Here is a 72,089-nt window from a genome sequence, read left to right on the forward strand (position 1 = left end):
ATATCGGGTCGAAGTGGGTCAAACTGTTAAACGACCTTTAATAAACTGAAATACAAATCGGGCCTTCAGTGGGCTCAAAAGCACCATGGCCTGTTAACGGGCCAGATCTGATATAGTATGTAGTTTGGCCCAAAACATGACAGTCTGTTAACGGGCGGGCCCATTAGTATCTGACAAAATCTTGTTGGCCTTTGGTTGGGTCGGCCCTTTTAACCTAAATGGGCCACTTCTAGGCCATTCCACATGTCCATTGGACGGATGACATTTGTCCCAAAGCCGAGCTGACATGTGGTACTGTCATTAGTGGAGAAAAGCCTAGCTATGGCGTGCCAAAAACTGCCTTGCTGGCGTAGACACACGACACCACTAATATGGCGCCATTGCTAAAAAAATAGTTGTGGCGTTGGAGGACACGACAGCAGTATCGTACATGGGGCTGGCGTGTCACCAGTCCAACACTAGCACTAAGTTCATCTTAACTCCGGCATGACTACTTATCCAACGCTAGCAAATGGTTTTTTAGTAATAAAAAAATTGCTCATCAGTATTAGCTACTTACTTAATATTTCCTCCGTCCGGAAATACTTGTCATCAAAATGAATAAAAGGGGATGTATCTAGATGTATTTTAGTTCTAGATACATCCCTTTTTATCCATTTTGATGACAAGTATTTTCGGACGAAAGGAGTAGATACTAATGAACACAATATACTCATCAACACTAGGTACTTACTTAATAGATAATCATTACAGAAGAGGCTCATGAACTTAACAAGTTGATATTAAACTTCACAAAAGTTGCTCATCAAGTACTCTAGTTACTCGATCATAATCAACTAATAAGATGAACTAGCTACTTAAAAAAACTAATCATCATCAAGGAGAATGCCCAGCTGGCGAATCTTCTTTCTACCCCCTCTCCATTTCTTCTGAAATGACCTATGGCCATCTTCAGGTCAATCCTCTCAGCCCTAAGGAGTCTTATGCCCTCCTTCAGTTTTCCCGATCCTCGACGAGCTTATCCCTCTCGTCCCTCAACTCATTAGTCTCCTTAACGAGCCAAATAGTGTCCTTGCGTAGCTCTTTAATCTCCACCTTTAGCTCGTCATTTGCCCCTTGCATGCTCTTGATGATATACTCATAAGTGTCTAAGAATTGATTGTTGGCCATGTCCACATCGCACACCGACTCATTGTTGCCTCTAGAATTGGCCATGACCTACAAACACACATCGCATATACGATCAAGATAATATTGCAATGTATAGAACTAATCAAACTAGATAGCATGGATCACAATGTAAAGTAGTTCAAATATTGCAATGTATAGAACTAATCAAACTAGATAGCATGCATCTCAATGTCGAGGGTTGACCTATATATAGCAAACTAGATAGCATGTGGTGACCTACAACAGCAAATTGCATAGCAAACTAGATATGTTGGTCTATAGAAATTGTACAATATGAACGAAGATGATCCTGCTTGAGTGGGTCATTAAGGAATAAGCCTTTGTAAACAGACCAATCATCACCGGATGCTAGTTATATAACAAGATGAGATCAGCCACCGAAGATATCATATCCGTTCATAATACACTCTATCATTCATCCATCCATCTATCAAAGAGATATCGTATCCATTCATATATAAACCAATCATCTACTCCATCTATCAAAAGAAATTTTCTAGCTCAGATCCGCTACCGGAGGGAGATGCGCTTGGGAAGGCGAAGAAGATTCGCAAGGGGGAGAGGGAAGATCTCACCTCCTTTGTCGGAGTTGGCGGTGGCCGCGCAGTTCCGGCGGCGAAGAGCGGCGTGGTCAGGCGGCGGTCACGGTGGCGGCATTGGTCGAGAAGGGGGTACGAAGAAGAAGGGTGTGAGTTCGTACTGAATCTGACTTACTTGTTTTTACTGGACAGGGCAGTTTTTGCTGGCGTTGGCCCAATGGATAGTGTTGGCGTAGGCCTAATGGGTCACGACATAGAAAACGTTAGCACACATAAAAAACTCAGAAAATATCTATGTCGTTCAAGAAATAATACACGCCAGCGGTATGGTAGTAGCAATGTCGTACTCCCTCCGTCCCAAAATTCTTGTCTTAGATTTGTCTAGATACAACTGTATCTAGTGTTAGATACATCCGTATCTAGACAAATCTAAGACGAGAATTTTAGGACAGAGGGAGTACCAAATTGTCCGACGCCAGCACTGTTGGGTAACGTAGTAATTTCAAAAAAATTCCTACGCACACGCAAGATCATGGTGATGCATATCAACAAGAGGGGAGAGTGTTGTCCACGTACCCTCGTAGACCGAAAGCGGAAGCGTTAGCACAATGCGGTTGATGTAGTTGTACGTCTTCACGATCCAACCGATCAAGTACCGAACGCACGGCACCTCCGAGTTCAGCACACGTTCAGCCCAATGACGTCCCTCGAACTCCGATCCAGCCGAGTGTTGAGGAAGAGTTTTGTCAGCACGATTGCGTGGTGACGATGATGATGTTCTACCGACGCAGGGCTTCGCCTAAGCACCGCTACAGTATTATCGAGGTGGACTATGGTGGAGGGGGGCACCGCACACGGCTAAAAGATCAACCGATCAATTGTTGTGTCTCTAGGGTGCCCCCTGCCCCATATATAAAGGAGCAAGGGGGGTGCGGCTGGCCAAGAGAGAGGGCGCGCCAGGAGGAGTCCTACTCCCACCGGGAGTAGGACTCCCCCCTTTTCTAGTTGGATTAGGACTTGGGAGGGGGAAAGAGGAGGGAGAGAGGAAGGAAGGGGAGGCGTCGCCCCCCTCTCCTTGTCCTATTCGGACTAGGGGGGAGGGGCGCGTGGCCCAGCCCTGGCCGCCTATCCTCTTCTCCGTAAAGGCCCACTAAGGCCTATTAACCTCCCGGGGGTTCCGGTAACCTCCCGGTACTCCGGTAAAATCCTGATTTCACCCGGAACACTTCCGATATCCAAACATAGGCTTTCAATATATCAATCTTCATGTCTCGACCATTTCAAGACTCCTCGTCATGTCCGTGTTCACGTTAGAGACTTCGAACAACCTTCGGTACATCAAAACATATAAACTCATAATATAACTGTCATCGAAACATTAAGCGTGCGGGCCGTAAGGGTTCGAGAACTATGTAGACATGACCGAGACACGTCTGCGGTCAATAACCAATAGCGGAACCTGGATGCTCATATTGGTTCCCACATATTCTACAAAGATCTTTATCAGTCAGACCGCATGACAACATACGTTGTTCCCTTTGTCATCGGTATGTTACTTGCCCGAGATTCGATCGTCGGTATCTCAATACCTAGTTTCAATCTCGTTACCGGCAAGTCTCTTTACTCGTTCCGTAATACATCATCCCGCAACTAAATCATTAGTTGCAATGCTTGCAAGGCTTAAGTGATGTGCATTACCGAGAGGGCCCAGAGATACCTCTCCGACAATCAGAGTGACAAATCCTAATCTCGAAATACGCCAACCCAACAAGTACCTTCGGAGACACCTGTAGAGCACCTTTATAATCACTCAGTTACATTGTGACGTTTGGTAGCACACAAAGTGTTCCTCCGGTAAATGGGAGTTGCATAATCTCATAGTCATAGGAACATGTATAAGTCATGAAGAAAGCAATAGCAACATACTAAACGATCGGGTGCTAAACTAACGGAATGGGTCAGGTCAATCACATCATTCTCCTAATGATGTGATCCAGTTTAATCAAATGACAACTCATGTCAATGGCTAGGAAACTTAACCATCTTTGATCAACGAGCTAGTCAAGTAGAGGCATACTAGTGACACTCTATTTGTCTATGTATTCACACATGTAGTATGTTTCCGGTTAATACAATTCTAGCATGAATAATAAACAATGATATAAGGAAATAAATAATAACTTTATTATTGCCTCTAGGGCATATTTCCTTCAAGCACTATTTGAAAAAAATAGTGTTGGCGTTGATGAAAAACGGCGCGCCATAAACGAAAGTTGTGGTCAGCCGTTTTTTCACTAGTGCGCTGGTGAATGAGAATTTGACACGTGAAAAATCCCCATTGGTCCGTGATGTTAACGGGTTATCGGATCCAAACCGACACCCGATAGCTTAACGACAACCCATTATGATGGATGCCACGTGTCGGTTATGTAAAATAGGGTCTAGCATATTGTACATGTACACGTATTTGTATATGTATGTAACTATATTCTGCTCATCTATATATTGAGACGTGAGGTAGGATGTTAGCCACCCACGCAAAAACCTAAACCTACCTCTTCAACTTGGTACCAGAGCCACCGGGCCGCCGCGCGAACCCTACGCCGCGCGCCGCCCTTCCGCGCCGCCGCCGCCGCGCGCCGCCCTCCACCATGCCGCCGCGATGTCGTCTGCCGCCCTTTCGCTCTCCAACAGCGTCGGCACCATCACCTCGCCCGCGGCTGCCACCGTTCCCGCCGCCCTCGCCGTTCCGGCGATCTCTGTCCGCCTTGGCCGCCACAACTTCATGTTGTGGGGAGGCATCGCCGGCACCGTCTTAGTCGGCGCAAACCTCCATGGCTACCTGGACAGCACCACGGTGGCACCCGACAAGACCATCACCATCGGGACTGGTGATGCCGCGACGACCACCGCTAACCTGGCGTACCACCATTGGTGGACTCAGGACCAGAAGGTCAAGGGCCTCCTTCTCACCTCCATGGAGGAGGACATCGCATGTCAGCTCATCAGCTGTGAGACGGCGCAGGTGGTATGGACGGTCGTCGGTGCCATGTACGGTGCGCAGAGTCATGCCAACGTCCGTCACATCCTGCGTCAACTTCAGACGCTGAGGAAGGAGGAGATGTCCGCGGCTGAGTACATGCACAAGATGAAGGCCCTCGCCGACACCATGGCTGCCGCCGGCTCTCCGATTCGTGATGATGAGCTCATTGATCACATCCTCACAGGACTCGGCTCCGCCTACAACCCCATCACCGCCTCCATGGGTGTGAGTAACGCACCTATGCCCTACTCCAGCTTCTACTTGCTCGTCTTGTCGTTCGAAGCGTTGCAGGCTCAGCAGAGTGCGTCGGAGGGGTGGACTCCCTCGGCCAACGCGGTGACTCGCTCCGGCTCCTACGGCCAGGGCGGGCGCGCTCCCTACTCAGAGCCCTACCCCTCCCAGAGTAGGGGTCACCCGACCGATGGCAACGGCCAACCCGGGCACGGCCGCCAAGGCGGCAACGGTGGCCACGACCGCAACCCCTCCTACGTCGGCAATGGTCGGCAAGGTGGCGGGGGTAACAGCGGCAACAACGGCGGCAGTGGCCGTCGCAACAATCGCTGGCGCCCCCGATGTCAAATTTGCAAAAACTGGGGGGGCATGAGGCCGATGATTGTCGCAAGCGCTATGACCAGGACAACAACACTCGCTCCGCCAACTCGGCCTCCACCAACACCGTCAACTATCCTTGGGTACTGGACACCGGGGCTATGGATCACCTAACAAGTGATCTTGAACGTCTCCAGGTTCACGAGCGCTATGATGGCAAGGACCAGGTTCAAGTGGCCAATGGTGCAGGTTTGTCTATTTCACACATTGGTCATTCCCGCTTACCCGGTTCATCTCTCAAACTGCGCAACATCTTGCATGTTCCACACATCAGAGAGCATCTTCTTTCTGTCTATCGCCTTGTTTATGATAATGACGTGTTTGTTGAGTTTCACCGTCGTCTTTTCTTTGTTAAGGACAAAGCAACCAGGCGCGTCATTCTTCAAGGTAGCAGCCGGGGAGGGGTCTACCCGATTCCCTTTGCTCGTGCATCGTCCTCGTCATCTCGCCATGCTTCATCCAGTGTCCGAGTTTCGTCCTCGCAATGGCATCAACGTCTAGGTCACCCTACCAATAATGTGGTCACCTCCATTGTTCGGAGCCATGGCCTTCCATGTTCTAGTTCAAATACTTCACCATTAGTGTGTGATGCATATCAGCATGCTAAGAGTCGTCAACTACCGTATTCTACATCTTTTCATGTCACTATTGTACCTCTTGAATTAATTCATTCAGATGTTTGGGGTCCCGCTATTGCGTCTTCGGGGGGGGGGATACAAGTATTATGTTAGCTTTGTTGATGATTACACGCGCTTCACTTGGATTTATTTGCTTAAACATAAGTCCGATGTTGAGCAAGTCTTCTATAACTTTCAGGCTCATGTCTGATGCCTTTTGGATTGCAAAATCAAGGCTGTTCGGTCCAACTGGGGTGGTGAATACCACAAGCTCCATCGCTATTTTCAACGCACGGGCATCTCCCACCGTATGTCATGTCCACATACATCTCAGCATAACGGTATTGCTGAGCGCAAACACTGTCATTTGGTAGAGACCGGCCTCTCCTTACTGGCGCATTCGTCTCTCCTACTCCGGTTTTGGGATGAAGCCTTTCTTACGCATGCTATCTCATCAACCGTATGCCCATTCCGGTTCTCAACAAGGACACGCCCCTGTTCCGCCTGTTTCATGTTCATCCCAATTATTCCTATCTTCGGATTTTTGGGTGTGCTTGTTGGCCTAGTCTCCGCCAGTATAATGCTCACAAGCTAGAGTTTCGTTCCAAGATGTGTGTTTTCCTTGGCTATAGCCCTCTGCATAAGGGCTATAAGTGTCTTGATCGCATCTCGGGTAGGATCTATATCTCTTGTGATGTTGTTTTCGACGAGTCAGTTTTCCCTTACTCCATCCCAGGTGTCTCGGTTGACATTGCTTCTATTGAGCACGCCCTCACTTTTCCATCTAATGAACCGGTTTCGGATGTCCATGTGCGGAAATACGACCTGTTATATTTGTCACCTGACTTGTTTTCTGCAGATGCTGCTCTAATTTCTTCCCAGGAACTCGTCACCGCACCTGCATCTGCCGGCATGACCGACGTGCATACCACGCCTCCTAAGGCGGCCTCGTCGGCCTCGCCCGATGGCGCGTCCGCGGCCCAGTCTGCCTCGACCGCTGGCGCGACCATGGGTCCGACTGGGTCGCCCGCTGCATCTCCCGCCTCGCCTGGGTCGACCCGGCCTGCCTCGCCCGTCATCGCCGGGTCTCCAGCCGTGTCTCCTGGGCTTCCGTCTCCACCTGGCTCTTTGTCGTCACCTGGTTCGGCCCAGCCCGACGCGTCTCCCCGGCCCGTGTCGCCTACTGCTGAAGATCGTTCAGCCGTGACACCACTGGTCGGGTCTCCGTCCTCGCCGCCACCATCTACCGATGATGTGGCTCCCGGGCACACTATGGTCACCCGTCACCGCGATCATACGCGTAAGCCCAAGATATACACGGATGGCACGGTGCGGTACGACACTCGTCGGCGTGCATTCTTCGCCGCACCCACTTCTCATCGTGATTCTCTTGGTGAACCGTCTTGGTGTGCCGCCATGTCTAAGGAATTTGCCGCCCTTTGTCATACGCACACATGGGTGTTGGTGTCTCGGCCTCCTGGTGTTAATGTTGTGGGCTGCAAGTGGATCTTTAAGACCAAGCATCGACCATACTGTTGACAAGCACAAAGCTCGCCTTGTTGCTCGTGGTTTTACTCAACAGCAAGGGATCGACTATGGAGATACTTTCGGCCCCATGGTGAAGCCTGCCACGGTTCGTCTGATCCTCTCTCTTGTTGTCTCCCGCAGGTGGAGTTTTCGACAAATTGATGTGAGTAATGCTTTCCTCCATGGTTTTTTGGCCGAAGATGTCTACATGCAGCAGCCCCTTGGTTTTGAGGATGCTCGTTATCCCTCTCATGTCTGCAAACTCCAGAGGTGTATCTACGGGCTCAAACAGTCGTCGCGTGCCTGGTATGCTCGGCTGTGTCAGCGTCTCTCACAGCTTGGTTTTGTTCCCTCCAAGGCAGATGCGCCCTTGTTCATCTTTTCACATGGTGCTATCCAGATATACATGCTAGTGTATGTTGATGATGTTGTGATTGCTGGTTCTACACCTACTGTGGTGGATCGCCTTGTGCAGTCCTTGTCTGTGAGTTTTCCCATCAAAGACTTGGGCCGACTGGAGTACTTTCTTGGACTGGAACCGTCCTTTCATTCAGGGGGCATGACATTGACGCAGAAGAAGTATGCACTTGATCTCCTTCATCGCGTCAACATGGAGAACTACAAGTCCACTTCCACTCCTCTTGCCACATCCGAGAGCCTCTCGCGTCATAGTGGTGCATTGCTGAGTATCGATGACTTTTTTCATGTATCGCAGTGTAGTTGGAGCACTTCAGTATCTGACACTCACTCGTTCAGACATCTCCTTTGCCGTGAACAAAGTGTGTCGGTTCCTATCTCAGCCTACGAAGGTTCATTGGGAAGCGGTTAAGCGTATTCTGAGGTATGTCAAAGGTACGCTAGACAAGGGGCTATGGATTCGTAAGTCCGGATTTACTGGAGTCAGTATATTCATCGATGCAGACTGGGCAGGTTGTGTTGATGACAGGCGTTCTACTAGTGGCTTTGCTGTATTTGTTGGACCCAATCTTATATCTTGGACTTCCAAGAAGCAGCCTACAGTCTCGAGGTCTAGCACCGAGGCAGAGTATAAGGCATTGGCCAATGGCGCAGCCGAAGCCATTTGGACAGACACAGTTCTCACAGAACTTGGAGTCACACGGCAGTGCACACCCATATTATGGTGTGATTGTTGGGGAACGTAGTAATTTCAAAAAATTTCCTACGCACACACAAGATCATGGTGATGCATAGCAACGAGAGGGGGAGAGTGTGATCTACGTACCCTTGTAGATCGACAACGGAAGCGTTTGGTTGATGTAGTCGTACGTCTCCACGGCCCGACCGATCAAGCACCGAAACTACGGCACCTCCGAGTTCTAGCACACGTTCAGCTCGATGACGATCCCCGGACTCCGATCCAGCAAAGTGTCGGGGAAGAGTTTCGTCAGCACGACGGCGTGGTGACGGTCTTGAAGTACTACCGTCGCAGGGCTTCGTCTAAGCACCGCTACAATATTATCAAGGACTATGGTGGAAGGGGGCACCGCACACGGCTAAGAATATGATCACGTGGATCAACTTGTGTGTCAAGGGGTTCCTCTTGCCTCCGTATATAAAGGATCCAAGGGGGGGGTGCGGCCGGCCCTAGTAGGAGGCGCGCAGGAGGAGTCCTACTCCTACCGGGAGTAGGACTCCCCTCCCTTTCCTTGTCTAATTAGGAGAGGGGGAAGGAAGGGAGAGAGGAGAGGGGGGCGCCGCCCCTCCCTCCTTGTCCAATTCGGACTAGGGGGAGAGGGGGCGCGCGGCCTGCCCTGGCAGCCCCTCCTCTTCTCCACTTTAGGCCCATGAGGCCCATTAACCCCCCGGGGGGTTCCGGTAACCCCCCGATGCTCCGGTTTTATCCGAAACTTCCCCGAAACACATCCGGTGTCCGAATATAGCCGTCCAATATATCAATCTTTATGTCTCGACCATTTCGAGACTCCTCGTCATGTCCGTGATCACATCTGGGACTCCGAACTAACTTCGGTACATCAAAACTCATAAACTCATAATATAACTGTCATCGAAACCTTAAGCGTGCAGACCCTACGGGTTCGAGAACAATGTAGACATGATCGAGACATGTCTCCGGTCAATAACCAATAGCGGAACCTGGATGCTCATATTGGCTCCTACATATTCTACGAAGATCTTTATCGGACAGACCGCATAACAACATACGTTGTTCCCTTTGTCATCGGTATGTTACTTGCCCGAGATTCGATCGTCGGTATCTCAATACCTAGTTCAATCTCGTTACCGGCAAGTCTATTTACTCGTTCCGTAATACATCATCTCACAACTAACTCATTAGTTGCAATGCTTGCAAGGCTTATGTGATGTGTATTACCAAGAGGGCCCAGGGATACCTCTCCGACAATCGGAGTGACAAATCCTAATCTCGAAATACGCCAACCCAACATGTACCTTTGGAGACACCTGTAGAGCACCTTTATAATCACCCATTTACATTGTGACGTTTGGTAGCACACAAAGTGTTCCTCTGGCAAACGGGAGTTGCATAATCTCATAGTCATAGGAACATGTATAAGTCATGAAGAAAGCAATAGCAACATACTAAACGATCGGGTGCTAAGCTAATGGAATGGGTCATGTCAATCAGATCATTCACCTAATGATGTGATCCCGTTAATCAAATAACAACTCTTTGTTCATGGTTAGGAAACATAACCATCTTTGATTAACGAGCTAGTCAAGTAGAGGCATACTAGTGACACTCTGTTTGTCTATGTATTCACACATGTATTATGTTTCCGGTTAATACAATTCTAGCATGAATAATAAACATTTATCATGATATAAGGAAATAAATAATAACTTTATTATTGCCTCTAGGGCATATTTCCTTCAGTCTCCCACTTGCACTAGAGTCAATAATCTAGATTACACAGTAATGATTCTAACACCCATGGAGCCTTGGTGTTGATCATGTTTTGCTCGTGGAAGAGGCTTAGTCAACGGGTCTGCAACATTCAGATCCGTATGTATCTTGCAAATCTCTATGTCTCCCACCTGGACTAGATCCCGGATGGAATTGAAGCGTCTCTTGATGTGCTTGGTTCTCTTGTGAAATCTGGATTCCTTTGCCAAGGCAATTGCACCAGTATTGTCACAAAAGATTTTTATTGGACCCGATGCACTAGGTATGAAACCTAGATCGGATATGAACTCCTTCATCCAGACTCCTTCATTTGCTGCTTTCGAAGCAGCTATGTACTCCGCTTCACATGTAGATCCCGCTACAACGCTTTGTTTAGAACTACACCAACTGACAGCTCCACCGTTTAATGTAAACACGTATCCGGTTTGCGATTTAGAATCGTCCGGATCAGTGTCAAAGCTTGCATCAATGTAACCTTTTACGATGAGCTCTTTGTCACCTCCATATATGAGAAACATATCCTTAGTCCTTTTCAGGTATTTCAGGATGTTCTTGACCGCTGTCCAGTGATCCACTCCTGGATCACTTTGGTACCTCCCTGCTAGACTTATAGCAAGGCACACATCAGGTCTAGTACACAGCATTGCATACATGATAGAGCCTATGGCTGAAGCATAGGGAACATCTTTCATTTTCTCTCTATCTTCTGCAGTGGTCGGGCATTGAGTCTTACTCAACTTCACACCTTGTAACACAGACAAGAACCCTTTCTTTGCTTGATCCATTTTGAACTTCTTCAAAATTTTGTCAAGGTATGTGCTTTGTGAAATTCCAATTAAGCGTCTTGATCTATCTCTATAGATCTTAATGCCTAATATGTAAGCAGCTTCACCGAGGTCTTTCATTGAAAAACTCTTATTCAAGTATCCCTTTATGCTATCCAGAAATTCTATATCATTTCCAATTAGTAATATGTCATCCACATATAATATCAGAAATGCTACAAAGCTCCCACTCACTTTCTTGTAAATACAGGCTTCTCCAAAAGTCTGTATAAAACCAAATGCTTTGATCACACTATCAAAGCGTTTATTCCAACTCCGAGAGGCTTGCACCAATCCATAAATGGATCGCTGGAGCTTGCACACTTTGTTAGCTCCCTTTGGATCGACAAAACCTTCTGGTTGCATCATATACAACTCTTCTTCCAGAAATCCATTCAGGAATGCAGTTTTGACATCCATATGCCAAATTTCATAATCATAAAATGCGGCAATTGCTAACATGATTCGGACAGACTTAAGCATCGGTACGGGTGAGAAGGTCTCATCGTAGTCAATCCCTTGAACTTGCCGAAAACCTTTTGCGACAAGTCGAGCTTTGTAGACAGTAATATTACCGTCAGCGTCAGTCTTCTTCTTGAAGATCCATTTATTCTCAATTGCTTGCCGATCATCGGGAAAGTCAACCAAAGTCCATACTTTGTTCTCATACATGGATCCCATCTCAGATTTCATGGCTTCAAGCCATTTTGCGGAATCTGGGCTCACCATCGCTTCTTCATAGTTCGTAGGTTCATCATGATCTAGTAGCATGACTTCCAGAACAGGATTACCGTACCACTCTGGTGCGGATCTCACTCTGGTTGATCTATGAGGTTCAGTAGTATCTTGTTCTGAAGTTTCATGATTATCATCATTAGCTTCCTCGCTAACTGGTGTAGGTGTCACTGAAACAGTTTTCTGTGATGCACTACTTTCCAATAAGGGAGCAGGTACAGTTACCTCGTCAAGTTCTACTTTCCTCCCACTCACTTCTTTCGAGAGAAACTCCTTCTCCAAAAAGTTTCCGAATTTAGCAACAAAAGTCTTGCCTTCGGATCTGTAATAGAAGGTGTATCCAATAGTCTCCTTTGGATATCCTATGAAGACACATTTCTCCGTTTTGGGTTCGAGCTTATCAGGTTGAAGCTTTTTCACATAAGCATCGCAGCCCCAAACTTTCAGAAATGACAACTTTGGTTTCTTGCCAAACCATAGTTCATAAGGCGTCGTCTCAACGGATTTTGATGGTGCCCTATTTAACGTGAATGCGGCCGTCTCTAGAGCGTATCCCCAAAACGATAGCGGTAAATCAGTAAGAGACATCATAGATCGCACCATATCTAGTAAAGTACGATTACGACGTTCGGACACACCATTACGCTGTGGTGTTCCGGGTGGCGTGAGTTGCGAAACTATTCCACAATTTTTCAAATGTACACCAAACTCGTAACTCAAATATTCTCCTCCACAATCAGATCGTAGGAATTTTATTTTCTTGTTACGATGATTTTCTACTTCACTCTGAAATTCTTTGAACTTTTCAAACATTTCAGACTTATGTTTCATTAAGTAGATATACCCATATCTGCTTAAGTCATCTGTGAAGGTGAGAAAATAACGATATCCGCCACGAGCCTCAATATTCATCGGACCACATACATCTGTATGTATGATTTCCAACAAATCTGTTGCTCTCTCCATAGTACCGAAGAACGGTGTTTTAGCCATCTTGCCCATGAGGCACGGTTCGCAAGTACCAAGTGATTCATAATCAAGTGGTTCCAAAAGTCCATCAGTATGGAGTTTCTTCATGCGCTTTACACCGATATGATCTAAACGGCAGTGCCACAAATAAGTTGCACTATCATTATCAACTCTGCATCTTTTGGCTTCAACACTATAAATATGTGTGTCACTACTATCGAGATTCAATAAAAATAGACCACTCTTTAAGGGTGCATGACCATAAAAGATATTACTCATATAAATAGAACAACCATTATTCTCAGATTTAAATGAATAACCGTCTCGCATCAAACAAGATCCAGATATAATGTTCATGCTTAACGCTGGCACCAAATAACAATTATTTAGGTCTAATATTAATCCCGAAGGTAGATGTAGAGGTAGCGTGCCGACTGCGATCACATCGACTTTGGAACCGTTTCCCACGCGCATCGTCACCTCGTCCTTAGCCAATCTTCGCTTAATCCGTAGTCCCTGTTTCGAGTTGCAAATATTAGCAACAGAACCAGTATCAAATACCCAGGTGCTACTGCGAGCATTAGTAAGGTACACATCAATAACATGTATATCACATATACCTTTGTTCACCTTGCCATCCTTCTTATCCGCCAAATACTTGGGGCAGTTCCGCTTCCAGTGACCAGTCTGCTTGCAGTAGAAGCACTCAGTTTCAGGCTTAGGTCCAGGTTTGGGTTTCTTCTCTTGAGTAGCAACTTGCTTGTTGTTCTTTTTGAAGTTTCCCTTTTTCTTCCCTTTGCCCTTTTTCTTGAAACCAGTGGTCTTGTTGACCATCAACACTTGATGCTCCTTCTTGATTTCTACCTCCGCAGCTTTCAACATTGCGAAGAGCTCGAGAATGGTCTTATTCATCCCTTGCATATTATAGTTCATCACGAAGCTCTTGTAGCTTGGTGGCAGTGATTGGAGAATTCTGTCAATGACGCAATCATCTGGAAGATTAACTCCCAATTGAATCAAGTGATTATTATACCCAGACATTTTGAGTATATGCTCACTGACAGAACTGTTCTCCTCCATCTTGCAGCTATAGAACTTATTGGAGACTTCATATCTCTCAATCCGGGCATTTGCTTGAAATATTAACTTCAACTCCTGGAACATCTCATATGCTCCATGACGTTCAAAACGTCGTTGAAGTCCCGATTCTAAGCCGTAAAGCATGGCACACTAAACTATCGAGTAGTCATCAGCTTTGCTCTGCCAGACGTTCATAACATCTGGTGTTGCTCCAGCAGCAGGCCTGGCACCCAGCGGTGCTTCCAGGACGTAATTCTTCTGTGCAACAATGAGGGTAATCCTCAAGTTACGGACCCAGTCCGTGTAATTGCTACCATCATCTTTCAACTTTGCTTTCTCAAGGAACGCATTAAAATTCAACGGAACAACAGCACGAGCCATCTATCTACAATCAAGCATAAACAAGCAAGATACTATCAGGTACTAAGTTTCATGATAAATTTAGGTTCAATTAATTTACTTAAAGAACTCCCACTTAGATAGATATCCCTCTAATCCTCTAAGTGATTACGTGATCCAAATCAACTAAACCATGTCCGATCATCACGTGAGATGGAGTAGTTTCATTGGTGAACATCACTATGTTGATCATATCTACTATATGATTCACACTCGACCTTTCGGTCTCCGTGTTCCGAGGCCATATCTGTATATGCTTGGCTCGTCAAGTATAACCTGAGTATTCCGCGTGTGCAACTGTTTTGCACCCGTTGTATTTGAACGTAGAGCCTATCACACCCGATCATCACGTGGTGTCTCAGCACGAAGAACTTTCGCAACGGTGCATACTCAGGGAGAACACTTCTTGATAATTAGTGAGAGATCATCTTATAATGCTACCGTCAATCAAAGCAAGATAAGATGCATAAAAGATAAACATCACATGCAATCAATATAAGTGATATGATATGGCCATCATCATCTTGTGCTTGTGATCTTCATCTTCGAAGCACCGTCGTGATCACCATCGTCACCGGCGCGACACCTTGATCTCCATCGTAGCATCGTTTTCGTCTTGCCAATCTTATGCTTCCATGACTATCGCTACCGCTTAGTGATAAAGTAAAGCATTACAGCGCGATTGCATTGCATACAATAAAGCGACAACCATATGGCTCCTGCTAGTTGCCGATAACTCGGTTACAAAACATGATCATCTCATACAATAAAATTTAGCATCATGTCTTGACCATATCACATCACAACATGCCCTGCAAAAACAAGTTAAACGTCCTCTACTTTGTTGTTGCAAGTTTTACGTGGCTGCTACGGGCTTAAGCAAGAACCAATCTTACCTACGCATCAAAACCACAACGATAGTTTGTCAAGTTGGTGCTGTTTTAACCTTCGCAAGGATCGGGCGTAGCCACACTCGGTTCAACTGAAGTTGGAGAAAATGTCACCCGCAAGCCACCTATGTGCAAAGCACGTTGGGAGAACCGGTCTCGCGTAAGCGTACGCGTAATGTCGGTCCGGGCCGCTTCGTCCAACAATACCGCCGAACCAAAGTATGACATGCTGGTAAGCAGTATGACTTATATCGCCCACAACTCACTTGTGTTCTACTCGTGCATATAACATCAACATATAAAACCTAGGCTCGGATGCCACTGTTGGGGAACGTAGTAATTTCAAAAAAATTCCTACGCACACGCAAGATCATGGTGATGCATAGCAACGAGAGGGGGAGAGTGTGATCTACGTACCCTTGTAGATCGACAACGGAAGCGTTTGGTTGATGTAGTCGTACGTCTCCACGGCCCGACCGATCAAGCACCAAAACTACGGCACCTCCGAGTTCTAGCACACGTTCAGCTCGATGATGATCCCCGGACTCTGATCCAGCAAAGTGTCGGGGAAGAGTTCCGTCAGCACGACGGCGTGGTGACGGTCTTGATGTACTACCATCGCAGGGCTTCGCCTAAGCACCGCTACAATATTATCGAGGACTATGGTGGAAGGGGGCACCACACACGGCTAAGAATATGATCACGTGGATCAACTTGTGTGTCAAGGGGTTCCTATTGCCTCCGTATATAAAGGATCCAAGGGGGGGTGCGGCCGGCCCTAGTAGGAGGCGCGCAGGAGGAGTCCTACTCCTACCGGGAGTAGGACTCCCCTCCCTTTCCTTGTCTAATTAGGAGAGGGGGAAGGAAGGGAGAGAGGAGAGGGGGGCGCCGCCCCTCCCTCCTTGTTCAATTCGGACTAGGGGGAGAGGGGGCGCGCGGCCTGCCCTGGCAGCCCCTCCTCTTCTCCACTTTAGGCCCATGAGGCCCATTAACCCCCCCGGGGGGTTCCGGTAACCACCCGGTGCTCCGGTTTTATCCGAAACTTCCCCGGAACACTTCCGGTGTCCGAATATAGCCGTCCAATATATCAATCTTTATGTCTCGACCATTTCGAGACTCCTCGTCATGTCCGTGATCACATCCGGGACTCCGAACTAACTTCGGTACATTAAAACTCATAAACTCATAATATAACTGTCATCGAAACCTTAAGCGTGCGGACCCTACGGGTTCGAGAACAATGTAGACATGACTAAGACACGTCTCCGGTCAATAACCAATAGCGGAACCTGGATGCTCATATTGTCTCCTACATATTCTACGAAGATCTTTATTGGTCAGACCGCATAACAACATACGTTGTTCCCTTTGTCATCGGTATGTTACTTGCCCGAGATTCGATCGTCGGTATCTCAATACCTAGTTCAATCTCGTTACCGGCAAGTCTCTTTACTCGTTCCGTAATACATCATCTCGCAACTAACTCATTAGTTGCAATGCTTGCGAGGCTTATGTGATGTGTATTACCGAGAGGGCCCAGAGATACCTCTCCGACAATCGGAGTGACAAATCCTAATCTTGAAATATGCCAACCCAACATGTACCTTTGGAGACACCTGTAGAGCACCTTTATAATCACCCATTTACGTTGTGACGTTTGGTAGCACACAAAGTGTTCCTCCGGCAAACGGGAGTTGCATAATCTCATAGTCATAGGAACATGTATAAGTCATGAAGAAAGCAATAGCAACATACTAAACGATCGGGTGCTAAGCTAATGGAATGGGTCATGTCAATCAGATCATTCACCTAATGATGTGATCCCGTTAATCAAATAACAACTATTTGTTCATGGTTAGGAAACATAACCATCTTTGATTAACGAGCTAGTCAAGTAGAGGCATACTAGTGACACTCTGTTTGTCTATGTATTCACACATGTATTATGTTTCCGGTTAATACAATTCTAGCATGAATAATAAACATTTATCATGATATAAGGAAATAAATAATAACTTTATTATTGCCTCTAGGGCATATTTCCTTCAGTGATAACTTAGGGGCAACTTACCTAACGGCGAATCCAGTGTTTCATGCTCGGACCAAACACATTGAGATTGATTTCCATTTTGTGAGAACGAGTAGCTGTTGGTAAACTGGAAGTCAGGTTCATCTCAACTGATGATCAGCTAGCGGATGTATTTACTAAACCCGCTACTCGACAGATGCTAGACCGCTTTAGAACCAATCTGAATCTTGTATGTAGTTCAGATTGAGGGGGCATGTAAAATATGGTCTAGCATATTATACATGTACACGTATTTGTATACATATGTAACTGTATTCTGATCATCTATATATTAAGATGTGAGGCTGGATGTTAGCCACCCACGCAAAACCCTAAACCTACCTCTTCAACTGGTTACCCTTGACGAAAACATTTTCATGACACATCATTTATCGTTATGGAAGTTGGCACTTTCGTGATGAGTATTTTCATGGAACACTTCTACGACAACACATGTACGTCTATCTTGATTGTATCATAAAATCGTCACGGATGTACATGCATGACATAAAACATGTCCTATTGTGACAAACTCGTATCATCACAGAAGTGTTTTTTTGTAGTGCGGAGACGTCCTCAGAAATACCGACAGGTATAATGGTTGATTTGTCAGCCATTTGTAAAAAAAATTCAATAGGTGTCAACTTACTCAAATCAGCCTCAAGTATTTTCCTTTTATTACTAACAATAACTTTTATATATATAGCATAAGGATGCATTTTCATAGCATCAATCAAAGGTACTTGCAGAAATAAAGGTCTAAGAAATTCAACAAAACGATTGAAAGCATCTTCATCTTTAGTTTTCAAGGCTTTACTAGGAAAAGGCGTAGGTTTTTGAATATATGGTTCTCTTTCTTTATCATGTTTTCTAACAACAAAGTCTTTTTTATTATATATTTTATTCTTAGGTGGTGGGTTATCAAGCTCAACTTCAGGTTCTATTTCTATTTCATTATCAGATTCTTTATGTGGAGTATCAACATGATCATCATTATCATTATCACTACCTCATCTGGCACTACTAACCCCAACTCCTGGCAACTACCCACACAAATCGTACCAAAACTTGCTTGTTTGTCAGCATAAAACTTGCCTGCTGGTCAGTAAAAACATCTACCTCATGTGGCACTCCTAACCCCAACTCCTGACAACTACCCATACAAACTATACCAAAACTTGCTTGATTGTCAGCATAAAACTTGTCTGTTGGTCAGCAAAAACATCTACCGCATCTGGCACTCCTAACCCCAACTCCTGGCAAACCCACACAAACCGTACTAAAACTTGCCTAATTGCCAGCATAAAACTTGCTTGCTTACCAGCATGACCATAAAAAGGCACTTCAAATAAATCTACAGCATGGGACGCACCCCCTCGCCCTCGCCCCTCTTCGTACAGAGCAATCCCACATTCATCATCGCATCACCAGGCCAAAAACACGCCACTGCATACCCTACATCGACCAACTCCCTCCTCGTCAACTCATCGATAGAACCCTACCTTGACCACGCCATCACGCGAAATGGAAATCCTAATGGAACGAATCGAATAAACGAGCACCACTGCGTACCCTAACCAGCACGGGAAGAACACGGACCCCCCCTCCCCCCACCCACCAAATTGCGTACAAAATTTAGAGTGAAAACGAGGGGAGTTGGGAGGCGAGTTTATCAACGCACCGCCGAACCATCTCCTCGCAAGCCAAGAACGACGCCGACCTCACTTGGCCTCGCCCTCTTCGAGACGCTTCGCCCTAGGCAGACGTTTCGACCGCTTCGGGACGCTTCGCCTCGACCAGGTGTCACCTGGGCGCGATTGGTGATCGATCTGACGGCTCACGAAGGGTGTGCTCGCAACACCCAGAAAATGCAACTGCACTAATTAGAATTTAGGTTCTATAATATGCTGACAGTCGGTCCGTACATATGTGCTGCATAACACCCCCATCCCGGCCATTCCATGGAATCCTCGTTTGGATACAGCCTTAAGGTTAAAAATTATCCATATTACAGAGAACAAGGCACATTCAGGGATTAGGCACGGGGTTCGTTTGCGTCGAGCTTTACAATCTAAGGGTTTAAAATAGGCTTCACTCCTTCTACTCGGGCTCAAATAGAGACCCTCTCAGCCTAATAAAAAATACTCTAAATTTTATGAATATGAGAGTCGCAGGGAAGATCGATCGATCAACGAATTTTATGCTCCTTGGGACTAGGCGTGCGTGTTGGTTGGGACACAAATCGAGAAACACATTAACACGGGAAGCAGTAGCGCGCTGGCGATCGAAAAGGCTCTCGGGATGCTGGATGGATTTATTAATTATTATTAGCGAGACGAGTGACACAAGATATATACCGGCCGGCCGGCGAGGAAGATATTACCATGAGACGAGACCGGCTTGTAGTACAGGAGTATTGTTGTTCAACGGACTTGTAGCCGGCAAGAATGGCGCCACCGTCCACACGCGCGGCGCTCGAGAACCTGACGCTGGCGGACGCCGATGCACTCGACTGCGGTGTCTGCTGCCTCCCGCTCAAGCCGCCCATCTTCCAGGTACGTACTCGCACGCACGCACGCGCCAACCCCCGTCCGTCTCTCCTTCTGCCCGAGCACTAATCGTACGTCGTAACAAGATAAATCTGCCTGCCATGTCTCCGGCCCTGCAGTGCGGGGTGGGGCACGCGCTGTGCGAGCAGTGTCGCGGTAAGCTGGCCTCGGCGCGGACCTGCCACGTGTGTCGCGCCCCGATGGCCGACGGCTACCGCCGGAACCACGACTTGGAGCGGCTGGTGGAGTCCATCTGCGCGCCCTGCCCCAACGCCGCCTACGGATGCGCCGCCAGACCGGTCTACTACGACGGGCCCCGCCACCTCGAAGACTGCCTCCACGCGCCGTGCCACTGCCCCGAGGAGGCCTGCGGCTTCGTCGGCTCGACGGAGATGCTGCTGGCCCACTTCGCCGGAGAACACGAGTGGCCGTGCACCACCGGCGCCCGCGCCGGGGAGTCCTTCTCCGTGGACCTCGAGGACGGCTTCAACGTCGTCATCGTCGGGGACGGCGCCAGGGAGCTGCTGTTCCTGGTGATGGTGTCGCCCGTGTCCCTCGGACGCGCCGTCTCCGCTGTATGCGTGTGCCCCTGAACTGACGGCGGCGACGAGATCTTCTACGGGGTCGAGCTCGAGTTCGAAAGATTAGGCGGCTGGTATGGTGAGCGCCTGAAATCTTTCTTCAACGTGGAATGCACGAATCTCTCCAGTGGCCTACCCGATCCCGACCACCGCTTCCAGTTCCTCCTGCCCAATTCTGTCAAGCCATATGAGGCGGAAACTATCAACATCCAAGCCTGCATTTACACCCAGATACAGTAATAATCCGTTGCTGCCTACTACGTACTAGCTAGTGTTACGAATCGCACTTGGTCGTCGGGCTGCATTGCATGCCAACGCTGTGTTTCATCCATGGTGAACCATTCGAAGTATTTGATTGATATTCCCGTCATTCGAGTCCTACCAATCAAAATGCTATGAAGTATGTTGTCTTTTCACCAGCTCAATCTTTTTATACTTCCTCTGTTCCAAAATATACGTCGTTTTAGCAAGCTGTTTTAGCTTGCTAAAACGACTTATATTATGAAACGGAGGGAGTATGAAGTAAAGCAAGTGCAAAGACATCCGATGAACCGGATGGTACATGCACTTGGGTGAACTGGATGTGTATGTTGCTCTATCAAAGGAGACACGTTTCCAACCACGGCACATTCAACTTAATTCATCATATAGACACTGACGCCACGGGTTAAAAAAAGGGCATCATACTCGTACACACGTCAAACTGCCGAAACATAGAGAAATATATCCATTAACACACTGAATTTATTTGCATAGACATGGAACAAATCACGACACAACCACCAGTACCAGTAAATGTCAATGATTTTTGCAAGGTTTCACTGCAACGGTTCCGTTCATGATACAAGGGGACAACTGGCATCCTGAATATGCAGATTCTTCTCAACAACAGGCACGGAAACCAATGGACTAAAGACGCAGATTTATGTTCATAAACACTTAAATAACTGAGCGAGTACACGGATGTAGGCCGCCAAATGCTGGTAACGCCGCCAAGGCAAATGCACCTTTGGACGACTGTGTATGCACATACAGGGAAGCTTCAGAAATTGCGCTTGCACCGAGGCTGCAGATATGGGAGAGCCTGTGTCAGTCGTCTGCGGTATGTTGCTTGCATCCCCTGGGACCAAAATGCTGCGACGTCTTGAGGACAACCTTCCGGCACAGAGCACAGAAGTGTCGTTGGCATGCCCAGCAGTAGAGATGGTTGTTGTTTCCGATCTGCACCAAGTTACCAAAGCAAATAGAGAATCATGAGGAATGGCGGGGTATTGTGCAACATGGTAAGAACAATGATATTACGATCTGAGGTCGTTAAGATCTATGAATTCACACCCGTAAATGAATATCTGTGAATTCACTAGGAGTGTGTGGGGAATGGTTATAGCCTGACATCTGTTGACTGAAGCAAAAAAAAAAGGTAAACTGACCTAAACATCATGCTGATTTAATTACTAGTCATGGCTCAGAAGTTATTTGCAACTGAATCGGAACAAACAGTTAAACAAAGTAATCATGACTAGAGGTGAAAGCACCACCACGGGAGTAAAAATCCTGAATGGCAACTTTTTTAACTGTTTCTTGACGCAAAAGTAACCACAAGTATGTGAAATAGCACATTTTGGTTTCTTGACGCAAAAGGCAGGCAATTGCATCATTCTCATTATTACTAGAGATGCTGGTCCTGAGATACCTTTACAGATAAAGGATTTTGACAGTACCTTTGGAATTGGGTTGCGGCAAGTGGGACATGGGTAACCATATTCTCCTTCGAAGATTTCAGCCTGCGCTTGCGCAACTACTTGGCGTTGTTGCCTTTGATTCATTTGCATTTCCCATCTATCAATTTCCTCCTGATCAAATACCACACAATCACCCCTGGAAGCAACAACATGATTATTTGTCAAGTAACAGCTATGCCAATGAACATAATTAGATATTACTGAAAGAGAACATACTTGAAATGATCGTATCCACTGATTGCAGCATTACACTGGTAGCAGAAGAACCGCCCGCAGTTCCAACAGGTCATCTTATTGCATCCTTCTATCTTAGATATAGCCATCTTGCATCGTGGACACTGTTTTGCATCCTTCAAAATTTCCTTGATGCTGCGTACTTCATCCATAACCTTCTGGATATCTCCCTTAACTTGCCCAGACTTTTGACGTCTCTGTGTGAAATAAAAGTTAGGATGCCAATAAACACATGTGACTCTCCGGGAAGAATACAGTCTCATTGTTACCGAAGTTGGTCAAAATGTAAATTCTCTTCAACATAATCATCCAGTGGATGGATAAATAAAAACACATGTACATCATACTTGCAGACACCTAGCCATGAAGTGCGGTAATAACTGTTTAAAAAGATGGTCAAAAGGCATTCAGTCTTATCACGATAAAATATGTTGGCAACTCAGACAATCATACTTATCTATCAAGCCTACAAGTAGAACACCATATAACCTCTTAGATTCAGGACTGATATTTAGATCCATATTGGAAAGCAATCACTTTAGAAACTTTCCATGTGAGTCACTAGTGGATACGATATCCCCAGATCCTCTTAACTGCACCCAAGGCCTATCAGCTTCCAATAGCCACCATACATGCCTTACCATAGTCACTAATCTCCATCCTACCAGGTCTCACCATTGGCCAGAATGTAGTAAATCAGTAATTTCTTGGCATGAACTTGTATCTCGTCCTTTGTTGAAATGGTTATACTAATCTATATTCAGGTCTTATACACTGTCCTAGAATGGAAACCAATGATTTAAGAACAGAAGAGACAGGATTAAAGCCTCAGCTTAGGGTAAAACATCTACTTCATCATGTATTGCTCGAATCAACACCTCGTTGCATGCCAGGATCCAAGAGGTACTGATTCTAGACGCTTCTAGTAAATTACTCCCTCTGTTCCCTAATATAAGACCTTTTATAGCTATTTCAAAATATTGACTATATACATACTAAAATGAGTGAACATGCATACTAAAATGTGTCTAGATACATACGAATCAAGGAAAAGCTAAAAGGTCTTATATTAGGGAACGGAGGGAGTACATGTCAGTATCTATTGAGAAATTGCTGCTAGTGTTAGTAAACATTTTCTATTAGTTCATGCTCAGGGACCGTGGGACATGATTTGCCAACCTTGGCCTACTGAGCCATATTCCGTTCCTAAATGTAATGTGAATTATTTTGTGCACGTTAAACAAGTCATAGGTTAAAAGGTGAATTTGAGACAATAGTACCCCTAACTAATTCGGTAATAAAAAAAACTAATTCAGTCATACATGCCATGATCCATGCATGGCATTCATATCTCCAATAATTCCCGATGGCCATATGGCACGCAACATGGAAAAAATAAATCGGAAAGATACTCCATGTAATTAACTTGCAAAAGCAAGCAGAATTGGCCCTTGCAAAAAAAGGAAGCAGAATTGGAGTAACTACTCCATGTACAACAACAACAACAACAACAACAACAACAACAACAACAACAATATGGAATTTTAGTCCAATATGGAATTTTAGTAAAAAGTAAATACTCCTACACCTTATATAATGGAACGAAGGGAGTATTTGCTAAATGTATGCATGTGAGATACAGTCCACCTACCTCCAAAATAATAAGTTTTTCTTCTGGAGATAAACATTCCACCCCAACATGACGGCGCTCTCTACAAAGTGTGCAGAAGCTGAATAAACAACTTGAACACACAGCTTCATCACCTACATCTTCCAAGCAAGCAGTTTGACATCTCGGACAATAAACTACATCAGCCATGGCGTCAAGAGTTCTCTGAAGAAGCAATCCTTCCCAACGTTCAAACTCGTCTTCCCCCAGCAGCCTTTTCAATATATTGGGAGGAACAACACCTTCACATTTTGTATCAGGACACAGCAACTTCACTACAGTTCCCTCCTTGACATGCATTTTGCAATATGTTTGCATGCATTTCCGGCAAAAGAAATGGTGGCATGGAAGTTTGATGAAATCGACACCTGATGAGGTAACAGATTAGACTCAGAAATATGGGTGCCCTTAATTCAAATAACACGGACAAACAAAAATGTAAATGGAGAACATCCAAGCTGGAGATGATGCATCACGAAGACCTCAGTATCGTGATTCTAAAGTTTACAATTTTACAAACAAGACAATTTCACACAGAACAAGGACAAATTGTTATCTCAAATGAGAACCTCTAACATGGCATCTAGATAATTATGTTACGGTTACCGTATCTAGTCATTTTCTTGTCAGAAAAAAAGGATAGTTTGGGAACCAAACTGTACTGAGTAGTAATACCTAACCAAGAGAAGTTCCAAGGCGGCAATATAAAACAATTGTGGCAAGTATAACACATCACAAGACTCCTACAGCACTAGTGCAAACAGTTACTTGAAAATGGAAGAAAGAGTTACCAGGAAGCTCGCTGAAACAAATCATGCAGTCATGGATACCATGCAAAAAGGCTTCATGACGCTTATCATCATTGTATCTAATAATCCTTGGAATTGTCAAATCAGGTGGAGCATCATCTGGACAAGCACGGTTATCCCCACCATCTTCAACACACGTTAGATCACCCTTGCTTAAAACTATCTCATTATCAAACCCTAAGTAAGAAAGGGAAGAGCTTTGGAGCCATTGCACCCACTGATATACTACTTCCATGCCCAGTTGCTCTTCCCAAATCATATCCAGCATGTGACATAATGACGAAAGCATCACTTTGTCCAGCCATTCGGTGGATAGAGTGAAAAAGGGAGGCTGGTGGCTCGGGTATGACGAAGGCAGGAGACATGTCAGCAGGATTGGAGGTAAATGCTCAACTCTAAACTTGTAAACAAGATCATCAGAGGCATCTTCATCATGCGCTCCCTTATAATTTAGTGTTCCAGCACCAAAACTGAGCCTTGCCGATACATCTGTGCCATCTGGGATCTCAATATGCACGTGAACCTGTAATTACAAGTTTACAACGACAGGTGAAACACTTGCCCTTATAGGTAAGAAGAATATAGCCTGAAAATTGGTCGTGAGGGGTGTACCTGGAAAGTCCGCTGGCCTTCCTTTCTATTCAACATGACAACAGTGTCGCCAAAAATTGCTTCCAGGGCACATATCTGAGCATTGGATTTAGATTCGATCAGACTTAACGAAGTGATAACCGCACGTCCAATTAGAAACTAAGATAACGACAAAATAAGAGTTAACGGCATCCGAGGACTGCCTCTCAATGGTACGATTGGACAATTAATACACCTAGGCAATTGAATGTGCACGACACGGTTTAAATTTCGCCGGTTCATTTCCAATGAATGGCGCGAACCCACCCAATCATAGAAATTTAGCAACGAGATTGACGACAAATGCAGGCATGACTGTTAAACTGCAGGGCTCTCAGTGTGTGTGCACCACATGATCCTTTGGCAGCCACTCCACATAGAGATGGCAAACAATTCCAGCCCTCTGTTGGACTTCAAGAATCAGCAGGTAAAGCAGCAGGAAAAAAGAATCGTGAAGCTCACTAGGGTGTCATGTCTATGATAGAAGCTACTCATTGCATTTATTTATTTGTAAGGCAATGAAGCTGATCAGTCATGCTTCGCCATATACTGAATAGCTAAGACAATTCACGAATCAGAGAGGGAGAGATTAAGCCGTCACCTCGTCGTCCTGCCTCTGATCGTTGGCACGCACCTCCTCCTCAGTCAACTCCACCTCCTCCCGACCAATCCCCACCAGCTCCCGCAGCCTCCTCAGGGCCCCTTCCTCCCGGCCCCCACCCGCCGCGGCGCTCCCAGACCCAGACGACGAGGCCTCCACCGGCGGCTGAGACGGCGGTGCCGGCGCGGGGACCTCGGGCTGGGGAGGAGACGGCGACGTCTCCACCGGAGGATCCTCCTCGGCGGCCGCGGAGACGTCGAGGCGCTCCAGGGCCTCTGCGGCGGCGGCGGCCGCCGAGGCGTCGTAGGGGTACTCGTGGGCGGGGTTAGGGTATGGGGCGGCGGCGGACTTCCCGTGGGGCCTCTGCGCCGGGCCGCGGCTGCCGCCCTTGGGCTTCCACGACTTGCGAGGAGGCATCGCCGCCGAACCCCTTGGCGGCGGCGGCGACGGGTAGGTTGCGCAGGGCCGGGGGTAGAAGAGAGAGAGGGGTCCGGTAGACTGCGTTTGGCGGCGGCGCGGCCCGGAATTTGACGGCGGGGAGTGAGGCGGTGTGGGGGCGCCGGCCGCGGGCCGGCACGAATCTCGGGGCGCGCGATTACAACTCTCTTCCGGCTCGACGCGCAGCTGGACCAGTTCTGGTTTCTGGAGCTGGGCTGGACCGCTGGAGAAGGGGGGTTTTGTGGAAGGCGTATTTCGCTCGAAGAAAAAAGTGGAAGGCGTACTTGCACTTCTCTCTCTCTCTCTCTCTCTCTCTCTCTCTCTCTCTTCGTTTTTAACGGGCAGCAGTGACCGGCCATAGTTGACTGTTCGACGCAAAACGTGGGTCAACGGTAAGCGGACGCATCCACGTCTGCTACGACGGATCCTCCGCAGCTGACAGGCTTGCTGCAGTTTTTCTTTTCCGGGATGCTGCAGTGGTTTGACCGCAAACCGTTGACTATTCAAAGCAGATGTTTTCTGATTTTAGTTTGATTGTTTTTCATGAACCAATCTAAGCCGTTGACTATTCAAATGTGATTTTAGTTTGATTGTTTTTCATGAACCAATATATGGTTATATTATTAGAGAGACGGTGGTATTCCTAATTCATCAGAATTCAATTTCTGATGCTTGCATTGTTTTTGAATTTATTTTAAGATTTCCGGCGATGCACTTTCAGCGCTTGCATTTTTACTATATTATAAAAAAAAGTTTGATTGCTTTTTTTGTGAGATGATTTTAGTTTGATTGTTAATATAGGAGTGTGATTTTCTTGTGCTTTGGTAGTAAATTTTGGCTCGCTGCTGCATAGCTGACTACGACACTTCTCAATTCACATAAATTGTTTGTCTTTTTCAAATGGCCTGAAACAACTTTGTGTACTGCAAAAAAGAGTAAATTAAAAATAAGACACCATGAGACCAATTTAGTCGACGCTGCGGTCCGACCACATGGCATGTATGATAAGCAACTTTTGAATGAAAACCAAGTTATGATTTAGATCGATATCTCTACTTTAGAAAAGTACATAATTCAAAGTAAAAAAGGTGACTGTTTCGGGGACAGTGATTATAGAGGCGGGCCTACATTGATGGGTGTGGGGGCATCTGCCCCCCCATTTGATTTTTTTCGTTCGCTTAGAGCATCTCTAGCAGACCTCTTAAAACTACAAACTGTAAAACTAAGATAAAAATTAAAAAAAAAGGCATTTTAAGGGTCCATTTTAGCTACGACCGAACAGATACTGTAAAACTCGGATAAGAGCTTCTTCCTCCAGCCCAGCCGGCGCCGTCCCATCCCCTAGCCGGTTGTGCCGCGCCCCGTTGCCACGTCGGCCGCACCCCGCCGGCTGCGCCCTGCTCTATTGCCGGTCGCACCGTGAGGATTCTGGTGGCTAGGACGAGGTCACGGGAAGCCACGACGAGGTCAAGCTCGTCCAATTTGAACCGGCGGCGATCGATTTCGGGGTCCAACGACCTTTTTAGGTGTGCAGTGACGAATTCCGGCGAGTTTCGGTCGGGTTCTGACAAATTACACGGCAACGTGTTTGCTCCGACAAGGTTTGACCGGTATACGGGCCCCCCTCGATTCGACCTTCCAACCTTCAAAAATAAGGATCTTGGCTGTGAATTTTCGGTGTCCTTTAAAAAATTTACGGGTTGTATCACGTTTACTTTTTCTGTTCTTGACACTTTTTTTTTTGACCAAAACCTTAAAACGCAAAGAGTAAAGAGTTTGACCATTTTTAAGGGGTGTGCTAGAGATGCTCTTATACCTGATCGGGGTATACAAGCTGTATGCCCCCACTTGTTAGCGTACGTTGCGCCCACTAAGACCTAGCTTCATTTGTTTTTTTAAAGCCCGTGTAGTCTAACTGGCAGTCCACAAAAATAAAGACTTGATGGCCTGTGTACGTTTGCAACTTTGCATTAGGCCCTTTTTAAAGCGCGCGCGCACACACACACACACACAAAAAGGTTCATCCAGATTGAAGGAGCCAAACACCCTTCTGGTTACACAACATGATACAAGGATAATCATGATTCAGGAGTGAAGATACAAGATGGCCCATCTTATTGTTGCACAAATTTGATGGTGTATTATTCTGATATGTTTCTAAACGAGTTACATAATTCATCAATCATTGTATCGTTAGATGAAGAAAGAAGGTACATTGCCCTCTTCAATGTTAGGTTATGTCTCCTTCTAGGGCCGGAGGGAGTAAATATTTCTGCCATCTCTTTCTCTTTTTTTTTGATATGGAACACCTTGCATTCCATTAACATGTGGTCGCGACAAGATCGCCGGCCACTGCACGGGTTACGTGAAATACCCAAGACCCAAGTGGATCCCTGTTTATTCTAGATTTTTTTTTGTTCTATGTTTACTTGGAAAGCAATTTTCATTACATGTTGAGAGCATCTTAAGAGGTTCCAAAGGAAAAAAACCAATAGATGGTTATCAGGGTTCTCCCAATAATACCCTTGGGATTTGCAGGTGGGGTGCTTTATCAGAACCCCAAATAATCTCTTTTTCAATACTTAATCTAATCTAGATGTCTCAATTGTCAATGTGATGCCCCTCCCTCTGGAGGTGGCATGGAGGACTCCGACGGCGGTGGGCAGTGGACGGTGGCGACGTGTGGAGGTGACGGGCGTGGTGGGTATTTGCGGCAGCGACGGCGGAGCGCCAGACTCCATCGGCAGTGCACTGACGTGACATTTATTGGGAGAAGTATTGAGAGAGGGGTAAATTTTCTAATATACTAGGGAGAGTTGGGTTGTTTTATCGAGAACTATATATTTTTTTCTCGAAAAGGGGGTCTGCTCGAGTAGTCTTTTTCAACCGAACCTCTCAGTGTCAGAAATTTATTGGGGAAGCAAAGTCTATTGAAGACACTCCTAGGGCTTGTTTTGTACATTTGTTTTCTCCCCGGTTGTTTGATTTTGTATCGTATTTTGTAGACCTACTTTAACTTCACATATGCCAAGTTAGAAAATCCTTTTTGAAGGGAAGTATTGTTAGTTTCACAAGACAAGGGGCCTGTTGTGCATCATTGTCATTGTGTTGTGGCATCGCGTTTTTGCTGAGACACATTTCTGGTTCTTTTCTGCAACTCTTTTTGTGTGACCTGGTGGAAATAGCAATGGTGTTTTACTATTTTCGCATGCCAAAGCAACCGTGTGTATGCAAAGTTGCAGAGACGGTGCCGTCTGCGTGACAACCCCGGTGCTTGTTGTCTCCAGTGGGAGCACGACAGAAAGGAACGTCTATAGGCCAGCGCAACTCAGGGGAGGAAGGGGGCTCCTATATCTCACTTGACTCGAGATGGAAGGTAGCATTGCCTCAAGCGAGCATACGATGGGCCGGTCGATGTACGGTGAGGTTTGTTCTTTTGTTCTTCTCCTTTTTACTTTTGTTTACATTTCAAAAGTATTAAATATATTGTATATTTCAAAAATTAATTTACTCAAACATTTATCATGCATTTAAAAAATGTCAAGGGAGCGTATAAAAAATGTTTGCACAACTTTTAAAAATTTGATAGTCAAAAAGAATGTATATGATATTTTAACAAAATGTTCACTCGTCTCAAATTTTTCAAAAATGTTATTCAATGTAGAAATATGTTCGGGTAGTTTAACAAAAATGTTTCATACCATTCAAAAAATATGTACATGATATTTTTTAAAAATTGTCCACAATTTTTTTAAAATATGTTTGTGATATTTTTGAAAAAATATATTAAACAATGAAAAAATGTCCCTGCTATTTTTTAAATTGTTTTCATTTGTATTTAAATATATTTTTAACATGTATGTGAAAAATATGTTCTTAACATGTATTTGAAAATGTACATAATCTATTTTCAAAAATGTTTAATTTGTATCAAAAAAGTTCCACAAGTCTATGCAAAATGTACAATGTGGATTGAAAAAATTGGACATGTGATGAAAAATAAATAGAAAAAGTGACAAATAAATTAAATAAAAACCACAGAAGACCAATGCAGAAACGCTAGAAAACCGATGAAATGAACTGAAAACCAAATAAAAAAAGAAAGGAAAACCATGGGAAAAATGGACAGGGAAAAAACAAAAAAACTGCAGAAAACCAATAGAAAAACACAGTAGAAAAAAAAACCGCGTAAAAGGTTTGAACTGGTCCGACCCACTAATGGAACTCCTGAGGCGACGTTACCTTCCAGGTCGCAATAAGCGACGTATAGGTTTTTATTTTTTTTATTTTTTTAGGGGAAGGCACGTATAGGGGGAACTCCTATCTGCCGCAGAATGGCGGGGTTTCACGCGGGCAGTCCTCCGCCTGGCCGGCCCATCTACGTGCCGCTTCCATTTTTCTGTCGCCCGACAGAAAAACATCCAACGGAGGCAGAATTCGATCCTCTGAGACCTCGCACTACGCAGGCTACAAACCACACGCGGATAACCAATACACCAGACATCATCTAACAGAAATATAGGCGCAAAATGCAATAAGAACACATAGCACTCGTTGAGACTTGGAAAACATTTGTAAAACTTTTTAAAAAAAAATTGCGAACAGTTTTGAAATGCCAACCTTTTGATATTCCAAAGTCTTTTTTTGAAAAGTGAATCATTTTTGTAAATCCATTTTTTCTAAAAACAGAGCGAAAAAATGCGAACTTTTTTGAAATTACCGAATATTTCCTGAGATTGTGAATAGTTTATAATTTTGGAACACAAATTTGAAACAAGAACATTTTGTAAATTCAGAACAAAAAGTTAAAAATGTGATTTTTTTTTAAAAATGCAAACAAAATACGTATTGGTATGCTTTTTTGGAAATCTAAACAAAATTTGAAACATTGGAACATTTTTTGAAATTGCAAACAAAATGTTGAAACCGTGTGCTTATTTGAAGCATGAACATTTTTATGAAAAAATGTGAACAAATTTTGAAAACACGAACATTTTTTTAGTAAAATGCAAACATTTTTTTAAATACCCCAAACATATTGTGAATTTGTGAACAAACTTTAAAAACATGAACAAACTTCGAAAACAAGAAGAATTATTGAAATTCCCGAAAATTTTCTTAATTTGTGAACAAAATTTAAAAATATGAACATTTTTTGAATTTGTGAACACAATTTTAAAATGGGAACAGTTTTTGACATTCTTGAAGAAAATTCTAAAATGAAAATATTTTGTCAAATGTTGGGCAAATTTAGCAAATTATAAAAAAAATCGAAATTTGGAACATTTTTTGACAATAAGGGAACAACTTTTGAAATTCTAAACTTTTTTGAATGTTGAACATTTTTTCTATTTCCGGCCAAAAACTGAAAATAGGAACATTTTGTGAAATTTGGAACAGCATTTGGAAAATATGATTTTTTAAATAATTTCTGAACATATTTTGAAAAATGAAAAACTGAAAAAAGTAAAAGAAGAAAGTTAAAAAAAGAAAAGAAAAATAGAAACATAAAAATAAGCAAAAAAAGAACAAACAAAAGGAAAAAACAAAAAAAAACCAAAAAGCCAAAAAGCCGGGAAAGCCCGAAAGGAAACAGCGCAGGAAAAAACCCGGTTCAGGGAAGGTTCCCAAAACCGTTGGCCGCATATCAAGTGGGCCGGCCCATGTCTGCTCGCTCGCATACTTGCGAAATCCCGACAATTCGCCGCAGAGAGCGGCCGATAGGGTTTTCCACGTATAGGTTTGGCGGAGGGGAGGGATCTGGGCCAGGACCAGGCGGTTAGTTCAATATATTAGAGACACGAGGCCGTTACAACTGGAGGCCCAAGCCCAAGTAATCGTCACGCTGCTCATCGGCATTCTTCGGCCAATTCGCTCGACCCCGACCAAAACCCTAGCCGCCGGGGCCGGCCAGCTCCGTCGCGGCGTCGGCGGATCTCGTTTCGACGAGGCGAGGCAACTGGATGGGATTCTTGATTCATCTGAGGCCATACCGAGTGATGCTTCCACCTAATCTCGCCGATATGATATGTCAAAAATGTCGTTGGAATGGTAGGTAGGTTCATGTATTGAAGTTCTATATTGATGTACTTTCTCTATTACCTGTCAGTGTTCCGTTTATTACTTCTGAATCAGTTCATGTTGTCTGTGTATTGGGCATGGGTCATCCCTAAATTAAGGACAAGGTTCTATAAATCTGCTGCTATAATTTGGTGCTTTAAGATTTTAGCATTGCCCCAAATTCTTTTTACAACTTTTGGAAGCTAATTTCTTCAAAATTAATCTCTGCTCTGAATATTAATTCCAGCTGAATATGGATGTTTTTTTATGGCCCACTTCATGTATGCCTTAAATAAAAATATCCGCAAAGGGGAAGACAACAGAGATGGAAGATACACAACCATGCCTGCATTTCTTTATGCGTAACCACTACCATCTCTTGCATTTCATCTGCATGGTAGTCTTCGACCCTTATTTTGAGGCTTTGGTTTGTTGAATTATCATTAGTAGCATATCGAGATATGTATACTGGTAGAGTTTGTGCTAACACTGCCAAATTGCACTTTGAGAAAACCACAGTGCTTCCTTGATGTTTGAACAATTAACTCTGCTTTTCCCCTGCCATCTTATAATTAGCAAAGCACATAGTCGCTTTTCAAGTACAGACCTCAACTCCACATAGTTTTATGCAGCCCATACTGATTTTAATATGCTTCTCGGTCTTGCAGGTTCTTTTATGCATTGAGTGCATCAACTTGAATCCAATTTGAGCTTGAAGGAAGCTGATACTTGGCCTGCCAAGGTATGTCCGTAAAAATACTACTCCTATGTCATATTTCTATGTGTTAATTAGATAAATGCCACTCCGATTATGGCGATTCATAAAAATGCCACTGCAATTTCCAAACTTTGAAAAATGCCACTGCAACTATTTTATTACTCCAAAGGGTAAAAACACCCAAACTTCAATTCCTCCAATGTACTCCAAAATTCAGCCTCAAGATGCCTGTGACCTGAGAAGGCCACAACTGAGTTGTGCAAGCACTCCACTACACCAAAGGACTTTGTCATTCACTGCCGTGTTGGCTGTTTCTACAGTGTCGATGGACACAATGAGCCTGGAAAGGTAAATCTACAGAATGGCTCAGACTTCCACCAACCATCTGCATGCAGAGATGCAGAAACAGTGTGGTCTGCGTGGAGACCATTGTTGTGCTGCAGTAGGTTAAAGCGTTAAATATTTAAGTGTTGCCAAGGTCTAGATGGATAAGTGTTCTGAATAGTTTGTTGTATGGCATACATTGATAATACAAAAGCTGGCTTGAAGCTGGTGAAACTGCTACTCAAGGAGGCGTTTTGTGTTGGAGGCGATGGGTATTATGCCTTCCAAGGATGCTGTGTTGGCTGAGTATTTGTTTTCTACTGCTGGGTGTCTTGTTTACCAATTGGGGAGCTCCCATGAGGTGTTCCTTTTATACAAGATATAGAATGACTGAGCACCAAAACAAAGTTTTTTGTATCTTCTCTTGCCACTTTCTAGTTCCTGAATTTTACTGCCTTTAATTTCTTGCATCACTATTGTTTCTCTACATTTAGCTTAGCATCTCAAGTATTGCATTTCTTTGAAGTGTTTTATCCTTTAAATAATTGAACACTTTAAAATGTTTTATACCGAGAATAGCACGGTGGTAAGACCTCCACGAGTAGGACTAAGGGCTTGAACCTTGGTTCTCACAAAAGAAGGCCGCTTGCTGAGTTTGTTCCATGTGCGTATTAGGTGGAGCCATTGCTCTTGACGCAAAAAGCAATGCATCCAGGTTTCTTCCCCCAAAATTTTGTTTAGTGTTTTATACTACGAACATTGGATCAAGCCATTTTAGAACAAACAAATATGTAATACTCACTGCAAGCTTGTGTATGTGATATATTCTGGATGTGAATATTGTGATGTAAATGATTGGCCTAGGCTCAATATTTTCTGCTGAAGGTAGATCGCAAAGTTCCATTCAGATGGAAATTTTGGTACTCTGGGCTTCTGGCAATGGGTAGCCTGGGCTTTTGTTTTATCATCTAGCCATTCTTTTTCCAAAAACTTAAAATCAACCCTTTTAGCACTGCACTCATTTGACGCATCATTATTGCATCCCCAAAATTGTATCCTTTTGAGAACCATCGAAATCATATACTTGGCTATGCATGACGGCAAATGGCAACAATATCGTATAATTATCCAAGAAATATAAAAAGTAATACAGTGAATAACAAGATATAAAGAAAATTGCTCTGAACTTGTTTTACACTTGGGGGTGGGGGTTGCTTTGTTCTTATGCTGTTTCTTCACAAGCTTGTTCAGCGCTTTTCTGTGTCTTGATATACTCTGTGATTGCCTCAGCCAGGCAAGCTAGTGCACTGGTACTGACAAAGGATGTGTTGCCTGTCTTCTCGTCATCAACTTCATATTCGATGGTTGACCTTATTGTAGATGTTTTATCGGTTTGCCCTATAATCTCAATTCTCATCAAATATTTCTGAAATCCATAATCTAGAAGGCCTCCTTCTACTATTATGGCCTCCTTGACATAGTTTTCATGGTCAATCTTGATGAACTTTTCCTTTTGATATTCTAATGGAGCAACCCCTAGCAACACGGACCACGGAAATTGAAATTACTGAAGCTGATGCATATATTACGAAGCCAAAAAAAAGGCATAACTGAAGTGCATGTGTTCAGGTTCTAACCATGAGAAAAGGTGAGATGCAAAACTGTCCCAACACCGCCATCTCCTTCAACAAGCTCGGCCTTTTTGAAGATATCGGGAAGCAATTGAGGAACAACCTGGCTAATACGGAGACCTCGATACATCTCCCATACCTCCGCCGTGGGGAGGCCTGTCTCGAAGTCATGGCAAAGGCTACCTTTCATTGCTTCTATGAGCTCTGGGTGGAATGCCAAAGATTGCACGGTGAGTTCTAGCTTCTCGGTACACAGATTTATAGGTCATTACATTCTTAGAATATGTGGCTGACAGATTGAGGTGACACCCCCAGAACATGACAAGTCTGAATAGACAATGCGCTGTTTATATGATATAGTTAAAAATAAGGTGCCAGGTCTGCTTTCGCAAAAAAAAAGGTGCCAGGCCTGCCAGGTTGCCATCAATCTGAGTTACATCTTATCTGTATTTGGCTTGACTGGTCATAATAACAACAAAATGCCTATGCACGAGTATCTTTTTCGAGGAAAGGCAGCTGCACTGCTTTAATTGTCTATATGATGTAACCAACCATAAGGTGCCATGTCACCATCAATCTAAGTTATATCTTGTCCTCGTTTGGCTTAACTGGCCTTAAGAACAAAATGCCTATGAATGAGACTCGTTTCCTAGTATGTGATGATACATCATGAAATTTAAGGTAAATTTTATCATCAAAAAGAGTTACCCTAGCTTCATTAACGATAGGAAGTTAAGGTACATGGACCGCACAATATCTGTGTATCACTATGGGTGGCGTTCATATGCTCAAACATACTATCCTATTATGTTTCATCATTAGTCTGATCTGGCTCTCAAATTCGCACATAATATTTGTGCAAGGAAAATAACATGGAATCAGACTTTTATCTGTCAGTATAGACACATTTTGCGTTGAGTTATTGCAAGAATTAATTGCTCTGAGCAATCTTCTGCTACTTGATGTATCCTGCAATTTTCTCAGCAGTTGCAGCCATAGGTGCGGCACTAACCATACCTTCAAGCTCAGGGTTCCCTTCATCAATCTCATACTCAATAGTCGATCTTATTACTCAAGAACTGGGTCCTTTCCCAATGAATTCAAACCTGACCATGTAATAGAGGAACCCGAGCTTCAGAATGTCTCCGTTGATCATTTCTGCTTCCTTGATGTAGTTTTCATTGTCGACCTTGCTGAATTTCTCCAGGCCAGGAATCCCTAGCAAGCAGCAAGCAGTTACTTCGCCAGTATACTCATTCGCAGCATCGCTCTGGTCTCTGGCCAGTCATGTTTGCAGATTGTGGTGTTCAACTTTGGCGGACTAGAAATGACACCGTTTTCAACAGAATACAGACTCCCACTGTGGTGATCAAAGTCAGTATTTGTGACAACCTTAGGCTGTGGAACTGCCCTTCAAGGAAGGATTCAGAAAAGACCACGCTTCTTGCCTGGGTCAACAAATTTACAGTCGAATAGGGCATATTTTCCAGTTTTCAATTCAGCCTTCGGCCAGTTCTTTTGTGGTTTCTATTCTGTTCTCGTTCGTTTGGTTCTTCGTTCCATCTTTTGGCTGTTCCCAGACCCCCAGTCTGTGCCCCTCTTTGTGCTTCCCGCCCCCTGTGGCTTTTCTGAATATAAGGTAGGGAGCTCTACCTTCTCTAAAAAAATATTTTAAGTATTTTATACTGAAATATCTTTTTTTAAATAAATGCATAGAGTTAAGTCAGTTTAGAAACAAAAAAGATGCAATACTTCATGCAAACTTGTATGTGCCCCTTGTATGTGAGATCATATTTTGGAATTTGGATGTGAATATGTGATGTACATAATTAGATTAGGCCCAAGAATTCCTGCTGAAGGTTGATCGTGAAATTCATTCAGACGGGAACTTTGGCAACCTGGGCTTCTTGCAAAAGGATATAGCCTGGGATTTTGTTTTATCAGCTATGTATTTTCCCAAGAGTATGAAATTGACCCTTTTTACCATCACATCATCTTCACCCTTAAGCGAATCATTGACGACCTCATACTCTGGACGCACCGGATCAAGAAGCCGGCGCACAAACAGGCCGCCTCCTTATGGCGTTCCTATTTCTTATCACGATTACACGTGCTTATGTAATTCACCTTTGTAATCAGGCAAACGTTGGGTTACAAAATTGAGAAATATAATCAGGTGGAGCCCCCCCCCCCCCCCCTCTCCCCCGCATCACACTCATTTGATGCTTGATGCACCATTATTGTGTCCCCAAAGTTGCATCCTGTTGAGAACCATCGAAATCATCGACTACACATGACTGTAAATCGCAACCGCCCAAGATCATATAACCATCCAATATATATACAGTGAATAACAAGTCCAAGATCTACAAACAGCAATACAGCGAATAACAAGCTATAAAGGAAGTTGCTCTGAACTTATTTTACATTGTGGGAAATGCTTTGTTCTTACAACGTTTCTTCACGAGCTTGCTCAACGCTTTTTCTGTGCCTTGATATACTTTGTGATGGCCTCAGCAATATGAGCTACACCACTGGTACTGACGAAGGAAGCGTTATCTGTCTTGTCGTCATCAATTTCATATTCAATGGTTGATCTTATTGTGGATGTCTCATCTGTTTGCCCTATAATCTCATATCGTACCAAACATTTCTGAAATCCATGATCTAGAACGCCTCCTTCTACTACTAGTGCCTCTTTGACATAGTTTTCATTGTCAATCTTGATGAACTTTTCTTTTTGATATTCGAATCCAGGAATTCCTAGCAACATCAATCACCAAAATGAAATTACCTGAAGCTGATGCATATATTGTGAAAGCCAAGAAAAGGCATAACTGAAGTGTTTGTGTTCAGGTGCTAACCAGGAGAGTAGGTGAGATGCAAAACTGTTCTGACGCCGCCATCTCCATCAACAAGCTCGACCTTTTTGAGCATATCGGGAAGCAATTCAGGGGCCAACTGGCCAATACGGAGGCCTCCATAGATCTCCCATACATCGGCTGCGGGGAGGCCTGTCTCGAACTCATGGCAGAGGCTCCCTTTCATTGGCTGTGTGTCTTGCCAAAGATTGCACAGTGAGTTCTAGCCTCTCGCTACATGGATTTTTTTTTCTGTGTAGAACACAAGTCATCGCAGTTGTTGGAATATGTGGCTGACAGGCTGAGATGTCACCGCCAGAACATTACAGTGTGAATAGACAATCTATGTTAAAAGAAACCTGGTGTTTATATGATATAGTCAACCGGAAGGTTTGCTTGTCTACTTGTTTCCCTATTCACGATGTCTTAAGAAAACACTAAGTTGTGTGATTTTATTAATATTAATAATAATTGTTTTATTAGTACTCTGATTGCTCCTCCCGCCACTAGTTCGGAGTCGTGTGATATTATTGCCGCTTTGCTAAATCTCGTTATGAAAGAACAATTTTTTGGTAGTCCTAATAAAGATGTTGCATGCCATCTTAACACTTTCGTTAAATTGTGTGACACACAAAAGAAAAAAGATATGGATAATGATATTGTCAAATTGAAATTATTTCCATTCTCATTATGAGACCGCGCTAAAACTTGGTTTTCATCTTTACCATGTAATAGCATTGATTCTTGGGATAAGTGTGAAAATGCTTTTATTGCCAAGTATTTTTCTCCCGCGAAAATTATTTCTCTTAGAAATTAAATTATGAATTTTAAGCAACTTGAATATGAACATGTTGCCCAATCTTGGAAGATGATGAAATTAATGATAAGAAATTATGTGCCCGTTGATTTCATTATTCTTGATATTGATTGCAATCTGTCTTGTCCCATAATACTTGGTAGATCGTTCTTACGAACCATAGGTGTGATTATTGATATGACAGAAGGAAATACTCCCTCCGTTTCTTTTTAGTCCGCATATAAGGTTTGGTCAAAGTCAAGCTTTGTAGAGTTTGATTAATTTTATATTAAAAAATATAAACATTCACAATATGAAATCAATATTATCAGATGCACCATAAAACGTATTTTCATACTATGTTGTTTTAGTATTGTAGATGTTCATATTTTTTTATATAAATTTGGTCAAACTTTGTGTAGTTTGACTTTGACCAAATCTTATATGCGGAGTAAAAAGAAACGGAGGCAGTATAAGATTTCAATTTCCATTAAAGAAGGGTATGGAACACTTCCCTAGAAAGAAAATTAAGCCACTATATGAATCCATTATGAGGGCCACCTATGAAATCAATTTGAAAGATGACAACACTTGAAACTATGCATTACGCCTTAGCTAGGGGCTTAAAACAATAGTGCTAGTTGGGAGACAACCCAATAGTTATCTTTAATTTTCTTGTTCTTTTTCTATTTTTGAGTGTGCACATAGTTATGCTACTGTTATGGTTGTGTTTTAATTAGTGTTTGTGCCAAGTAAAGCCTTTGGGATGATTTGGATGATAATTGATTTGATTCTGTGAAAAAAATAAAAACTTTTGCGCCCAATAGAAGAATTGTTTAAATACAAACTTCCCACGTTATCCTATTTTTTTTAGAATTCCCAAAGTTACAGAAGTATAGTCATAATTCAGGTTACTATAGACTATTTTTGACAGATTCTGTTTTCGTTGCATTGTTTGCTTGTTTTGATGAAACTATGGATTGTATCGGGGTATAAGCCATGGAGAAGTTGAAATACAGTAGGTATAATGCAATAATAAAATATGGATGGATTGACAATAGTACCTAAAGTTTGTAATTTGGTTATTATACTAACGGATCTCACAAAGGTTTTGTTGAGTTTGTGTGCTGAAGGTTTCAAGTTTTGAGTGAGACCATGATGGATGAAGGAATAAGGAGTGTGAAGAGTCTAAGCTTGGGGATGCCCGAGGTACCCTAAGGTAATATTCAAGGGCTCCCATGAGCCTAAGCTCGGGGGTGCCCTGGAAGGTATCCCCTCTTTCTTCTACCAACCATCTGTAACATTACTTGGAGTTATATTTTTATTCATCACATGATATGAGTTTTGTTTGAAGCGTTGTGTATTATATGAGTCTTTGCTTTGTTTGCCTTTTAGTTTGTCACAATCATCCTTGTTGGACACACCTATTTGAGATGGACACACATTTATCGTGATTTGTTAAAATACTCCATGTGCTTCCACCACTAGGGAAAAGCCTAGCAGTAGCATAGGTCAAATGCCTAGCAGTAGCACGGGCACCTGCGCTACTAGTAAGGCGCTACTGCTATACCTACTTAACAGTAGCGTTGTCCAAACCAGCGTTACTGCTAAGTGGCTTAGCAGTAGTGTTTTCCTGTCCAGCGCTGCTGCTAATTAGCTGTAGCGCTTGTTTACTGCGCTGCTGCTTCCTGCTAAAGAGTGCTACTACTATATTTTCACATTTTTTGGGTACGTATTTGCGATGTTTTGTACAGGTTCTATGCAGTATTCTAATCGTATCATAAACATGCAATATGCACACATAATAGTCTCATCATATCATCCAACACAAATCATGTCGTCACATCATAATCATGATATAGCGATACAAGTTAACTGACATGTCTCATCATACATAATGTAGTACTTCTTGAGGCGCCGGTTCGAATCCTTCTCTCGCACTAGCGTGAACCTAAACTAACTATTTTCCGCTTCGGCGCTGCCATCGAACCCTCTCTGGCTATCGCTCGGAAACCGATACACATGGGCCTGACACTTAGGCCACTCGTCGTATACTCCTGAAACCTTCCCTACGTTCACGGCGTAGCACTTCTTCGCCATCGATGAGCTATGTACCTGCATTGTCACATGATTCGACAATATGCAACATAATATATAGTTGAGCAACAGAAAGAGACAGAGCTAGCAAAAATAGAAGCAACGTATCATAAACATAATAACAAAGTTCATCATACCCAAACTACCCTAACTAGAGTGCCTCTAGACTAGTTGAGGAGGACGGTCTAAGTACATCACAAAGTTTCGTTGTGCATAAATTCAAAGATTCATCATAGAGAAAGTAGTGACTAAACGAACACATTGTCATCGTCAATCAATCCAACATGTCGTGCCAACCATCTAAATCAGGGAGGAAGTCCCCGAGTGAAGTGAAAGGCTTCAGGTCGAGACGTTGAGCGGACGCGTGTTTGGACGTCTTCCCGCGACATTTGCCCTTCTTTCTAGAACATTCTTGTTTTTTCGAGGACCGCCTTCATGATGATTTGAGCAAGTTCACGCCGGATGTGATAGAACTTAGCTCAGAGTCGATGATCCGGGACATTTCCTAGATTCTTTGCCCATTGCAGAATATCGGCATCGCTGGATCTAGGTGACATGCGAAGGTTCTGGTGATCCCGTTTGTACTCCAGCATGTGGTGGAGGACATAGAATCCATCACCGAGAGTACCTCTCGGTTGCTGGATGCAGCAGAAGTCGGTCTTATGCTGAAGCAGGGCGCGCGGTTCCTTGTCTTCTTGATCATGATCTCTCCACCCCGTAGGTTGTAGCTTATGATAGCACTGTCGAGAACAGACTTGATGTGGGCGTAATCCTTTTTCTTCATGTTCTTCGACGAATCCAAGTAAAGAGCATGGGAGAATCGGGGGTAAATGATGATGAGGATGGCGTGCCCGTCACTGCGCAAAGTAAGTACACCTCAAATTAGCCTCCACACGTGCAAATGAATGATTGAAATTGAAGGAAGGATATCCGCGGATGACTTACATGGGATGATAAGGCAGGAGAATCATCTCCTTGTCCTTATTGCCGACCATGAAATTGGTGATTTAGTTCCTTGCTTATTCACGGTGCTCTTGGCAGAATGCCAAGAAGACCTTGTGCATGAAGTATGGGCCAACGACATAGATATAAGGTATTTGCTCAATCCTGATGATGTAGTTCATGTACAAGGCAAAAAGGCGGACAAGCATAAAATCCAGCTTTTTCAAGTGAAACATGTCGAAGATGTAATCAAATCGAAGGAAGAACTTTTCCGCGGGGAATGTGTCGACATACAACCTTTGTTGCGACATGTTAACCACGTAGAGCGGGTATCCTAGATTTTTTGAGGCGATCAGGCTTTTCTCTCCCCGCAACATATCGTCATGAAGTCTCCTTAGATCGTCGTATATGGCCTCTACCACTGCCTTAGGTAGGATCGGATCACCGGGGATATGGTATTTCGCTGCACCTATGATAGGTATACGGTCTTCAACCCGAGGTTGCGGAGGCGGCCAACTCATAGAAGCAGCTTTGCCTTTCTTGGGTCTCTTCCTATGCTTCTTTGCTACTGGAGGTGAGCCTATCATACGTTCATCCTCTGGCAATTCAAGCACCAACTCATCACGCTCAAACCCTGAGTACTCATACTGCCGAGCCATCAATCCTCCGTCGTCATAGGCGCCGGTATTGAGATACTATAGAGGGTCATCATCCTCGTTGATGGCATCGTGCATTGCTTCTTCGACGACGTCGACGTCATCAACCACTAATGGAGCCTCTTCCTCACCCGGCACGACATGCGACACTAATTGGGTAGGTGGGGTGTTGGTGTTCATACCTTGCTGAGGCTACTTGGTCGTGGGTGTTCTCCCGGCCGCCTCCAGACGAAGCAGACTCTTCGGCCACAACAGGACCCAACTCCTGCAATCGCTAAGCCATTGCGGGGTCTCATCGTCATCTCCCCCTAGTGCTACCGGAGGAGCCAAATTCTCGTGGACCGGTTTGACACTGGCCACGGAAACCTTGAAGACGTCAGGGGGGATCGGTCGGCTGTGGAACAATTCCTCTTTCGGCTTCACTATCGTCGCATTTCCCACGTCCACCTTCTGGCCGCTGATGGTGTACAATATGGTGCACGGGGTTACGTCGGCCTGCAAATACATGTCTGCACCGTGGGACATCCGAAAGGCAACGGAAACGGGAGATTATACATATATTGAAGAGGGCCGGTGTGATAGGTACCGTGGGGGCGTCGAGCTTAGCCAAAGATGAAGCCCCGCCGAGCACGCCAGAGATGGAGGACGGGCTGCTATGAGTAGGTGCGGTTGTAGGTGCAGGAGCAGGTGCGGTTGCAGGTGCAGGAGTAGGTGTGGGAGCAGGTGCGGTTGCGCTAGCAGGTGCTGGTGCAATGCTAAACAAGCTGCTCCTGAAGAAGTTGGAAAGGGGAAAGTCCACTGCCTCTTTATCTGGATTTTGCTTGCTCCAATTAACGATAGCTGGAATCAAGACACTATACAAAGCTGCCATTTCCTATCTTGCGGCAGCTACCGTTGCTTTGACAGTCTCAGCTGATTTCTTACCAACCTCAATCTCAACCTTCTTGTCGATATTTTCTTCGTTTAACCTCCGTCTTTCCTTTCTCACGGTAGTACTTCTTCCACGTGGCGTCGTCTCCGACGCTGTGCACGCATCCATACGACGGCCGAGTGTCCATCGAGAGTCCTTTCAATATGTTCAAGGCCCGGTTGAATGGGGTGTCCCACTTGGGCCTCACCAATGCCTCAGACGGTGAGTCGCCTTCCGCCGCAATCCTGTGCTGCTCTTTCTGCAAAAGGAATGTGTATCATTTACAAATGTGACTAAATGTGCAGTCGAATTGATCAAAAGCTAAAATTAGGGGGTAAATTAATAATTATTAGCAGTCTCATGAACTCCTTCATGACCGCGTCTGTATTGAAAACCTTGTTGACTGGGTCCCAACGGTACCGGGCCCTGATGATGTCACACTCCTTCGGGACGGTGAACTCCGCCAAGGGGTCTGGGATCCCCAGACTTTCGCGTTCTGCGTCCTCCTTGGCCCATATGGGCCTCTTCCCCGCGTAACCACGGCTTCCGAGGTGGTGGCACCCCATGTTCCTCTCTTGAAGCCCCTTCATGTACTCCGACTTTTCTTTGGCAGCTTCGGCAACACAAGCCTTCTTGAATATTTCGAACTGCTCTTCCGTAATTGTCGGATTATCCTTTACAATCTCGGAGTAGGGTTCCTCTTTGTCGATGATCCGACGTTTCACCCTTACTTTCCAGGCGGACAACGCGCCGCTAAACTTGCCCATGGCGCGTCTGTTTATCTTCTTCATTGATGGGTCTTGCCACGGTCGAGTATATTTGATTTCATCCCGGTCCGGGAACAAAAATTCATGGTGCATCTTCGTTAGGAGGGAGTGCTCCATATTTGGTATCTTCTTTAATTTCCCATCGTTGATGATGGCGGTTCCCCGTAGGATGCAACCTATTTGATTGCCATAGCACATGCGCGCTTCCGTAGCTTCTTTTGGCTCGAAATTGCCGGAGTCCACCTTCGTGACCACCAGTCTAGTAGTGTTGAGCTGGTTTGGGCATCGTATCCTCTTCGGTTTCGGTTCTATATCAGCTACTTCGCCAGTCTTGGCACCGTCTCGGTGCCGGTGTCGGTCTCAGTGCCAGTCTCACCGGTCTTAGTCTCGGATGTGACAGGTGGGCACTACAACAACTGTTGCTCCTTGACATAGTTTAAATAGGTGTCTGCCGCCTCATAAACATTGCAATCACCAGAACCCTATCCTTCATCATTACTAGCCATGTTTCTTATGATTAAATCTATTCAATTAATTCTAGACCTAATAAAATGAATAATGACATAAAAAAGGCCTATGTTTTGTAGGAATGTTGATTCGTTCCTGTTGCGGCAAATCCCAGGCACTCGATATGTCCTAGTTTTGCTACAAAGTGGACAAATCGAGCGCCTGAAATTTGCCGGAATGGAAATGAATCAACATTTCGGCAAAACATAGGCCACTCGGAATCATTCCCTACAAACAACAAAAGGCCACTCGGGCACAATCGAACCACTTCAATGTTGCATATAATAGGACCACTTAAGAACCTGTACATGAGCAACTACAACAGTAGATATACATGAGAAAACACTATTGAGGAATTTGCATATAACATGACCACTTCAAGAAAATCTACACAAATCTCATGCTCTCTCAAACTCAATTCAAAAACCAAATATAGATGGATGAACCCTAGAAACCTAGAACTTTACATATTTCTACCCTAAATTGCTGTCCTAATAAAAATTATGTCCTAATATAAATTATGAACCCTAAAACTCAATTTTTGTCCTGAATTTCAAATTATGAACCCTAGAACTCAATTCAAATCATGTCCTAAATTTCCGTCATAATAAAAAATCAATATCTACAAGTACTAAATTATATTTTTATATTGATTTTTCTCTAAACTAAACACCACTGCCCTAATTAACATCTAGTTAAACCCTACTATCCTAACATTTCTAGTTAGACCCTACCGCCCTAGTACTTAAGCATCTACAAGTACTAACTAATTAGATGAAGCCTAGCTAGCTACTTAAACATCTACAACTACTTAAGCACCCATTGATGAACCTTAGGAATTATACAACTACTTAAGCATACATTGGGTGTAGAACAACTATACAAGTGCTTAAGCAACTATACAACCCTAAAATATATTTAGTTAACTACTTAAGCATATAAAAATTTCACTTAAAAATTATATTTAGTTAACTACTTAAGCATATACAAATTTGTCCTAAAAATTATATTTAGTTAACTACACTGGGTGCACAACAACTATACACAACTAAATCATCTACAAGTACTAGCTAATTTGATAAACCCTAACTAATTAGATGAACCCTAGCTAATTTTATGAACCCTAAAATTTGATGAACCCTGGGAATCCTAGCTAGGCAAAGGTATGAGAGGAGGAGGAGGAGGAGGAGTAGGCGTGCTCACCTTGGGCGCCGACGGAGTTAGGGAGTAGGAGGAGGCAGAGCGACCGATGGAGGGGCGCGCGACGTTGAGGTTGGGGTCGGGGATCGGGCACGCGGCGAGGGCGGGCACCATACGGCCACCGAGGGGAGCAGACGGCGTGTGGAGGGCAACGGGAGGGTGCGCGGAGGCCGACGGTGATGTAGGACGACGACGGCGGTGACAACAGAGGGAGGATTTGGGGGAAGTGGCCCAGGGGGGGGGGGGAGGAAAACCGTGCGGGGGTTAAGTAAAAAATAGCGGTAGCGCCTGCTCAAAAAAGTGCTATAGCTAAATTAGCTATAGCGTTGGCGACCAGAATGCGCTACTGCTATAGGCAATAACTACTTATTTCCCCTTTTCTTTTCTTTTCCTTTCTTTTCTTTTTTCCTTTTCTTTTTTCCTTTTCTTATTTACTTTCATTTTTCCTTTCTCCTTTATTTAAGGAACTTATCTATAGCGGGGGTATACAGAACGCGCTACTGCTATATTAGTGATACGTCTCCGTCGTATCTATAATTTTTGATTGTTCCATGCCAACATTATACAACTTCCATATACTTTTGGCAACTTTTTATACTATTTTTGGGACTAACATATTGATCCAGTGCCCAGTGCCAGTTCCTGTCTCTTGCATGTTTTATGTTTCGCAGAATATCCATATCAAACGGATTCCAAACGGGATAAAAACGGACGGAGATTATTTTTGGAATATTCGGAGAATATGGGAAGGAAAATCCACGCGAGACAGTGCCCGAGGGAGGCACGAGGCAGGGGGCACGCCCCACCCCCTGGGCGCGCCCCTGACCCTCGTGGGCCCCCCATAAGGCGGTTCATGCCCTTCTTCGACCGCAAGAAAGCTAATTTTTGGGAAAAAATCACGGCGAAGGTTTCAATCCAATCGGAGTTACGGATCTCCATATATACACGAAACGGTGAAAGGGCAGGAGAACAGAACGCAGAAACAGAGAGAGACAGAGAGACAGATCCAATCTCGAAGGGGCTCTCGCCCCTCCCACGCCATGGAGGCCAAGGACCAGAGGGGAAACCCTTCTCCCATCTAGGGAGGAGGTCAAGGAAGAAGAAGACGAAGGGCCCCCTCTCCCCTTCTCTTCCAGTGGCGTCGGAACGTTGCCGTGGCCATCATCATCACCGCAATCTTCACCAACAACTTCACCGCCATCATCACCAACTCTCCCCCCCTCTATGCAGCGGTGTAACCTCTCTCTTACCCGCTGTAATCTCTACTTAAACATGGTGCTCAACGCTATATATTATTTCCCAATGATGTATGGCTATCCTATGATGTTTGAGTAGATCCGTTTTGTCCTATGGGCTATTTGATGATCAAGATTGGTTTGAGTTGCATGTTTTATTATTGGTGTTGTCCTATGGTGCTCTCCGTGTCGCGCAAGCGTGAGGGATTCTCGCTGTAGGGTTTTCAATATGTTCATGATTTGCTTATGGTGGGTGGCATGAGTGATAGAAGCACAGACCCGAGTAAGTAGGTTGTTTGCGTATGGGATAAAGAGGACTTGATACTTTAATGCTGTGGTTGGGTTTTACCTTAATGATCTTTAGTAGTTGCGGATGCTTGCTAGAGTTCCAATCATAAGTGCATATGATCCAAGTAGAGAAAGTATGTTAGCTTATGCCTCTCCCTCTTATAAAATTGCAATAATGATTACCGGTCTAGTTATCGATTGCCTAGGGACAAATAACTTTCTCGTAACAAAAAGCTCTTTACTAAAACTAACTTAGTTGTGTCTTTACCTAAACAGCCCCTACTTTTTATTTACGTAATCTTTATTATCTTGCAAACCTATCCAACAACACCTACAAAGTACTTCTAGTTTCATACTTGTTCTAGGTAAAGCGAACGTCAAGCGTGCGTAGAGTTGTATCGGTGGTCGATAGAACTTGAGGGAATATTTGTTCTACCTTTAGCTCCTCGTTGGGTTCGACACTCTTACTTATCGAAAGAGTCTACAATTGATCCCTTATACTTATGGGTTATCAATTAGCTATAGAGCTTGTTCTGTACAAACGCTATTGCTACGCCTTTCTCCTTTAATTTTCTTTTCTTTTATTTTCCTTTACATTTTCTTTTTTCCTTTCTCCTTTTTCTATTTCTTTCATTTTCATTTACTTTTCTATCTGTTTTTCATTTTATTTTATTTTCATTAGCAGTAGCGCTTTCCCAAAAAACGTGGTAGCGCATTTCCCCTAAGATCACTACTAGTATTCCTAGCCTGCCGAGAACACTGTGGGAATTGTAGTAGTAGCGCTTTTTCCTGTAGAGGCACTACTACTACCACAATAATTGTAGCGTGTTTCTTGACCCAGCGCTACGGGTAAATAGCAACAGTGCTTTCTTTTGACCATCGCTACTGATAATCCTCTGTGTATAAGGTTTTCCTTAGTAGTGTTCACTTATATCTTTTGAGCTAGGCAGTTGCTCTAGTACTTCACTTATACCTTTTTGAGCACGACGATGATTATATTTTGAATAAATACATGCACTCTCATGCTTCACTTATATTATTTTGAGAGTTGATAATAGTGATGGTGGTATGCACAAGATATGAATTTGGTCCTAATGTGATGGATATTCAAGAAGGATATAATAAAAACTTTCATATACTGAATATGATAAGCTTGATTCCTTGCAATAGTTTTGCGATATGAAGATGATAATATGTGAGTGGTACTAGTGAGTAATTGTGGTTTAGTAAGAATATTGCTGTTAAGGTTTGTGATTCCCTATGCATGCACATAAAGTCAATAGTTGTGCAATAAAGTTATATCCTACTTATGGTGCGTTATTCAGTGTTAGTTATGTTCAATGCATGTTTATGGATGTTTTTGTTTTTCGGTTGGTCGCTTCTCAATCTATTTGCTAGCCTCCATTTGTACTAAGCAGGAATGCTGCTTGTGCATCCAATTCCTTAAATCTTAAGTTGTGCCATATGAGTCCACCATACCTACCTATATGCAGTATTTACATGTCGTTCCAAGTTAATTTGCATGTGCCAACTCTAATCATTCAAAATAATTTTCCGTTTTGTGTGCCCGTACCGCTCATGAAGCGACAAGGGGTAGCCAATATCTTTCATGCTAGGCGGGTATTCTCACGATGAGTGTTTATTCACTTGTCATTGCATGAGAAAGTAGCAGGTAATAGGGATGCCCAGTCCCACAATGAATAAATAATAATAATAAATTCTTTGGAAAGTTGAAAGTTTGGAAGGCACCCGTGGATACGGCTAGCCATGGATTGTGAAAGAATTAACTTTATTTTCTGTTTGGGAACCGCCTATAATGTGTCTAGCATGAAAGATGCTGGGAACTTTCGATCGTGACGTTGACAAGAAAAGCATGCCTCTCAAAATAATTTTATCTCTCTATTTTAAACTTTGAGCTCTGGCACCTCTACAAATCTCTGCTTCCCTCTGCAAAGGGCTTATCTATTTTAATTTTATGCAATTTTATTTTAAATTTGAGTCTTCACCTTCTCTTATAAACACCAACTAGGGAGCACTATTTTCATACTTGTGCATTGGATGTAGTTAATATTGAGCGTGTTCCATGAATGGATCAATGATTGAGCATGACGGGCTAGGGATAACTTTCTTTAGCGTTGATATTTTGAAAGATACGATTATTTGTTGGTATCCTTGGGTATTTATATCTTTATGTCAAACTACAGACTGTTGCTTTGAATCATTCAGATCTCAATATTTATTCCACAAAGGAAAGATTACATGATGAATATGATAGGTAGCATTCCACACAAAAAATTATGTTTTTATCATTTACCTACTCGAGGATGAGTAGGAATTAAGCTTGGGGGTGCTTGATACGTCTCCAACGTATCTATAATTTTTTATTGTTCCATGCTATTGTAGTACCAATCTTGGATGTTTTATATGCAATTATATATCATTTTTTTGGGACTAACCAATTAACTTAGTGCCAAGTGTCGGTTGCTATTTTTTGTCTGTTTTTGGTTTTCTAGAATATGAGTACCAAACGAAGTCGAAATGCCATGAAATTTTTTGGAGATTTTTTTCTGGACAAAAGAGACCCTGGAAGCTTCGGGGGGGGGGGGGGTGAAGATGAAGGAGTAGCCCACAAGGCACCAGGGCGCACCCAGGGGGTAGGCGCACCCTGGTGGCTTGTGGGGCCCATGTTTGGCTATTTGCCCTAATTCCACCTCTAAATTCTCAAAATTCAAGAAACCAACAGAGAGAGCCACCCAAAATACTTTTTCCGCCACTGCAAGCTTACGTTCTCTAGATATCCCATCTAGGGCCTTTTCTCGCACTCTACCAGAGGGGGAATCAACCACGAAAGGGCTCTACATCAACCTTGCTGCCCCTCCTATGATGTGTGAGTATTTTACCACAGACCTACAGGTCCATAGTTAGTAGGTAGATGGCCTTTTCTCTCTCTTTGGTCTTCGATACAATGTTCTCCTTGATGTTCTTGGAGATCTATTCGATGTAATCGCTTTTTGCAGTGTGTTTGTTGGGATCCGAATTGTCAGTTTATGATAAGATTATATATGAATATTATTTGAGTATTCTCTGAATTGTTTTATGCATGATTATTATAGCTTTATATTTCTCTCCGATTTATTGATTTGGTTTGGCTAACTAGATTGATTTTTATTGCAATGGGAGAGGTGCTTTGTGATGGGTTCAATATTGCGGTGCTCAATCCCAGTGACAGAAAGGGACATGACACAATTTGTATTGTTTCCATTAAGGATAAAATGATGGATTTATTCATATTAATTGAGTTTACTTTCTCTACATCATGGCATCTTGCTTAAGGCATTACTCTGTTCTTTATGAACTTAATACTCTAGATGCATGTTGGTTAGCGGTCGATGTGTGGAGTAATAGTAGTAGATGCAGTAAGGAGTCGGTCTACTTGTCTCAGACGTGATGCCTCTATACATGATCATTGCCTTAGATAACATCATGATTATTCACTTTTCTATCAATTGCCCAACAGTAATTTGTTTACCCACCGTATGCTATCTTCTAGAGGGAATCCTCTAGGGAAAACTATGTCCCCTGGGCCTATCTAAATCATATATTAAAATCTGAAAATATATTTATGCACTTTTTATCACGTTATTTTATTTTTTGTTTTATTTATTTATCTATCACTACGAGATTTGATCCTTGCAATTAACCGCTAAGGGATTGACAACCCCTTGTTTGCGTTGTGTGTTTGTTATTTTGTGTGTAGGTACTGCTAACGAGTTGTTGAGTGATTCTCCAACTGGATTGATAACCATGGTTTCTAACCGAGGGAAATATTTATCTCTATTGTACTGCATCATCCCCTCTTCTTCGGCGAAATCCCAACGCAACTCACAAGTAGCATGCCCCCAGGCTTGTGGGCCCCTTGTGGCACCTCTTGACCTAATCTCAACTCTATAAATACCCAAATATTCCCCCAACATTAGAGATCCACCCGAAATACTTTTCCACCGCTGCAAGTTTTTTTTCTCATGAGATCCCATATGGAGGCCTTTCCCGACACTCTGCCGGAGGGCGGATCGACCACGGAGGGGCTCTACATCAACCTTGATGCCCTTCAGATGATGTGTGAGTAGTTTACCATAGAGCTACGAGTCCATAGCTAGTAGCTAGATGTCTTCTTCTCTCTCTCTCTCTGATCTTCAATGCAATGTTCTCCTTGATGTTCTTGGGGATCTATTCGATGTAATCACTTTTTGCGGTGTGTTTGTTGGGATCCGATGAATTGTGAGTTTATGATCAGATTATCTATGAATATTATTTGAGTCTTCTCTGAACTCTTTTATGCATGATTAGTATAGCTTTGTATTTCTCTCCGATCTATTGATTTTGTTTGGCTAACTAGATTGATTTTCTTGCAATGAGATATGTGCTTTGTGATGGGTTCGATCTTGTGGTGCTCAATCCCAGTGACAAAAGGGACATGACATGTATTTGTATCATTGCCATTAAGGATAAAAATATGGGGTTTATTCATATTAATTGACTTTGTCTACATCATGTCATCTTGCTTAAGGCGTTACTCTGTTCTTTATGAACTTAATACTCTAGATGCATGTTGGATAGCGGTCGATCACTATTGCAGGATGCTGCTAACGCGACACTACGACCTGAGACCCTTTGACAAAACTATTTGCGATGCATTAATCACAAACGGTGGTGTAAAAACGTTAAAAAAATGCAAAACGTTTGCGATGAATGATACATCAAACACAGTTCCGATTTTAGTTGCGTGTGCGATGCGGGGCATACAGTTGATCCATATGAACTATTTGTGATGAGACAGAACAACAAATAAGGGCAGCCAGATCAAGGTGTGTGCAATATACGACATACAGTTCGCTCCGATGAACCATTTGATCAAGGTGAACACAAATGATTCAGCGTAACAAGATGTGTGTGATACCCGACAAACAGGTTGGTAATCAGAATTGTGTGCGATCATTATAGACAGCCCATACGGTCTTTTTTGTGAATTGTGTGCTCGTCAGGGCACACAGTTCAAGAAACCAACCCATGGGCGATAATGTAGAAGATTTCTGCCGTATACGTATTACTAACCGTCAACGATGAGATGGACAGTATAATTAAACAAAGGACGCTTAATTTAGTCCTTCTTGTTGTTGTTGTTGTTGTTGTTGTTGTTGTTGTTGTTGTTGGATGGCCCCGCGACATCGTCTTGGCGAGGACGCTTCTTGCCGCTGGCCGTTGGCTTTTCATCGCCGCCGCCGTTGTCATCGTCGTTGTTGTCATCGTACTCCTCCTCCTCGTTCAACCATTCCTCCTCCTCCTCATCATCGTCCTCTTCTTCGTCCTCCGGCGGCTCCTCGTTCGTCTGGTTGTTGTCTGACGACTCTGGAGGCGGCTTCCCTTCCATTATCTAGATATAATCGAGGTCTGGGCTCGATGCCGGACTCATGGAAGACGAGCAGGATGATTCCGATGTTGACCTATCATCGGGCGCCAGATTGCTGGCTGAGCTGTCGTCCTCATTGTCGCTCGACATGGCTGGGGCCGTATAAAAACCACGAGAAAGCGAAATTGCAGAGTGTGTGCAAGTGCGTAGCGCGGCCTGCCGAGGACGATGAAGATGGTGGACACTTAATCAAGGTATGCAGAGAAGAGGAAATGCAAATTGAAGCGGGGGTTGACGTATTATCTAACCGCTGATATAATCAACCACAATTATTTGTACCCAGTCGCTCCAAATTCCTGGGGTTGCGTAGTTCTCAACGTGATAATTAATTACGCACACGCGTTGGAGCATCCAAATATGAAACAAGCATTTTTCGCAGTACTTCTACTCGCTCCGTACCGGCAACCTAGGTGGGGGGGGGGATGAGAGAACTTGATGATTACTCTCTCCGTCCCAAAATAAGTGACTCAACATTGCACTAACTTTAGTACAAAGTTGAGTCACTTATTTTGGGACAGAGGGAGTATTTGGTAATCAATACCATTGCGTGCAAAGAATTGACCATTGCATGCATGTTATGCTAAGTAGTTTGAAGTCATTGAGTGCATACTAGCCACAAGACTCCTATTGGCTGGTTTCTTTTTTCAGGACAAAAACAAGGAATGAGTTTTGGGATTATGCACCGGTACTGGTATGAATGGAGTAGGATAGTTGGCAAGCAATACATTGAGCTCTTCTTATTGATGAAGCCAGTAATAATCAAACTACAAAGGAAAAGAAAAAAGAAAAAGGAAAATATCTGCATGAATCTTCGCGTAACATCAATGGCATAAGACCTAGATGTGCATTACTTAGAGCATATCTAGTTGTGCTTTAGCAATACTGTCAAACAAAACCCCTAATCATCATTGCAAATAACGCATAGAACATGGCTAATGCGACAACCACAACTACACATGCTAGTTCCTTCTTGTCTCTTGCTTTCATCTGTTGCCTATGATTGATTCTTTTTTGCTTCATCGTACTGATTGTATATTCCGAGCCCTGCCATGCCATTCTTCATCTAGCAAGTTAACAAAGGCACAAGCATCATATCCCTGTCAATGTTAAATAATATTCAGGATGAGCGGTGGCACTAACTCAAGTAAAATGATGAACTTAGCACTAACCTCTAAGGGGCAACTGAGAAACCGCCTGCCAATGTCGAATCCCTCCATGCATACACGTCGAGCAGGAGTGTGCCCATGCACACAACTCAGCTTTTGGTACTTCTCGGTGGCGCAAAACTCGGAGTCGAACTCATGTTGCGGGAGTCTAGAGTCATTCTCCGGATCCGGTGGCAGATCGCTTTCCTGGTGGGGGGGTGTCATTCAGCACGGATTCAACAAGGAGCTACTTTGGACATGCTAAAAAAGATCGGGATAGATTGGAACCTGTCAGGATGATTCAGATCCGTAGTACACCTGCCTTCTCATAACCTTAGGCAAGTGCTCGGCGGCGACCGCCGTTGTGGCGGCGCTGCCGAGAGTGGCGATACGAGCAGGAGCAGCCGCACCGAAACCATCAGCACCACTCGTCCGCATTCCCCCAATGTCAGCGCCGCATGAGGGAATTTGGAGGCTATTTAGGGATTTGGGGGAAATGGGTAAACTGTGGGGATAAGCTAACGGCAAGGAACTACTTATAGCACTATAGTTGTATACGGCACACTGTTTATACATGTCATTTGTGTTAGGTATTACAACTTCACACATGATTTCCACACCAAACCGTGTGAGAAGACAACAAAGGTGAGACATGGTTGCCATTATAAACTGTATGTGATGTACTACCCTGTACATATAATTGAGTTACAGTGATACCGTGTAAACAACCACTCCGCGGATATCCGTCAAAAAATAAAACAGCCACTCCGCAGATAGAGATGGCGGCGGCGGCCTAGGCAGCGACTACCGGATAAGAGGTCAATCCTCGGTCGGTGGGCGGTGGCGGCGTCATAGGAGGTCAATCCTCGATCTGCGGTAGGAGATAGGAGGAGCTCAACCATCAAGGTCAGCAGCGGCGTGATTGGAGCACATCCATCGTGGTCGATGGCGGGATAGTGGAGGTCGAACTTCAGGCGACAGCCGCACTAAGCTTTGCTCCTCGACCATGCTGTCTTAGCGTGCCGCCGCATCGCGCTTCTCTGTCTGCTAGGTGGAGGTCGCCGCGCGACTAATTAATTAAGGTATTCTTTTCGTGAGTGGCTTAATTAAGGTATTCAATTCCTAAGGGTAGTGTTGTAGTACTCTGCATGTAAATTGACTGGCCATTAATTTTTGTCATTGCACGTCTAGATAACAATATGGAGCGCCCTTAGAAATTATGAAAATAAAGCCATGTGATTTGTGCACACATCTTTGGGCATCATTTAATCCGTGTATTAATGTTGTTTTGTTTTTAATTACCATTCGTGTGGTGCAGATGGAACGATCTCAATGGATGAAGAATTGGAGAACCACATATTTTATCAGTGGCGTGACAGAGTTCATGAATTTGGCTGAAAGTACAAAGAGGAGAATTGGTGACGCGGATTACTTCCTGTGTCCATGTACTCATTGTGCCAATATAGAGTCACGTGAAGTTGGAGATGTCCAGTGGCTCTTACTCTCTCGGGGATTCATGGATGGATATACACGTTGGACCAGACAGGGTGAAGAGCAGGTCATGGATGAATATACCCAGGGCTGCGAGATGCCAAACCCCAGTCAGTGTCACATGGATGTTGAATCTAACATCGGGGCAGAGACTTCAAGCTACCAATGGAACACCGGAAAGCCGAAATGCCCACTGGAAAACCAAGACGTCGACCCAGATGACGACGATCTTGATATGCAAGATTTTGCTGCTATGATTGCAGATTTCAGGGGACCAAAAAAGGATATGATTGGGTACAAGGATCTTCCAACCATTGATGCAGACTCCAAGAAAGAATTGTATCCAGGTTGCAAAAAGAAATATTCCAAGTTGAGTGCCACCCTAGCGCTTCTCAGATTTAAAGCAGCAAACGGTCTATCAAACAAGGGCTTCACAGAGATGTTAGTTTTTTTCAAAGAAATTCTTCCGCAAGATAATTGCTCCCCAGAAGCATGAACGAAGCGAAGAAAATTGTTTGCCCATTGGAACTTGAAGTACAGAAGATACACGCTTGTGTGAATGATTGTATATTGTACCATGGTGAGTACAAAGATTTGCGTGCATGTCCCACATGCAAACATGCATGATACAAGCGCAAAAGAGCAAATGACAAGTACAAATTGGACGACGAGATCAAGTCAGGAATCCCGTTCAAGGTTGTTTGGTACTTGCCTTTAATTCCAAGGTTGAGGCATTTTTTTGGAAACCCTAGAGAGGCAAAGAGGTTGTGGTAGCATCATGATAAGAGAAATGCAGATAAATATATGAGGCACCCGAAAGATGGGGCTCAGTGGGAATTAATCTACAACAAGTTTGAAGACTTTGCCAAGGATCCTAGAAGTATAAGGCTCGGGGAGTGTACTGACGGGATGAATCCTTTTGGCGATATGAGCACCAATCACAGCACATGGCAGGTGTTTCTATGCATATATAACCTAGCTCCTTGGTTGTGTATGAAGAAAAAATACATTATGATGTCAGTGATTATCCAAGGCCCGAAGCAACCTGGAAATGACATCGACATTTACTTTGAGCTACTGGTAGAAGAACTGCTGATAGTGTGGATAGATGCGCTAGCTGTAAAAATTTATGATGCTTACAAAAAGGAGATTTTCGATCTACATGCGATGCAGGTCCACACCATTCAAGATATGCTGGCATTAGGCAACACATCGGGGTAGAAAACAAAGGGAGATGTAGGGTGTGTCACATGCATGGATAGGACAGCTAGCAGATTTCTTCCCAACTCGCGCAAAACCATGTATTTGCATCATCATAGGTTCTAACGGAGAAATCACCCATACCGAAAGATGAAAGCTGAATTTGATGGTACGACAGAGGTAGATGTGGGCCTAAGACCCTAGGATGGTATTGGGAAACATTGCATGGAAAACAAAAAATTCTACGCACACGCAAGATCTATCCTTGGAGATGCATAGCAACGAGGGGGAGAGTGTGTCTATCTACCCTCGTAGACCGTAAGCAGAAGAATTTAGTAACGTGGTTGATGTAGTCGAACTTCTTCGCGTCCAACCGATCAAGTACCGAACGTACGACACCTCCATGTTTTGCACACGTTCAGCTCGGTGACGTCCTCTGCCTTCTTGATCCAGCAAGACGGGGAGGTAGTATATGAGTTCCGAAAGCATGATGGTGTGGTGACGGTGATGGTGAAGTAATCTCCGCAGGGCTTTGCCTAAGCACTACGGAAAAATGACTAGGGGTGTAAACGGTGGAAGGGGGCGCCGCGCACGGCTAGGCAATTGTCTGTTGTGTGCTATGCGCCCCCTCCCCCCCCCCACATATATATATATATATATAGGTGGGAGGGAGGGAGGAGCAGCCAAAGGGGGCACCCAAGTAGGAGGAATCCTACTTGGGGTCTCTCCCAAGCCGTGCCCCGGCCCCGTGCCTTATATAGGTGCGGGGGAAAGGCAGGGGAGGGTGGCGTCCCCCCTTTCCTTCCTCCCATGAGAGGGAAAGGCAGGAGGGGCTAGCCCTCCCCCTTTCCTTCCCTAGGGCTGGCCGACTAGGGAGAGGGGCACACCAGCCCCCTGTGGGCTGGTCTGTCCCTCCCTTGGCCCATTAAGCCCATAACACCTACCAGGGATGTCCGGAACCCCTTCCGGTAACCCGATGGCGACCCGGTGCATCCCGAAACCCTTCCGGTGTCCGAATACCTTCGTCCTATATATCAATCTTTACCTCTCGACCATTTGGAGACTCCTTGCCATGTTCATGATCTCATCCGGGACTCCCAACAACATTCGGTCACCAAATCATATAACTCATATAACACTATATCGTCAACGAACGTTTAAGCATGCGGACCCTACGGGTTCGAGAACTATGTAGACATGACCGAGACACCTCTCCGGTCAATAACCAATAGCGGAACCTGGATGACCATATTGGCTCCTACATATTCTACGAAGATCTTTATCTGTCAAACTGTTATGACAACATACGCAATTCCCTTTGTCCATCGGTATGTTATTTGCCCGAGATTCGATCGCCGGTATCTCCGTAGTTCAATCCCGTTACTGAGAAGTCTCTTTACTCATTCCGTAATACATCATCCTGTAACTAACTCATTAGTCACTTTGCTTGCAAAGCTTCTTATGATGTGTATTACCAAGAGGGCCCAGAGATACCTCTCCGATACTCGGAGTGACAAATCCAAATCTCGATCTATGCCAACTCAACAAACACCTTCGGAGATACTTGTGGAGCATCTTTATGATCACCCAGTTACGTTGTGATGTTTGATAGCACACAAGGTATTCCTCCAGTATCCGGGAGTTGCATAATCTCATAGTCGAAGGAATTTGTATTTGACATGAAGAAAGCAATAGCAATAAATTGAACGATCAATATGTTAAGCTAATAGATGGGTTTTATCCATCACATCATTCTCCTAATGATGTGATCCCGTTATCAAATGACAACACATGTCTATGGTTAGGAAACCTTAACCATCTTTGATCAATGAGCTAGTCTAGTAGAGGCTTACTAGGGACACGATATTTGTTTATGTATTCACACATGTATTTAAGTTTCCGATCAATACAATTCTAGCATGAATAATAAACCTTTATCATGAATAAGGAAATATAAAATAACAACTTTGTTATTGCCTCTAGGGTATATTTCCTTCAGTCTCCCACTTTCACTAGAGCCAATAATCTAGATTACATTGTAATGAATCTAACACCCATGGAGTCTTGGTGCTGATCATGTTTTGCTCGCGGAAGAGGCTTAGTCAACGGGTCTGCTGCATTCAGATCCGTACGTATTTTGCAAACTTCTATGTCTCCATCCTTGACTTTTTCACGAATGGAGTTGAAGCGTCTCTTGATGTGTTTGGTTCTCTTGTGAAACCTGGATTCCTTCACCAAGGCAATTGCTCCAGAACCCGATCATTGGACCCGATGCACTAGGTATTACACCTAGATCGGATATGAACTCTTTCATCCAGACTCCTTCATGTGCTACTTCTGAAGCAGCTATGTACTCCGCTTCACATGTAAATCCTGCCACGACGCTCTTCTTGGAACTGCACCAACTGACAGCTCCACCATTCAATATAAACACATATCCGGTTTGTGACTTAGAGTCATCCGGATCAGTGTCGAAGCTAGCATCAACATAACCATTTACGACGAGTTCTTCGTCACCTCCATAAACGAGAAACGTATCCTTTGTCCTTTTTAGGTACTTCAGGATGTTCTTGATCACTGTCCAATGATCCACTCCTGGATTACTTTGGTACCTTCCTGCCAAACTTATGGCAAGGCACACATCAGGTCTGGTACACAGCATAGCATACATGATATAACCTATGGCTGAGGCACACATCATTTTCTCTCTATCTTCTACAGTGGCCAGGCTTTGAGTCTGACTCAACTTCACACCTTGTAACACATGCAAGAACCTTTTATTTTACTAATCCATTTTGAACTTCTTCAAAACTTTATCAAGGTATGTGCTTTGTGAAAGTCCTATTAAGCGTCTCGATATATCTCTATAGATCTTGATGCCCAATATATAGCCAGCTTCACCAAGGTCTTTCATTGAAAAATTCTTATTCAAGTATCCTTCTATGCTATCGAGAAATTCTATATCATTTCCAATCAACAATATGTCATCCACATATAATATCAGAAATGTTACAAAGGTCCCACTCACTTTCTTGTAAATACAGGCTTCACCGTAAGTCTATATAAAACCATATTATTTGATCACACTATCAAAGCATATATTCGAACTCCGAGATGCTTGCACCAGTCCATAGATGGATCGCTGGAGCTTGCACACTTTGTTAGAACCTTGAGGATCGACAAAACCTTCTGCTTGCATCATATATAACTCTTCTTTAAGAAATCCATTGAGGAATGCAGTTTTGACGTCTATTTGCCAGATTTCGTAATCATAAAATGTGGCAATTGCTAACATAATTCAGACAGACTTACGCATCGTTACGGGTGAGAAAGTCTCATCGTAGTCAACTCCTTGAACTTGTCGAAAACCTTTCGCAACAAGTCGAGCTTTGTAGACAGTAACATTACCATCAAATTCTTTGAACTTTTCAAATGTTTCAGACTTGTGTTCCATTAAGTAGATATACCCATATCTGCTCAAATCATCTGTGAAGGTCAGAAAAAAATGATACCCGCCGCGTGCCTGAACACTCATTAGACCGCATACATCGGCATGTGCTATTTCCAATAAGTCATTGGCTCGCTCCATTGTTCCGAAGAACAGAGTTCTAGTCATCTTGCCCATGAGGCATGGTTCGCAAGTATCAAATGGTTCATAATCAAGTTATTCCAAAAGTCCATCTGCATGGAGTTTCTTCATGCACTTTACACAGATATGACCTAAACGGCAGTGCCACAAATATGTTGCACTATCATTATCAACTTTGCATCTTTTGGCATCAATATTATGAATATGTATATCACTACAATCGATATTTAATAAGAATAGACCACTCTTCAAGTGTGCATGACCATAAAAGATATTACTCATATACATGGAACAACCATTATTCTCTGATTTAAATGAATAACCGTCTCACACTAAACAAGATCCAGATATAATATTCATGCTCAACGATGGCACCAAACAATTATTCAGTTCTAAAACTAATCCCGAAGGTAGATGTAGAGGTAGCGTGCCGACAGCGTTCACATCGACATTGGAACCATTCCCGACGCGCATCGTCACCTCATCCTTAGCCAATCTTCGTTTAATCCGTAGCTCCTGTTTCGAGTTACAAATATGAGAATTAGTAAGGTACACATCAGTAACATGTATATCAAATATACCTTTGTTCACTTTGCCATCCTTCTTATCCGCCAAGTATTTGGGGTAGTTCCACTTCCAGTGACCAGTCCCTTTGCAGTAGAAGCACTCAGTTTCAGGCTTGGGTCCAGCTTTGGGCTTCTTCTTGGGAGTGGCAACTTGCTTGCCATTCTTCTTGAAGTTGCCTTTCTTTCCCTTGCCATTTTTCTTGAAACTAGTGGTCTTATTAACCATCAACACTTGATGCTCCTTCTTGATTTCTACCTCCGCGGCCTTAAGCATTGCGAAGAGCTCGGGAATTGTTTTGTACATCCCTTGCATATTATAGTTCATCACGAAGCCTTTGTAGCTTGGTGGCAGTGATTGAAGAACTCTGTCAATAACACAATCAGCTGGAAGATCAACTCCCAGCTGAGTCAAGTGATTATAATACCCAGACATTTTGAGTATGTGTTCACTGACAAAACTGTTCTCCTCCATCTTGCAGCTATAGAACTTGTTGGAGACTTCATATCTCTCAACCCGGGCATTCGCTTGAAATATTAACTTCAACTCTTGGAACATCTCATATGCTCCATGACGTTTGAAACGTCTTTGAAGTCCCGGTTCTAAGCCGTAAAGCATGGCACACTGAACTACCGAGGAGTCATCAGATCGAGCTTGGCAGACGTTCAAAACATCAGCTTTTGCTCCTACATCAGGCCTTTCACGTAGCGGTGCATCAAGGACATAATTCTTCTGTACAGAAATGAGGATAATCCTCAAGTTACGGACCCAGTCCGTGTAGATGCTACCATCATCTTTCAACTGTTTCTCGAGGAACGCATTAAAATTCAGGGAATGGTAGCTCAGGCTATTGATCTACAACATAGATATGCAAAACTATAAGACTAAGTTCATGATAAATTAAGTTCAATTAATCAATTTACTTAAGAATTCCCACTTAAATAAACATCCCTCAAGTTATCTAAGTGATGCATGATCCAAAACAACGAACCCATGTTCGATCATCATGTGATATGGGGTAGTCATCAATGGTGAACATCTCTATGTTGATCATATCTACTATATGACTCATGTTCGACCTTTCAGTCTCTAGTGTTCCGAGACCATGTCTGTACATGCTAGGCTCGTCAAGTTTAACCCAAGTATTCTGCATGTGCAAAATTGTCTTACACCCGTTGTATGTGAACATAGAGTCTATCACACCCGATCATCACGTGGTATCTCGAAACGATGAACTGTAGCAATAGTGCATACTCAGGGAGAACACTTTTATCTTGAAATTAAGTGAAGGGATCATCTTATAATGCTACCGCCGTTCTAAGCAAAATAAGATGCATAAAGGATAAACATCACATGCAATCAAAATATGTGACATGATATGGCCATCATCGTCTTGTGCTTTTGATCTCCATCTCAAAAGCATCGCCATGATCTCCATCGCCACCGGCTTGCCACCTTGATCTCCATCGTAGCATCGTGGCCGTCTCACCAACTATTTCTTCTACAACTATTGCTAACGCATAGCGATAAAGTAAAGCAATTACATGGCATTTGCATTTCATACAATAAAGAGATAACCATAAGGCTCCTGCCGGTTGCCGACAATTTACAAAACATGATCATATCATACAATAACATATATCACATCATGTCTTGACCATATCACATCACAACATGCCCTGCAAAAACAAGTTAGACTTCCTCTACTTTGTTGTTGCAAGTTTTACGTGGCTGGTACGGGCTTCTAGCAAGAACCGTTCTTACCTACGCAAAAACCACAACGGTGTTTCATCAAGTTTGCTGCTTTAACCTTCTTCAAGGACCGGCCATAGTCAAATTCGATTCAACTAAAGTTGGAGAAACAGAAACCCGCCAGCCACCTTTATGCAAAACTAGTTGCATGTCAGTCGGTGGAACTGGTCTCATGTGCGTGGACATGTAAGGTTGGTCTATGCCGCTTCATCCCACAATATCGCCGAATCAAAATAAGACGTTGGTGGTAAGTAGTATGACTACCACCGCCCACAACTCTTTGTGTTCTACTCGTGCATATCATCTATGCATAAACCTGACTCAGATTCCACTATTGGGAAACGTTGCATGGAAAACAAAAAAAATATACTCACACGCAAGATCTATCCATGGAGATGCATAGCAACAAGGGGGAGAGTGTGTCTACGTACCCTCGTAGACCGTAAGCGGAAGCATTTAACAATGCGGTTGATGTAGTCGAACTTCTTCGCACTCCAACCGATCAAGTACCGAACGTACGGCACCTCCGCGTTTTGCACACGTTCAGCTCGGTGACATCCTCCGCTTTCTTGACCCAGCAAGATGGCAAGGTAGTAGATGAGTTTCGGAAGTACGACATAATGGTGACGGTGATGGTGAAGTAATCTTCGTAGGTCTTCACCTAAGCACTACGAAAATATGACCGGGGTGTAAACGATGGAAGGGGGCGCCGCACATGGCTAGGCAATTATCTGTTGTGTGCTAGGCGCCCCCTCCCACATATATATAGGTCGAAGGGAGGTAGGAGCAGCCAAAGGGGGCGCCCAAGTAGGAGGAATCCTACTTGGGGTCTCTCCCAAGCCGCGCCCCTGCCTTATATAGGTGCGGGGGAAGGCAGGGGAGGGTGGCTCCCCCCTTTCCTTTCTCCCATGAGAGGGAAAGGCAGGAGGGGCTATCCCTCCCCCTTTGGCTGGCCGGCCAGGGAGAGGGGCGCACCAAGACCCCTGTGGGCTGGTGTGTCCCTCCCTTGGCCCATTAAGACCATAACACCTACCGGGGATGTCCGAAACCCCTTCCGGTGACCCGATGGCTACCCGGTGCATCGCGAAACCCTTTCGTTGTCCGAATACCATCATCCTATATATCGGTATTTAACTCTTGACCATTCAAGACTCCTCGTCATGTCCATGATCTCATCCGGGACTCCGAACAATATTCGGTCACGAAATCATACAACTCATATAACACTATGTCGTCAACGAACGTTTAAGCGTGCGGACCCTACGGGTTTGAGAACTATGTACACATGACCTAGACACCTCTCCAGTCAATAACCAATAGCGGAACCTGGATGCCCATATTGGCTCCTACATATTCTACAAAGATCTTTATCGGTCGAACCATTAACAACATACGCAATTCCCTTTGTCCATCGGTATGTTACTTGCCCGAGATTCGATCGTCGATATCTTCATACCTAGTTCAATCTCATTACCGACAAGTTTCTTTACTCGTTCCGTAGTAAATCATCCTGTAACTAACTCATTAGTCACTTTGCTTGTAAGGCTTCTTATGATGTGTATTACCGAGAGGGCCCAGAGATACCTCTCCGATACTCGGAGTGACAAATCCTAATCTCGATCTATGCCAACTCAAAAAACACCTTTGGAGATACCTATAGAGCATCTTTATGATCACCCAGTTACATCGTGATGTTTGATAGCACACAAGGTATTCCTCTGGTATCCAGGAGTTGCATAATCTCATAGTCGAAGCAATATGAATTTGACATGAAGAAAGCAATAGCAATAAACTGAACGATCAATATGCTAAGCTAATGGATGGGTCTTGTCCATCGCATCATTCTCCTAATGATGTGATCCCGTTATCAAATGACAACACATGTCTATGGTTAGGAAACCTTAACCATCTTTGATCAACGAGCTAGTCTAGTAGAGGCTTACTAGGGACACAATTTTTTTATGTATTCACACATGTATTTAAGTTTCCGATCAATACAATTCTAGCATGAATAATAAACCTTTATCATGAATAAGCAAATATAAAATAACAGCTTTATTATTGCTTCTAGGGCATATTTCCTTCAGATGGGGAGGTGGTCCACAAGATGGCTAAACAAATTAATCTTGTGCTTGCCAAGAAGCATGCTTTGACGGTGAAGCAAACACCCAAGGGTCAAGTGTTTAAGAAGAAATCGGTGTTCTGGAAATTACCTTACTAGGAGATTCTATGTGTGCATCACTGCATTGATGTCATGCACATACAGAAGAATGTATGTGAAAGCATCCTTGGTACACATGTCTATGGTTAAAACAAAGGATGGTGACGGTGCACGGCTCGATATGCTTGCTGATCAATCAAAACGCAAGAGTGAATCAGAAGATGATGACAAATTCATGAAAGCTCACCAGAGTTACAGTTTCAGTACAAAAGAAGCAACAAAGTTCTTGTCCTATTTGTTGTCAGTTAAGACACCCTCTTCCTACTTCGCAAACATCAGAAGTCTCGTGGATGTGAGCTCAGGTAGAATGTAGTTGGGACACATGAAGTCACATGATTGCCACGTAATGTTGACACAAATCCTCCCGGTGGCCATCAGGAATCTGATGGACAAAGATATAAGAAACACACTCATTGAGCTCTATGATTTCTTCAACCAACTATGGCAGAAAGTTGTAGATCCTGAAGAGTTGGATCATATGCAAGAGGATGTTGCAAGAATATTGTCCAACCAAGAGTTGTTTTTCCCACTGTCATTCTTTGATGTCATGGTCCATCTCACTATGCACCTTGTTGATGAGATAAAGTATTGTGGTCCTGTGTTTCTTCGCAACATTTATCTCTTCGAGAAGTTCATGGGAATACTAAAGCGCTATTGTCAGAACCGAAACCATCCAAAGGCAAGCATCCTACAAGGTTATACCGCGGAGGAGGTCACTAAAAAAAATACACTTCCGTGATGATATGTGTTTGTCACGGAAGGTCACATTTGCTGTCATGCATGTACATCCATGAGATTTTATGATAGAATCAAGATAGTCATACCTGTTGTCGGTGTCAAAACCGGCGGATCTCGGGTAGGGGGTCCCGAACTGTGCGTCTAAGGCTGATGGTAATAGGAGGCGGGGACACAATGTTTACCCAGGTTCGGGCCCTCTCGGTGGAGGTAATACCCTACTTCCTGCTTGATTGATCTTGATGATATGAGTATTACAAGAGTTGATCTACCACGAGATCATAGAGGCTAAACCCTAGAAGCTAGCCTATGATTATGATTGTTGTTGTCCTACGGACTAAACCCTCCGGTTTATATAGACACCGGAGGGGGCTAGAGTTACACAGAGTCGGTTACAAAGAAGGAGATCTACATATCCGAATCGCCAAGCTTGCCTTCCACGCAAAGGAAAGTCCCACCCGGGCACGAGACAAAGCCTTCAATCTTGTATCCTCATAGTCCAATAGTCCGGCCAAAGTATATAGTCCGGCTGTCCGAGGACCCCTAATCCAGGACTCCCTCAGTAGCCCCTCAACCAGGCTTCAATGACGATGAGTCCGGCGCGCAGATTGTCTTCAGCAAAGTGTAGGGGATCGCAATAGTTCTCGAGCGTAGAGTATTCAACCCAAATTTATTGATTCGACACAAGGGGAGACAAAGAATATTCTCAAGTATTAACAGCTGAGTTGTCAATTCAACCACACCTGAAAACTTAATATCTGCAGCAAAACATAAATGCAGAGCACCTTTAAAGACCAAGGACTGACTAGACATTGTAATTCATGGTAAAAGAGATCCAATCAAGTCATACTCAATGTAAACTAACAGTAATGAATGCAAATGACAGCGGTGCTCTCCAACTGGTGCTTTTTAATAAGATGATGATGACTCAACATAAAAGTAAATAGATAGGCCCTTCGCAGAGGGAAGCAGGGATTTGTAGAGGTGCCAGAGCTCGGTTTTGAAACAGAGGTGAATAATATTTTGAGCGGTATACTTTCATTGTCAACATAACAACCAAGAGATGGCGATATCTTCCATGCTACACACATTATAGGCGGTTCCCAAACAGAATGGTAGAGTTTATACTCCCCCTTCCACCAACAAGCATCAATCCATGGCTTGCTCGAAACAACGAGTGCCTCCAACTAACAAGAGTCCTAGGGGGAGTTTTGTTTGCAATTATTTTGATTTAGTTTGCATAAAGCATGGGACTGGGCATCCCGGTGACCAGCCATTTATCTCGTGAGTGAGGAGCGGAGTCCACTCCTCTTGAGAATAAGCCGCCTAACATGGAAGATACAGACAGCCCTAGTTGATATATGAGCTATTAGAGCATACAAAACAGGATATTTATTTGAAGGTTTAGAGTTTGGCACATACAAATTTACTTGGAACGGCAGGTAGATACCATATATAGGTAGGTATAGTGGACTCATGTGGAATAACTTTGGGGTTTAAGGAGTTTGGATGCACAAGCAGTGTTCCCACTTAGTACAAGTGAAGGCTAGGAAAAGACTGGGAAGCGACCAGCTAGAGAGCGACAACAGTCATGAACATGCATTAAAATTAATCAACACCGAATGCAAGCATGAGTAGGATATAATCCACCATGAACATAAGTATTATGAAGGCTATGTTGATTTTGTTTCAACTACATGCGTGAACATGCGCCAAGTCAAGTCACTTAAATCATTCAGAGGAGGATACCACCCTATCATACCACATCATAACTATCTCAATAGCATGTTGGCATGCAAGGTAAACCATTATAACTCATAGCTAATCAAGCATGGCATAAGAAACTATGATCTCTAGTTGTCATTGCAAACATGTTTATTCATAATAGGCTGAATCAGGAACGATGAACTAATCATATTTACAAAAACAAAAGAGGTTGAGTTCATACCAACTTTTCTCATCTCAGCCAGTCCATCATATATCATCATAATTGCCTTTCACTTGCACGACCGAATGATGTGAATAATAATAATAGTGCACGTGCATTGGACTAAGCTGGAATCTGCAGGCATTCAATAAACAAGAGAAGAAAAGTTAATATGGGCTCTTTTGTCAGATAAACAGTAATGCATATAAGAGCCACTTCAACAATTTAATTATGGTCTTCTCCTATCGACCCCAAAGAAAAGAAAAGAAATAAAACTATTTACACGGGAAAGCTCCCAACAAGCAAAAGAAGAACACGAAATCTTTTTTGGTTTTCTTTTTAATTACTACTACAAGCATGGAAAGTAAATTAATTAAAAGCTACAACTATTTTTTTTGGTTTTCTTAAGGTTTATCAAACATACGAGAAGAAAGCATAAAAAGGAAAATAAACTAGCATGGATGATACAATGAAAAAGTATGAGCACCGACATCTAGCAATGAGTGTGTGAGCATAAATGTAATGTCGGTGGGAAATACGTACTCCCCCAAGCTTAGGCTTTTGGCCTAAGTTGGTCTATGGCCACGGCTGGCCTGGCGGATATCCATAATAATAGCTGGGGTCGTACTGCGATGCAGCAGCTATCGCCTGCTGAGCTGCAGCGTGGCGACGAGCAGCCTCCGCTCTCCTCTCGTACTCATCTGCCTCCTCTCTGGTGATAGTATATCTTCCTCTTGCCTGATAATCAAAGAAGGCAGGAGCAGGGAGAGTAATATGGACATCACGATGTCTGTCAAAGATTAGTCGATACTGGAGAGGCGATTCATTCCTCTCGACAAACTGATGGTGAACCATAGCATTAAAGTCTAGGTAAGTAGGAGGTAATTCAATGTCATCTTCGCGTATGGCTACACCAAGAAAATTAGCTATGCGGGTTGCATAAATTCCACCAAAGAAATATCCATTAAATCTATTAAGTTGCAACCTACGTGCAACAATGGCTCCCAAATTATAAGATTTGTCTCCTAACACAGCACTCCAAAGAATACTGAGGTCAGGGACACACATGTGACATGCCTCATCTTTACCATTAATGCATCTACCTATAAAGACAACAAAATAATGTATAGCAGGAAAGTGAATGCTCCCTATGGTGGCTTGTGTTATGTATCTAGATTCTCCCACAATTATACTAGCAAGAAAATCTCTAAATTCAGATTTGCGAGGATCCCTTATACTACCCCATTGTGGAAGTTTGCAAGCAGTGGTAAAATCCTCTAAGTCCATAGTGTAAGAATTATTATAAAGATCAAACAGGACAGTTGGAGAATTATGTGAAGTTGAAAATTCAAACCTCCTCACAAAGGTACTGGTGAGGTTGTGATACTGGCTGCACTTCTCTTCCTCGAAGCTCACAAGATCAGCGTTACGCAAATATGCGTTGAATTCTTCCTTAATTCCCACTCGATCCATAAAGTTCTCAGAAGGCCATTCACAAGGACGCACTGGAGCATCTCTTGGTGGCTCGTCATCAGCATCACGCATTGCAAGCCTAGGTCCTTGCTTCCTTGAAGAACCACCTTGGAACATTTTCCTAAGCATATTTCTTCCTCTAAAAAATTCTGAATTTTTTTAGTAACTTCAAAATAAAAGTGAACCAAACTCAATAATATTGATAGCAACTACTCCTACAAGTGCCTAGAGCCTATATCATGCATCAAAACTACTTGGAACCATATAAATTTGACATGCAAGCTCAAGAACAGGGTCACCTAAGCAGCAAAAATTTGCAATGAATAAAGCACTAGAACAAAAACTAATTGGACCAATGGAGGAGTCACATACCAAGGAACAATCTCCCCAAGCAGTTTTGTGAGAGGTGCTTTGAGCAAGGAGATCGAAAATGGCAGCAAGATGAGCTAGAACTCGTGCTTGAGCTGGATATTCGTGTTTGTGGGAGGAAGGAGTGTATGGGTGAAAGGATAAGTGGAGGAGGGCCACCGTGGGCCCATGAGGCAGGGGGCGCGCCCTCCACCCTTGTGGGCAGGTGGTTGACCCCCCTGCTGTGTTCTTAGTGCCAAATATTCTCAAATATTCTAGAAAAAATCATATTTAAATTTCAGGGCATTTGGAGAACTTTTATTTTCGAGGTATTTTTATATTGCAGGGACAATCAAATAACAGACAGAAAAATATTTATTTTCATTTTATTTAATATAAGTAACAGAAAGTAAAAGTGGGGTACAGAAGGTTGTGCCTTCTAGTTTCATCCATCTCATGATCATCAAAAGGAATCCACTAACAAGGTTGATCAAGTCTTGTTAACGAACTCATTCCGAATAACATGGAACCGGAGAAATTTCGAATAACACTATGTTACCTCAACGGGGATATGCACATCCCCAATAATAAGAATATCATATTTCTTCTTTACAATAAGAAGAGGAAATTCAAAACCTCCAAATATAATCGATGGCATTTTCCCAATAGAGTTGATACTATGAACTTGAGGTTGTTTCCTCGAAAAGTGTACTATATGCTCATTACCATTAACATGAAAAGTGACATCGCCTTTAGTGCAATCAATAACAGCCCCTGCAGTGTTCAAAAAAGGTCTTCCAAGAATAATAGACATACTATCGTCCTCAGGAATATCAAGAATAACAAAGTCCGTTAAAATAGTAATGTTTGCAACTACAACAGGCACATCCTCACAAATACCGACAGGTATAGCACTTGATTTATCAGCCATTTGCAAAGATATTTCAGTAGGTGTCAACTTATTCAAATTAAGTCTACGATATAAAGAGAGAGGCATAACACTAACACCGACTCCAAGATCACATAAAGCAGTTTTAACATAATTTCTTTTAATGGAGCATGGTATAGTTGGTACACCTGGATCTCCAAGTTTCTTTGGTTCCACCCTTAAAGGTATAATTAGCAAGCATGGTAGAAATTTCAGCTTCCGATATCTTTCTTTTATTTGTAATAATATCTTTCATGTACTTAGCATAAGGATTGGTTTTTAGCATATCAGTTAATCGCATACGCAAAAAGATAGGTCTAATCATTTCAGCAAAGCGCTCAAAATGCTCATCATCCTTTTTGTTGGATGGTTTGGGAGGAAAAGGCATGGGTTTCTGAACCGAAGGCTCTCTTTCTTTACCATGTTTCCTAGCAACAAAGTCTTTCTTATCATAACGTTGGTTCTTTGATTGTGGGTTATCAAGATCAACAACAGGTTCAATTTCCATGTCATTATCATTACTAGGTTGAGCCTCATCATGAACATTATCATTAGTTTCAGGTTCATTACCAGATTGTGTTTCAACATCAGAAATAGAAATACCATTTGGATTCTCAGGTGGTTCAATAACAGTTCACTAGAAGCATGCAAAGTCCTATCATTTTTCTTTTTCTTCTTTTTAGACGAACTAGGTGCATCTATATTATTTCTCTGAGAATCTTGCTCAATTCTCTTAGGATGGCCTTTAGGATACAAAGGTTCCTGAGTCATTTTACCACCTCTAGTCATAACTCTAACGACATTATCATTATTCTTATTATTCAATTCAGTAAGCAAATCATTTTGAGCTTTAAGTACTTGTTCTACTTGAGTGGTAACCATAGAAGCATGTTTACTAATAAGTTTAAGTCCACCTTTGACATTAGCCATATAATCACCCAAGTGTTCAAGCATATTTGAATTGTATTTCAATTGTCTACCAAAATAAGCATTAAAAATCTTCTTGCTTAGCCATAAATTTATCAAACTCATCTAAGCATGGGCTAGCAAATTTAGTAAATGGGATTTCAGCTTCATCATATCTATAGAGAGAATTTACCTTTACTACCTGTGTCAGGTTATCAAGACCATGAGTTTCTTCAATAGGTAGTGGATTAAGATTATATGTTTCTTCAACAGGCAATAAATTAAGACCATGCATTTCTTCAACAGGAGGTAAATTCTTAACATCTTCAACTTTAATACCTTTTTCTTTCATAGGTTTCTTTCCCTCTTGCATATCTTCAGGACTGAGAAATAGAATACCCCTCTTCTTCGGAGTTGGTTTAGGAATAGGCCCAGGAATTGGATCCGGAGGTGTCTAATTATTTTCATTTGTCGACATATTATTCAATAGAATTTCAGCTTCATCCGGTGTTCTTTCCCTAAAAACAGAACCAGAACAACTATCCAGGTAATCTCTCGAGGCATCAGTTAGTCCATTATAAAAGATATCAAGTATTTCATTTTTCTTAAGAGGATGATCAGGCAAAGCATTAAGTAATTGGAGAAGCCTCCCCCAAGCTTGTGGGAGACTCTCTTCGTCAATTTGCACAAAATTATATATAT

The 72,089-nt window shown here is 43.5% G+C and overlaps 2 protein-coding genes, 2 long non-coding RNA genes and 2 pseudogenes across 8 annotated transcripts; 2 read left to right on the forward strand and 4 right to left on the reverse strand.

Annotated features, from left to right (window-relative positions):
* Positions 1–709: 709 nt before the first annotated feature.
* LOC125539634 (uncharacterized) lies at positions 710–1,943 on the reverse strand. The gene is made up of 2 exons (XR_007296916.2): positions 1,767–1,943; positions 710–1,218 (listed from the first exon to the last, which is right to left on the reverse strand). It is a non-coding gene; the product is annotated as an uncharacterized LOC125539634 (long non-coding RNA).
* A 17,847-nt stretch (positions 1,944–19,790) lies between these two features.
* On the forward strand, positions 19,791–20,774 carry LOC147986624 (putative E3 ubiquitin-protein ligase SINA-like 6; annotated as a pseudogene).
* A 444-nt stretch (positions 20,775–21,218) lies between these two features.
* On the reverse strand, positions 21,219–26,863 carry LOC125539633 (uncharacterized). Its single transcript, XM_048703132.2, has 7 exons — positions 26,212–26,863; positions 25,593–25,667; positions 24,963–25,503; positions 24,154–24,539; positions 22,485–22,699; positions 22,248–22,404; positions 21,219–21,747 (listed from the first exon to the last, which is right to left on the reverse strand). The coding sequence occupies exons 1-7, from the start codon at positions 26,626–26,628 to the stop codon at positions 21,616–21,618; spliced, it is 1,923 nt and encodes a 640-aa protein (XP_048559089.1). The 5' UTR covers positions 26,629–26,863; the 3' UTR covers positions 21,219–21,615.
* A 5,609-nt stretch (positions 26,864–32,472) lies between these two features.
* LOC125539636 (uncharacterized) lies at positions 32,473–38,376 on the forward strand. Of its 4 annotated transcripts, none has more exons than XR_015617335.1 (4): positions 32,473–32,704; positions 33,378–33,451; positions 35,381–35,612; positions 38,239–38,376. It is a non-coding gene; the product is annotated as an uncharacterized LOC125539636 (long non-coding RNA). The 4 variants fall into 4 exon arrangements; XR_015617334.1 differs by having other exon boundaries at positions 32,473–32,700; XR_007296917.2 differs by lacking the exon at positions 38,239–38,376 and adding an exon at positions 36,590–36,728 and having other exon boundaries at positions 32,473–32,700.
* Positions 34,847–35,672, reverse strand: LOC147986625 (norbelladine synthase-like). The gene is made up of 2 exons (XM_087544838.1): positions 35,389–35,672; positions 34,847–35,287 (listed from the first exon to the last, which is right to left on the reverse strand). The coding sequence occupies exons 1-2, from the start codon at positions 35,570–35,572 to the stop codon at positions 34,974–34,976; spliced, it is 498 nt and encodes a 165-aa protein (XP_087400964.1). The 5' UTR covers positions 35,573–35,672; the 3' UTR covers positions 34,847–34,973.
* Positions 35,761–39,308, reverse strand: LOC125539635 (norbelladine synthase-like; annotated as a pseudogene). Its single transcript, XR_015617333.1, has 4 exons — positions 38,247–39,308; positions 37,835–38,145; positions 36,623–36,830; positions 35,761–36,488 (listed from the first exon to the last, which is right to left on the reverse strand). The product of XR_015617333.1 is annotated as a norbelladine synthase-like (transcript).
* Between the last annotated feature and the right edge of the window lie 32,781 nt (positions 39,309–72,089).

The sequence above is a fragment of the Triticum urartu genome, chromosome 2A, assembly GCF_056163025.1.
Source record: "Triticum urartu cultivar PI428250 chromosome 2A, HENAU_Tu73, whole genome shotgun sequence".
Lineage (NCBI taxonomy): Eukaryota > Viridiplantae > Streptophyta > Magnoliopsida > Poales > Poaceae > Triticum > Triticum urartu.

What these genes read in the sequence shown, in the direction of transcription:
- LOC125539633 (XM_048703132.2), bottom strand. Translation starts at nt 26,628, where the DNA reads ATGCCTCCTCGCAAGTCGTGGAAGCCCAAGGGCGGCAGCCGCGGCCCG. An exon ending in TTGTTTCAGCGAGCTTCCTG is followed by an intron (nt 24,540 to 24,962) that starts GTAACTCTTTCT and finishes TTACCTCATCAG; the next exon opens with GTGTCGATTTCATCAAACTT. An exon ending in AAAAACTTATTATTTTGGAG is followed by an intron (nt 22,700 to 24,153) that starts GTAGGTGGACTG and finishes TATTTCACACAG; the next exon opens with AGACGTCAAAAGTCTGGGCA.
- LOC147986625 (XM_087544838.1), bottom strand. Translation starts at nt 35,572, where the DNA reads ATGAAAGGTAGCCTTTGCCATGACTTCGAGACAGGCCTCCCCACGGCG. An exon ending in GCATCTCACCTTTTCTCATG is followed by an intron (nt 35,288 to 35,388) that starts GTTAGAACCTGA and finishes CCGTGTTGCTAG; the next exon opens with GGGTTGCTCCATTAGAATAT.